Source organism: Dendrobates tinctorius, unplaced genomic scaffold, assembly GCF_039654945.1.
Source record: "Dendrobates tinctorius isolate UK_male_01 unplaced genomic scaffold, ASM3965494v1 ptg000103l, whole genome shotgun sequence".
Lineage (NCBI taxonomy): Eukaryota > Metazoa > Chordata > Amphibia > Anura > Dendrobatidae > Dendrobates > Dendrobates tinctorius.
The window spans coordinates 8,270,641-8,342,729 of NW_027361771.1; the positions used below are offsets into that span (position 1 = coordinate 8,270,641).

The 72,089-nt window shown below is 44.5% G+C and overlaps 3 protein-coding genes across 5 annotated transcripts in view; 1 reads left to right on the plus strand and 2 right to left on the minus strand.

The window, feature by feature from the left end:
• Positions 1–9,029: 9,029 nt before the first annotated feature.
• Positions 9,030–40,166, minus strand: MRPL27 (mitochondrial ribosomal protein L27). Its single transcript, XM_073588043.1, has 4 exons — positions 40,004–40,166; positions 30,129–30,248; positions 29,677–29,744; positions 9,030–9,283 (listed from the first exon to the last, which is right to left on the minus strand). The coding sequence occupies exons 1-4, from the start codon at positions 40,035–40,037 to the stop codon at positions 9,077–9,079; spliced, it is 429 nt and encodes a 142-aa protein (XP_073444144.1). The 5' UTR covers positions 40,038–40,166; the 3' UTR covers positions 9,030–9,076.
• EME1 (essential meiotic structure-specific endonuclease 1) lies at positions 40,121–56,704 on the plus strand. Its single transcript, XM_073588039.1, has 8 exons — positions 40,121–40,532; positions 50,035–50,162; positions 52,365–52,451; positions 52,552–52,661; positions 52,733–52,853; positions 52,936–53,051; positions 55,735–55,924; positions 56,398–56,704. The coding sequence occupies exons 1-8, from the start codon at positions 40,121–40,123 to the stop codon at positions 56,566–56,568; spliced, it is 1,335 nt and encodes a 444-aa protein (XP_073444140.1). The 3' UTR covers positions 56,569–56,704.
• An 8,794-nt stretch (positions 56,705–65,498) lies between these two features.
• The window catches only part of LRRC59 (leucine rich repeat containing 59), a 12,958-nt gene continuing 6,367 nt past the window's right edge, over positions 65,499–72,089 (minus strand). For all 3 annotated transcript variants that reach the window (XM_073588042.1, XM_073588040.1, XM_073588041.1), the window contains exons 6-8: positions 70,561–70,633; positions 70,313–70,483; positions 65,499–66,307 (exon numbers count right to left, since the gene is read on the minus strand). In XM_073588042.1, coding sequence (XP_073444143.1) covers positions 66,066–66,307; positions 70,313–70,483; positions 70,561–70,633 — 486 coding nt within the window. In that variant the 3' untranslated portion in view covers positions 65,499–66,065. The remainder of the gene's footprint in view (positions 66,308–70,312; positions 70,484–70,560; positions 70,634–72,089) is intronic.

Below are 72,089 nucleotides of genomic sequence, written 5' to 3' on the forward strand. Positions count from 1 at the left end.
TACTGGAGTAGATTTTGATTTTCACAAAAAAATACAGTTCTACAACCTCTACTTATACATACTATATATACTGTATGTGTATATATATATATATATATATATATATATATATATATACACACACACACATATATACACACAAACACACTATAGAACTACATAATTATACTCTATAAAAAAATTACATGCAACTGACTAATACATTGTATAACACCTTTACACAACATATGATTACATTTTTTTTAGCCAATTCCTAAACCAAATCTTATTTCTCTGTAAAAAATGTCCTGAAAAATTCTCATTTTTAAACTAATAGGTTCTCTGATCAGCTCCGATAATTGACTCTTCAGCTTACAACCAATGATGTCACTCACCACGTGCTTCTGTCTGTCAGATTCCGCCCTTTTTACAGAAAGGTCAGAATTTTGAATTTTTAACTCTTTGTGAAGTTTTTTCGGTGGTCTTTTGCATCATTTCATCCGCCATATAACATATGTGATTTTCTTCGTTCTTCATAGATTTGATTACGGGGATAACTTCGTTTAGTAGAGTTTGATACTGGCTTCTGAGAACATTTTATAAAGTTAGCATGACTTCTCTTCCTTTCACGATTCTCACGTTTTCTAGCAAAATCAAGGGATTGCGCATTCAAATAAAGAATCTTTTTGTGACACAATAACACGAGATGCAGGATTTAGAAACCCAAATTTGTTTACAAAACTCTATCATGGACTGTGTTTTGACATTTTAATGAGAGTTCTGCACAACCGATCAAATATGGACATGAATGTAAAAGTTCATTCTTTCCGACCAATCCTTAATTTTTGAAGAATATCAATATTTGGATAATTTTCATTTGATGCACAAAAAAAAAAAAAAAAAGAATTTTTAATCTGTATCATTTAAATTTACATGTGATTCACCAGATATCCTTAATGATAACCGCCTGGAAAAGGTTACAGGGAGCCACATTTTAAACAACTGATTTTTCTCCTCAATAGTTAAATCAAACTTAACAAAACTCAAATATCTCTGAGTTTCTGCACGCATGGATTTTGTTATCATATGCAGGAATGATTTTGCATAATTTTAACAAATTTTTCCTAACTTTAATTTGGAGTTGGGCCTCTGAGTGGTCTATTTTTAGTGGTACGTCTGTCGCTCGTACGTCCTCTACGTCAGTTCTGAAGTCTCCTCCTATTCCTCCATCTTTTTTCAAGTCTGCAAGGTCACCTTGAGTAATTACTACAGACACTTGCCTCTCATCTTGTAACGGTTTCTCCACTTTACAGTCAATCTCGGGAACATCACTACTTTCTTTTACACAATCATTTTTGGATTTCTCTGACACAAGCTTGTGATATACGTCAACCAATTGTAAAATATTTTTCAATTTCTCTCTCTATTAAAGGACACCAGCTTAGAATCTAACTTTAGATTTTCCATTTCACATTCTGCATATAAGCTCAGCCATAAAACGTCTAAATTAGACTTGTCTACAGACATAAATTTCAGTTTACTTTGCTTAGAAAAAGTAGTAATGACATCCATGTTTCTTACCTTGAAATATCTCAGCTTGTAGTTCCTTTGATGGACAACGCTGGGCTCTGATCTTCACACGTCTGCCTTGTAGTACGTCTGGCACTTGTACTTCTCAATCCATCTGGCAACTCTTAGTCCTGACTCATAGGTTCTTTCTAAATCCTGAAATATTGTAGTGGAGTTCCTGGTAACTTGCACATCTGACGTTCTTTTACTTCTCTGGCGGCCCCCTTGGGCAAGTTGAAGGAATTTCACACACAAAAATAAATTCAGGTGTGACTGGCTGACTTGGCCAATGTTAAAAATGCTTATTCTCGTATATTTATTTAGGACTTGTTACCAGATGTGATTCTCTAAAGGAAATTTCACAAAGTTTCTTATAAAAAAAAAAATGTAGTGGTTTATTTGGATTGCCCACCAAAAAAAAAAAAAAAAGATCATTATAGTGAAATTTGAAAATAGGTAAAATAGTTAGAAAGAGATTGTCCATTTGTTCATAGCAAAGCTTGTTCCACTTCTTTCCTTGGATGGTAAATGACATCTGTGTCTGTTAGAAGTATCGTAGAAGCAACATGGGTTAACTTACATATCAGCTATCCATTCAATGTAGTGGCTGAAGAGAGTGGAGAGAGAGAGAGAGAGCGACCCCCTCCTTCCTGTAGGCCATAAATTATATATGTCCTACAGAGCACGTGTTCTCTCTACATGGGGTTGACATTTACCATGAGCTAAATACAGAAATAACCTGTCAACTAAACCTTCCACAAAAGCAATATGCTCAGCACAGAACTGAAAATAATAAGAAATATAAATTAATAATATTTAACAAGTTGAATGAAATTTATTGGTAAATTTAAATTTTTGTGGACATTCAAAAACTGAAAAGCAGGGCGTGCAATATTATTCGGCCCCTTTAACTTAATACTTTGTTGCGCCACCTGTTGCTGCGATTACAGCTGCAAGTCGCTTGGTGTATGTCTATCAGTTTTGTACATCGAGAGAAATTCTTGCCCATACTTCCTTGGCAAACAGCTCGAGCTCACTGAGGCCAGATTTGTGCAGTGTACGACTGATTGTTGTCCTATGGACAGACTCTCCCACCTCAGCTGTAGATCCCTGCAGTTCATCCAAGGTGATCATGGGCCTCTTGGCTGCATCTCTGATCAGTCTTCTCCTTGTTTGAGATAAAAGTTTAGAGGGACGGCCAGGTCTTGGTAGATTTGCAGTGGTATGATAATCCTTCCATTTCAATATGATCACTTGCACAGTGCGCTTTGGGATGTTTAAAGTTTTAGAAATCATTTTGTATCCAAATCCGGCTTTAAACTTCTCCACAACAGAATCACAGACCTGCCTATTGTGTTCCTTGGTCTTCATGATGCTCTCTGGGCTTCAAACAGAACCCTGAGACTATCACAGAGCAGGTGCATTTATACGGAGATTTGATTACACACAGGTGGATTATATTTATCGTCATTTAGGCTGGTTTCACACTTGCGTTGAAGGCCGCAGCGTCGGCCTGCGCACGGCCGCCGCTAAGCCACGCCCCCTGCCGCCCCTCCTCCGGTAGTTCCGCCTCCGGGCGCATGATGCTGCATGCGTCCCCTATCTTTATCACTGAGGACGCAGGCCGTGCTCAGTATGCGTTTTGGCGGCGCCTGCGTCCTTTTGACGTTGCGTCGACCAGCGCCAAACGCAACCTGTTGCAATTTGGTTGCGCTCGGCGCACTGTCAAAAGGACGCAGGCCCCGCCAAACGCATACTGCGCACGGCCGGCGTCCTCAGTGATAAAGATAGGGGACGCATGTAGCGTCATGTGCCCGGAGGCGGAGCTACCGGAGGAGGCGCGGCGCTTAGTGGCGGCCGTGCGCAGGCCGACGCTGCAGCCTTTAACGCAAGTGTGAAACCGGCCTTAGGTCAACATTGGATCATTCAGAGATCCACAATGAACTTCTGGAGTGAGTTTGCTGCACAGAAAGTAAAGGGGCCGAATAATATTGCACGCTCCACTTTTCAGTTTTTGTATTTCCACAAAAATTTAAAAATAACCAATAAATTTCGTTCAACAACACAATTGTGTCCCACTTGTTGATTCTTCACCAAAATTTTACATTTGGTATCTATGTTTGAAGCATGATATGTGGGAAAAGGTTGAAAAGTTCCAGGGGCCGAATACTTTCGCAAGGCACTGTATAAAGGCTCTGGTCGCAGCCAGACAATCAGTTTATAAAATCCCTTCCGTCACTGCCAGCTAGCCCACCTAGCCCAGAGCACACTTCGCTGCCACCAGCTTCCGATTTCTCTATTAACATAGTAACATAGTTTTGAAGGCTGAAGGAAGACCTTATGTCCATCTAGTTCATCCTATTTTTAGTGCAGCTGTTCTGCATTGTTGATCCTGGGGAAGGCAAAAAACCCACAGAGTAGAAGCCAATTTTCTCCATAGGGAAAAAAATTCCTTCCCCTAAGCTGGGTCAACCATCTACCTATAATATTCTGTTATGCGTAACCTTCTATACTGTTACTCACAAGAAAAGCATCCATTCCTTTCTTAAATTCATTCAGTGAGTTGGCCATCACCACTTCCTCAGGAAGAGAATTCCAGAGCCTCACTGCTCTTACAGTGAAGAACCCTCTTCTATGCTGGTGCAGAAATTGTCTTTCCTCCAAACGAAGAGAATGCCCCCTTGTTCTTGTCACAGTCCTTGGTACAAACAGTTCATTGGAGAGATCTCTGTATTGCCCTCTGATATACTTGTACATATATATTAAGTCTCCCCTAAGTCTTCTCTTTTCTAGAGTAAATAGACCTAATTTTGATAACCTTTCTGGGTATTGTAGTGAACCAACTCCATTTATCATTTTAGTAGCCCGCTTTTGAACCCTTTCAAGTTCAGTAATGTCTTTCTTGAGCATCGGCATCCAAAATTGCACACAATACTCCAAGTGTGGTCTGAGCAGTGATTTGTACAGAGGGAGAATTATGTTTTCATCTCATGTCCCCAGACCTCTTCTAATGCATCCCATGACCCTATTTGCTTTGGTGGCAGCTGCCTGACACTGGGCACTCCAATTTAGCATCTTATTGACTAAGATGCCTAAGTCTTTTTCCATGTCTGATTTCCCCAGCAGTTTCCCATTTAGTAAGTAATTATAGCATCTGTTTCTCCTTCCCATGTGCATAACCTTACACTTATCTGTGTTAAACCTCAATTGCCATTTTTCAGCCCAATTCTCCAATTTACTCAAATCTGTCTGTAGTTGCAAACTGTCCTCCTTTGTGTTAACTACCTTACATAGTTTTGTATCATCTGCAAATACTGATTATTTTACTGTTTATTAATATTTAAAATTAATAAAGGGGTACAAAGCCAACCCAAATTAGTAGCGTAATCACTTCAGGCACGTAAAAGTTCAGTATAGAGCATGGAGACGGAACTAATAATTTTATATTTTACTCCCAAAAGATAGGCAGTGTTTACAGAAGATATAAAAAGATTTTACAATATGAGACAATTAAAATATGTACAATGGGAATACAAATAAAAGGGGATTAAGAGAAGAAATAAAACTCACTTATTGCTTAGATCATCTTAGGCAGAACCATGCTGGTAGGAGCCAGACGTCACAATGCATTGAGGTCTGGTTGCAGCAGCTTCCCAGGCTAGAATGAGGGCTGTCCTGTGTGAAAGTGACTTATACCCCTGGGCTTGTGACATCACTAATGGGGCCGACTTGTGACAGTCCTCCCCCTGCTTTCAGAGTTACATTCTGGCTAAGAAAACTATAATATCTTGCAGAGGATACCTCGTATAGAAACACATATCTTATTCAGCTTGTCGCTGGCGTTCATTCAAAACCAAACACGAAGCATCGGGCTGCCCCGGCTACGCAGAAATCCACTTCTCGGATTCCGTTGAAGTTAGAACTGGGAAAAATACAGGCTAAATAGTCCTGTCGAAGAAAGTCCCAGATATGTAGTTTTCATTTTTCTATCACAACCTCACATCGTTTTATGACCGAATGATTAGATTCTCATTATTGTCTATGGGAAGTAAGAAGACAAAGAAGGCCCCTGCTGTGAGGAGGGAAATCACTCACTGGTGTAACACTGTGTGTGAAGATGCAGGCAGAGGAGAACACAAAGCTGCAATGTGTGACAAGGGGGAAGGGGGGGGGTGTCGCTTGTCTTTGTGCAGCTATGAATCGTTCTAGAAAAGTGTAATAACAAGGAACATCATACATGATAGATACATTATCGTTACAGTCGGTTGTAAGTTACCGCACCAGGACAGACACTGCACGTCCTGGCTTTGAACTGTCACTGCGTGTAAACACGCAGTTTCATTTCAGTGCCGACAGCTGTCTATGACAGCTGAGAGGCACAGCAAGGGGTGCAGGGACCCTTGCAGTCGGTCCCTGCACCCACCCAGAGCACTGTGATTGGTCAGTCAATCTGACCGACCAAACACAGCAGAGATCGGGCAGGAGAGGCTGAAGTTTCGGCATCTCCTGCCCGATCAGTGTAGGAGCTCAGCGCTGCAGTGGCTGAGCTTCCTGCACTGACAGCTTGGAGCAGCGTCCAAAAAATGCGTCTTTTAGTGCGTGACAGAAGATAAACACGAAAAAAGGATATAAATCTGGTATCGCTGTAATCGCACCGACCTGAGGAATAAAGTCGCCTAATCACTAATACCGCACGAGGAACGGCGTAAAAAATAAAACCAATTCTTCACCTTTTGTGGATTTTTGCATTCTGCCTCCCAAGGATCACAGTAAGGCGATCACAGTGGTTATCCCCACATATGGGGTATCAGCGTACTCAGGTAAAATTGCACAACTTTTGGGGTCCTGTTTCCCTTGGGAAAATAAACATTGGGGGTGAAAAGATCATTTTTGTGGAAAAAATATGATTTTTTTATTGTACGGCTGTACGTTATAAACTTCTGTGAAGCCCTTGGGGGTTCAAAGTTCTCACCACATATCTAGGTAAGTTCCTTGGGGGGGGGGGCTAGTTTCCAAAATGGGGTCACTTGTGGGGGGGTTTCCTCTGTTTAAGCACATCAGGGGCTCTCCAAACGTGACATGGCATCCGATCTGAATTCCAGCCAATTTTGCGTTGAAAAGTTAAACGGCGCTCCTTCCCTTCTGGGCTCTGCCATGCGCAAAAACAGTGGTTCCCCCAACAAATTGCACAATAACTTTTGCAGTCCAATTTCTCCTGTTACCCTTGGTAAAATAAAAATTGGACCTGAAGTAATTTGTGTGTGAAAAAGTTAAATGTTCATTTTTTTTTAAAACATTCAAAAAATTCCTGTGAAGCACCTGAAGGGTTAATAAACTTCTTGAATGTGGTTTTGAGCACTTTGAGGGGTGCCGTTTTTAGAATGGTGTCACTTTTGAGTATTTTCTAGACCCCTCAAAGTGACTTCAAATGTGATGTGGTCCCTAAAAAAAAAAAAAATGGTGTAAAAAATGAGAAATCGCTGGTCAACTTTTAACCCTTAACTTCCTAAAAAAAAAATGGTTCCAAAATTGTCCTGATGTAAAGTAAACATGTGGAAAATGTTACTTAAGTTTTTTGTGTACCAGATCTCTGTGATTTATGGGCATAAAAATTCAAAGTTGGAAAATTGCGAAATTTTCTAGATTTTCACCAAATTTCTGTTTTTTCCACAAATAAAAGCAAGTTATATGAATGAAATTTTAACACTAACACGAAGTACAATACGTCACAGGAAAACGATGTTAGAATCACCAGGATCAATGGAAGTGTTCGTTATTACCTCATAAAAGGAACAGTGGTCAGAATTGTAAAAATTGGCCCGGTCATGAACGTGCAAACCACCCTTGGGGGTACAGGGGTTAATCTTTGTTTGCAGTTTTCAGTTAATAAGATTCTTGTGTTTTGGGGCGCCGTGTAGAGGGGGGATTGTTTTTCTTTGGTGCTCTGGCCTCATTGTCATCCTTATGGGCTTAAATGACAGGTCACTAGACTTTCAGTGACCTGCCTCCTACTTTAAATACTGCGCTTGCGCAGTTTAAGGAGCATTGCTTGCAGATAGATGCTACTGCATGTTCGCCATTTCGTTGGAGCAAAACAAATTTCTGGCTCCAGCAAGATTACCCTGGCGCTTGTACAGTAGCATCCATCGGCAAATGATAGATGTTACTTTGCAGGCGTCGCCACCATTTTGCAAGTTTTTTTTTGTGGTAAAAACAATATTAACTGCATAAGCCAGGGCTGTACAGTCTGAGTCAGTATCCATTTTGGTGGAGTCAGAATAAAATGGACCGACTCCTAAAATATAATACATTGGGCACAGTAATACAATGCAGGATGTGCGGTAAATGTTTTCCTAAGAATTTGGGAAAGTTATGAAATGCTCTATAAATGTCTGTTCTGTTCCTGATCTAAGGATCTGGGCTTTTAGGTGAGATGAATCTGTGCTGCACTTTATGCACACGCTCAGTAGTGACCAGTGCTGTGGGGTCGGAGTCAGGGAAAGCCGTGCACAAGAACAGGATTTTAAGCCCACAAGGATTTCAATAAGGCCAGAGCACCACATAAAGGCACCCCACAGGTCGCCCCAATCCACGAGAATCTCATTAACTATTAACTAAATACTGCAAACAAAGACAATGCCTGTAGTTACTTAGCAAAATCCTGATGACAGGTTCGCTTTAAGAGTAAAGAACAAGGTAATATTTGTGTATGTTTATATACATCCCACTAGGGTCACTAGAAGCTATTCCAGAAGATAGAAGATGGTATCAAGCCGTGATCTTTCCTCATCACTTAAATACATACACAATAATGGTGATCTGAAAATGTTGCACCTGATATATTGGCGTCACCTGAAACCAAAAGTACTGGGCTTTAGTAGTATACGAAGGCCTTAGCTCTAGTCTTAATATGTTAAGTGTTTATAGTAATTGGATGAAATTTTTCATGAGGGCAATTTAAAAAAAAAAAAATCTGTTTTAATTGCTGATATGTTGTCATTATGTCGCCAATGTTTGACCAATTTGAAGAGGTAAGACTTGTCTAGAGTCGATTTTCCACTTTTTACGTTACTTCATCTACTAGAGTAATAAACTGATTTTTTGTGACCTTTTAAAAAACATCTCGATTCACTATCCTGCTAAAGTGGCAAGAAAACAATTTCACAGAACACTTGACATTTGAACTCAAATATAGCAAACTAAAAAATGTGACTTTCTAAAGCAAACACCGGCACAAAATCCTTGATAAATTCTCTCCACTTTTTTTTTTACATGTCTATGGCAGCGAAATGGGTAAAGGAATTATACTGCCATTAGTCAATGAGGTCCAAGTCAGTGGTGTACACGGCATGGATGCAGGCCACACTATCTCTATAGAATTCAGGGCTGGCCTCATCCCTAAGCAGGTGGCTCACCTTCTCAATGCTCGGCGCTCTGGCCTTAGTCCTCTAATGGAAATCAGTAGTGAGAATAGAACAGAGCAGTGTCTAATAGTTTTATTTATTACAGTATGTACAGTATTTGGTATTCACATCATTTCCACAAGTTTAAAGCTGTGTTCTTTTTGCTTAGGAATAACATTTATAAAGGTTTTGTACAGGACGGCGCCAAAAGGCAGTTTATTGACTATATTGACGGTGTCGCTGCTGCGGGGGAGCGGGATGTAGACTTCTTTTGTGTAGCGCACAATTCCATCCTCCAACGCAAACAACGTCTTGTTACGTCCAATTCCCACCTACAAGATGCAGATTAGTGTCAGAATTCACAATTGTTTACCACCAAGGTAATTCACAGAACCATTCATTTACACCCTTCCCTGCTCACAGTCATGTTTCCACAACTCAAGCATACATAGACTGCACAAGTCAGTTTACTCATCAGGGCAGTTCAATGTATAAAACTGGGTTCACCTCTGCATCAGAAATTATTTTCTAGGAAAGAGATTGGAATCCATCAGCTTTCATATAAACAATGCGGTTAGTTGCATCTGATGCCAATATAAACAGAGGCCTTAACCTCTTAACGACCGCCGATACGCCTTTTAAAGGCAGCAGTTAGTTTTGCGATCACCGTTATTCACAGAATAACGGCGACCGCAAAAAAAAAAAAAAAAGTGATTTTCCATATAATTTCTGGATCCCCAAACCCCCCTGGTACCTCTGGTGTCCCTGGACCCTCCTAGATGCCCTGACATCTCCTTCTGGGAAGAAAATGACCGAGATCTGCCGGCACCAATAAGAAATTTGTCCTATTGGTTCATTTTGATCACTGTGATCAAATCAACCCCCCCTTTATAACCCCCTTAGTTAGGTAAAAATAATAAAATTAAAAAAATGTGTTTATTTCCATTTTTCCATTAGGGTTAGGGCGGGGTGGTGTGGTGTGGTGTGTTGGGGCAAGAGTCAGGTGGTGGGGCTAGGATTATGGCTGTGATTATGGTTAGGGTTGGTAATAGGGTAAGGAGTGTGTTAGGGTTAGGTTGTGGCTATGGTTGGAATTAGGGTTAGGAGTGTGTTGGCGTTAGGATTAAGTTTAGGGGTGTGTTGGGGTTATGGTTGGAGTTAGAATTGGAGGGGGGGGGGGGTTCCCACTGTTTTTGTACATCCGGGGGTCTCCAAACACGACATGGCACCACCATTGATTCCAGCCAATCTAGCATTCAAAAAGTGAAACGGTGCTCCCCCCCTTCTGAACCCTGCCATGAGCCCAAACAGTGGCTTTCCCCCACATACGGGGCATTGTTGTACTCAGAAGAAATTGCACAACAAATTTTGTGGTCCATTTTCTCCTGAAACCCTTGTGAAAATTAAAAAAAATTGGTTCCAAAGTAAATTTTTTGTTAAATGTTCATTTTTTCCTTCCACGTTGCTTTATATGTCGTGAAGCACCTGAACGGTTAATAAACTTCTTGAATGTGGTTTTGTGCACCTTGAGGGGTGCAGTTTTTAGAATGGCGTCACCTTTGGGTATTTTCTGTTATATTGACCCTCCAAACTCACTTTGATTGTGATGTGGTCCATAAAAAATGGTTTTGCAAATTTTGTTGGAAAAATGCGAAATCGCTGGTCAACTTTTAGCCTATAACGTCCTAACAAAAAAAAAATTGTTTCCAAAATTGTGCTGATGTAAAGTTGACATTTGGGAAATGTTATTTATTAACCATTTTGTCTGACACCACTCTCTGATTTAAGGGTACAAAAATTAAGTTTGAAAATTGCAAAATTTTCGCCAAATTTTTTTTCATAAATAAACGCAAGTCATAGTGAAGAAGTTTTACCACTAGCATGAAGTACAATATGTCACGAAAAAAAACATCTCAGAATCAGTGGGATTCGTTAAAGCATTCCAGAGTTATAGCCTCAAAGTGACAGTGATCAGAACTGCAAAAATTGGCTTGGTCATTAAGTACCAAATTGGCTATGTCACTAAGGGGTTAATGCAAGTATGACCTCTAGAGTTCAGTTTCCCAGGGATTGGTATATGTGAGGGGCACACATCACATTCCTAGGAGTTACACTCTGTTATAATGTGGCACAATGTGATTGCAACTTGGCACCAAGTTCTTGCTTAATAGTCTAGGAGAAGCATCATAAGAGACAAACACTGATTCCAGTGGAGTCACATACAGGGCTTATTGATGTAGTTTTGATAAAATGAATGCTTAAGCACAGCTCCTCACCCCTTAAAGGGAACCTGTCAGCAGGATTTTGCTGAGTAACCTACAGACAGTGTCAGGTCGGCACCGTTATACTGATTAAAATGATACCTGGTTGATGGAATTAGTCTTGTGGTTGTTGTTTAATCTATATTTTCAGATTTGGGTTAATGATATGCTCATACTCCAGGGTGGCCTGTGGGGGGGGGGGGGGTCTTCATGTGGTGCTCTGCTTAGGCACTCATACTGATGTGGCTTATGACCATAAAAAAAAAAAAGTCACATGCGCTATAGCAAGATTGCATCTATAAAATGCATTTAATTATTTTATTTAGAGATATAAATTTAGTCAGAAAAAGAAAAAGTCGGATTACTTGCCGGTAATGCCCTTTTAGTGAGCCACGACAGCACCCACTGGAGAGAGGGATCCGCCCCATAGGAACAGGAAACCTACAGAAAATAAAAGGGGGCGGTCCGCCTCTCCTACTCAGTTGGATTTCAGAGTACCAGGGCAACCGTCAGGTATTAGGCAAAATGCTACCATTTCATGTTTAAACTTACTCTATATTTAAGGAACGCACTCTATTAGTATGTGCTATATTTAATTTCAGGGAGGGAAGTGAGCTGGTGCTGTCATGGACTCACTAAAAGGGCATTACTGGTAAGTAATCCGGCTTTTTACCCTTCGCCACGACAGCACCCACTGGAGAGATTTCCAGAGACCATCACCTGGGGGGGACCACCGTGCCAAGGACAGTCCTGCCAAAGTCTAGGTCAGAAGTTGACGAGAGGTCAAGCCTATAGTAATTATAGAAGGAGCTGACCACATTGCCGCCTTACATATGGCTTCAATTGGAACGTCTCCCCTCTCGGCCTAGGAGGATGCCATTGTTCTACTAGAATGTGCTCTGATGCCCTCCGGAGGATTTTCATTTCTCGCAGAGTATGCTAATCAGATGGCGTCCCTGATCCATCGGGATAAGGTGCTCTTCGTGATTCCATACCCCTTCTTGCAGCCCTGAAAGGATATGAACAGAGCCCTACACTGCCTCCAACTCCTAGACCTTTCGATGTATTTTAATACTATTCTCCTAACATTCAGGGTGTGCAATTTCTGTTCTTCAGGAGTGGAGGGATCCCTAAAGAAAGCGGGGAGAAGTAGCTCTTGTGATCTATGGAATTTTTCTGATACCTTAGGAAGGTACGAGGGGTCTGGTTTTAAAACCAACCTATCCTGAAATATCAGTAGGAAAGGTGGATCTATGGATAGGGATTGAATGTCACTAACTCTCCCAGCAGATGTTAGTGCTACTAAAAAGGCCGTTTTGAGTGACAAGTATTTCAGAGATACTGTATCTAGTGGCTCAAAGGGGGGGTCCCGTTAGGGCGTCTAGGACCAGGTTTAAGTCCCAAGGAGGGACCCTGGTTATGTGAACAGGAGTAATCCGTTCACAAGCCGTGATAAATCGGGACACCCATTTATTTCCTGATATATTATGGCCATAGAGGGCCCCAATGCAGATACGTGGACCTTTAATGTATTCACTGATAGGGAAAGAACTGTGTCTCTTGTAGAAAATAGGTATTAGACCTACCGGTAATGATGTTTCCAGGAGTCCATCCTGACAGCACTATGGAGGACGTCCTCCTCCTCCTTACAGGGACAGGAAAGCACACGAGAGGTTAAAAGGCCACGTCCCACCCCCTTTCCCTCAGTGATTTGACAAGTACCACAAGGTGGATGATGCTAGTAACGGTTTAATGAAACAATCATATTACAGCATATGACATAACATAATACAACATAGTATAACATAACAGGGAGGGAACTACCCGTGCTGTCAGGATGGACTCCTGGAAACATCATTACCGGTAGGTCTAATACCTATTTTCCAGGACGTCCACCTGACAGCACTATGGAGAGTACCAAAGCACCTCCTCAGGGTGGGATTACTGCTTGGAGAACTTTTCTCCCAAATGCGGTTTGTTGGCCAGCTAACACATCTAGTTTGTAGTGTTTGCAGAATGTATTAAGACTAGCCCAGGTTGCCGCTCGACAAATTTGATCAACTGACGCCCCCGCCCGCTCGGCCCATGAGGCCGATACCGCCCTCGTAGAGTGGGCTTTTAAGGAATCAGGCGGGCTGGCGCCTTCAGCCTGGTAGGCGTCCGAGATTACTGAGGTAATCCAACGCGCGATGGACGCCTTAGAGGCCTTCTTCCCTTTATTCCTACCTCCAAAGAGAACGAACAGGTTTGGGTCGACACGCCAACTATTGGTGGCCTCTAGGTATTCTATAACTGCGCGCCTCACGTCTAGCGAGTGGAGCCGCCGCTCCTTCTCATTTCGGGGGATTATCGCAGAAAGAGGGTAACACTACCTCCTGGTTCAGATTTCTTGTAGAGGCTACCTTCGGGGTAAATGCCGGGTCTAACCTTAGGATTATACAATCCTCTCTTATCTGGAGGTATGGATCCTTAGTGGATATTGCCTGGATCTCCCCTATTCTTTTGGCCGTGGTAATGGCTACTAGAAAGGCCGTTTTACGAGTGAGAGCAGGGATGGCTATCTTCTCACTAAGGGCGAAAGTGTCCGAGCAGAGGAACCGAAGTACCAGGCCCAGGTCCCATGGCGGGGTGAGCTGCCTAATCGTGGGGCGCAGGCGCTGTGTGGCTTTTATAAACCTTATCACCCAGGGATGTGCAGCTAACTGATAATCGAAGAAGGCGCTCAAAGCTGAAACCTGGACTTTTAGAGTGCTGGGCTTGAGGCCTTTATTAAAACCTGCCTGCAGGAACCCTAGTATGTTAGGGAGATCAGGGGTACCTGCCACGAGCTCGGACCTGCCACCCTCCAGACAGAATCTCTTCCATATCTTCCGATAAATTGCCGACGTCACCGGCTTCCTGCTGGCCTGTAGGGTGGATATGACCTGCTCCGACAATCCTTTTGCCTTCAGGATGTCCCTCTCAGGATCCAAGCCGATAAATGGAGTCTTGCTGGGTCCGGGTGGTGGATCGGGCCCTGGTGGATGATGTTCTCCCACAAGGGCAGCTCGACTGGATCTTCTACTGCCATGGCTCCCAGAAGGGAAAACCAGCTTCTCCTCGGCCAGTATGGCACTATCAATATCACTCTTGCGTGGTCCTCGCGTATCTTTCTGAGCACTGCCGGTATGAGGGCCAGTGGTGGGAACGCATAAGAGAGGGATTCTCCCCAAGTCTGACTCAGGGCGTCTGCGCCCTCTGGATGGTCCATCGGATTTAGGGAGTAGAATCTGGGAACCTTCGAGTTCTTCCGGCTTGCGAAGAGATCTATACTGGGGTTCCCCCAGCGCTGACAAAGCTGGTCGAAGATCTCTACGTTCAATTCCCACTCTGTCGGGTGGATCTGTTGTCTGCTCAGGTAGTCTGCCACTTCGTTTTGGGAACCCTCTAGATGTACCGCGGTCACGGATCGAACTGTCCGTTCTGCCCACGTGAATATCTTTTCCGCCAGTGCCTGTAGTGGTTGATGTCTGGTTCCTCCTTGGTGTTTCAGGAATGCCACTGTCGTTGTATTGTCGGATAAAATGCGAACATGACGACTCTTTAGTACCGACCGGTTTCTCCGCAACGCTTCCCAGACCGCGAAGAGTTCCTTGAAATTGGAGGATCTGGCCTTGATGCTTGCTGGCCACTTCCCCTGGAAGATCTTCCCTTCTATGTGGGCTCCCCATCCCCACGCACTTGCGTCTGTGGTGACTACCACGTATGGAGAGGTTGTCCAATGCACGCCCACCTGAAGGTTCCTGGCCTGTAACCACCAGCGAAGGGACTCCTTTACTCGTCCTGAGAGCCTTAGGGGTTTGTCTAGCGACGCCTGACTCCTGTCCCACCTCGCGAGAATCTCTCTTTGTAACAACCGCGAGTGGAATTGGGCCCAACGGACACACTGGATGCAGGCCGTCATGAGGCCCAGGACCTCCATTGCTTCCCTTATGGAGCATTGACGCTTCAACAGGCCTCTGGTTCTGGCCTGAATGGACTTCTGCTTCTGCTCGGGTAGCCAGGATATTCTGTCGGCTGAGTCTAGGAGGACTCCCAGGAATACCTTTCTGGTGTCTGGTGTGAGGTCCGACTTCTCCCAGTTGATCACCCAGCCCAGGAACTCCATCACAGTAGTTGTTCGGATCCTGTCTCGGATGAGCGCTTCTTTGGATCTTGCCACCAGTAAGAAGTCGTCCAGGTACGGCACAATCACAATACCCTGATCTCTCAGGTAGGCCACCACCTCTACCACCAGCTTTGTAAAGATCCTGGGAGCTGAGGCCAGCCCGAATGGAAGACCCTGGAACTGGAAATGGCAGGTCCGGGCTGGTGAACTGATCGCGAACCTTAGTAGGCCTTGGGATGAGGGATGAATAGGAACCTGATAGTATGCCTTTTTTAGGTCTAGGGTGCACATAACTGCGTCCCTGTCTATCAGAGGAATTGCGGATCGGATTGATTCCATCCGGAACCTCCTGTATCTGACCCAAGCATTTAGTGGCTTCAGGTTTATGATGGTGCGGGCCTCGCCGGATTTCTTTGTGATTGCAAACAGGGAAGAGTAGTGCCCTTTCCCTCTTTCTGACGGTGAAACTGGTATTATGACCCCTGAGTCTAACATGTCCTGAAGATCCGACCACATTGCGGAGTCCTCCTGGACGACAGTGGGGGCAATATATCTGTCGGGGGGAGGAGAATAGAGCTCTATCCTGTAACCTTCTCTGATGGTTCTGAGGACCCACTGATTGTTGGTGACTCGTGACCAGTTTGCTGCAAAGTGGCGAAGTCTCCCCCCAATGCCTATGGCGTCATTGTCTCCTCGATCTAGATGTCGATGCAAATGGGGGACCTCTGTTCCTCCCACTTTGGCTGAAGGAGCCTTTGTAGGAGCTTCTATTAGACCTCGCCCGGCCCCTAAACTCTGACTGTCCTCTGAAGAAGGAGCCTCTCCGAAAGGACTGGGACCGCCTGGGCTTTTCTTCCGGGAATCCCTTAGTCTTATCGGACACCAGCTCAAGGATATTATCCAGGGCTGGACCAAACACCCTCAGACCCGAGAAAGGGATGGCACATAACTTTGCCTTAGAAGGGTTATCCCCCGACCAGGATCTAAGCCAGACTGCTCTCCGGGCCGCATTAGAGAGGGAGCTGTTTCTGGCCGCAAACCTAACTGATTCCGCCGACGTATCCGACAGGAACGCCGTGGCTGATTTCAAGAGAGGAAGAGATGCTAGTATCTCTGACCTCGGGGTCTTGTTGGTTAGGTGTTCTTCCAACTGCCCCAACCACAGGAACATAGACCTAGCCACCGAGGTGGCTGCTATGTTGGCTCTAATCAGGGCCGCCGACGTCTCCCATGCTCTTTTTAACAAGACGTCCGCCTTTCTATCCATCGGGTCTCGAAGACCGGATGAGTCCTCGGCTGGGATAGCTGACTTCTTAGTAACCTTGGCGACCGGGACGTCGATCTTAGGGACTTCTTCCCACGCCCGAGTTTCCTCGGGATCGAAGGGCAGTCTATTTTTAAAGTTTCGGGAGAGTGTCAACCGACGCTCTGCTTCTTTCCACTCCTCCAGGATCATTGCTTTGATGTGCTCGCTCACAGGGAACACCACCTGTTTGCGGGACACCAGTCCTCCAAACATTAAGTCCTGTCTGGACTGTGGCTTAGGGACTTCTTCCATCTGCATGGTATTTCTGACCGTGTGTACCAGCTCGTCCGTATCCTCCAGTCTGAATAGGTACTTTCTGTTCTGCTCCTGACTATCCCCCAGGATCTCGCCTTCTTCCTCCTGATCTGAGTCCCGGAAATCGGATTCCTCGCTAGGGCTCGCCTCTGATACTGGGACTGGTTCCCACCTCGGACGCTTGCGACCTGGCCCAGGGCTGGGGGATCGACGCCGGGTTGTAGAGGCCTGAATCTCTTCCCTTATCAGCGATCTCATTTCGGAAAGTAGAGATGGCTGTTCCTCGCCTATGACCCTGGAGGTACAGGGACCGCATAGGGTCTTGCTATAGGTGTCTGGCAGCTTTACTCTGCACACCGGACATCTGACTGATTTGGAGGTGGCTTTCGCCGGGTCCTTCCCCGAGGGGGACTCAGCCGGGGTTCCCTTTTCCTGATAACATAAGGGGCACCTCATCAGATCTGGGCTGTGGGGACGGGTGGGGAGGGTGGTCTGCGCTATGCGCACTTACCCCTCCACCAGATGCAGTGTTGCCTTCCATCCCCTGGCGTCCGATGCAGTCACACAGCCTGGAACGACCTGTGACGACTCTGGAGAACGCTTTGGTGCAGGAGCGCGCCCTGGATTTGAAACCGGCGTCTGACGTCACCGGATGTGACGCTGGTAAGCCGCGCCTCCACTTCCTGCCGGGCATCTGCGCGCGACCGCGCTCGGCGCGTGCAGGGAGCCGCCTCCATTCCTGCTATGGCGCTCCGGCCTCCACTGCCCAGCCGTCGGCGTCGTCCTGCGGGTACTCGGCCCGCCGCGGCCGATTGCGCCCACTTCTGTCGGTGCCCGCACAGCCAGCCGCCTGCGGGGAGCCGACCCGTCCTGGAGCCGAGAGCCCCCCCACCGGGAGGAACGGCTCCCTCCAGGAGCGTCGTCCTGCTCCTGGCCTTTGGAGCCGAGGGACTCCCCACCGGGAAGTTTCGGCCCCGGGACCTCTTGACAGGGGAAGGATTGGACCGGCCGCACGATCCCCTGGGCCCCTCCGGTAAGCTCTCGCGTGTCCCTCCGTGCAGGGACAGGAAAAACACTGAGGAAAAGGGGGTGGGACGTGGCCTTTTAACCTCTCGTGTGCTTTCCTGTCCCTGTAAGGAGGAGGAGGACGTCCTCCATAGTGCTGTCAGGTGGACGTCCTGGAAACAGGGATTTTTGTGATAAACTCACCGTAAAATCCTTTTCTCCGAGACGCTCATTGGGGGACACAGATACTGTGGGTGTATGCTTCTGCCGCTTGGAGGCTGACACTAAGTGAAAAAAAAAGGTTAGCTTCTCCTCCGCCGTATACACCCTCGCCCCTATTGCGGGCGGAAACCAGTTTGGTGCCAAAGCAGTAGGAGGACAACAAAATCAGCCTTAATACAGGTACAACATGTCCAGAAAAAAAGACCACCCTTATTATCACATAAATAAATGCGTATAAATTAAACAAAATAGAAGCCAACTTGGCTAATAGGGTGGGTGCTGTGTCCCCCAATGAGCGTCCCGGAGAAAAGGATTTTACGGTGAGTCTATCACAAAAATCCCTGTTTCTCCTTCGCCTCATTGGGGGACACAGATACTGTGGGACGTCCTAAAGCAGTCCCTGGGTGGGAGATTGACTCACCGATCCAAGCTACATGCACCTCTTGTTTAAAGGTGCGTCACCGCTGCTTGGAGAATCCTTCTACCCAGGCTCGCATCCGCCGAGGCCTGAGTATGGATATTACAATGTTTGGCAAATGTGTGCAGACTGGACCAGGTTGCTGCCTTGCAAATCTGTTCCGTCGAAGTCTGGTGCCGAAGTGCCCAAAAGGCGCCCACTGCCCGAGTAGAGTGCGCTCTGATACCTGCTGGAATCGGCGTGCCTCTAATGCAGAAGGACTCCTGAATAGTCAAACAAATCCATCTGGCTATGGTCGATTTCGAGGCAGCGAGTCTCTTCTAGCGCCCTTCGGGGAGCATGAACAGCGTGTCCATCTGACGAAAGGGTGCCGTCCTCGACGCGTACTTCCGGAGGGCTCTTACCAGGTCTAACGTGTGAAGAGCCTTTTCCACACGGTGCACCGGTGCTGGACAAAATGAAGGCAAGACAACATCCTCATTAATGTGAAATGAGGACACGACTTTTGGCAGAAAAGGAGGGGCTGGTCTGAGCACCACCTTATCCTTATGGAAAGTGAGGAACGGAGCTCGGCAGGATAGGGCCGCCAGCTCTGAGACCCGCCTGATAGAAGTAATGGCCACTAGGAACACCACTTTCCAGGAAAGGTACCTCAAAGAGACATCCTGAAGTGGTTCAAATGGAGCTTCCTGCAGAACACTTAAGACCAGGTTAAGGTCCCAGGCGTCCATAGGCGCCTTATAGGGAGGTACCAAGTGGGAGACTCCCTGGATGAAAGTCTTAACCTGCAAATTGGTAGCAATTCTGCGCTGGAACAGGACGGATAAGGTCGATATTTGTCTCCTGAGGGAACTTGGGTCCAAGCCCGAGTCTAGGCCCGACTGGAGAAAGGCCAAGATGTTGGGAATCGAGAATATCAGTGGAGAAACACTCTGGCCTCGACATCAAGCAAAGAACACCTTCCAGGTGTGGTGGTAAATTCGTGCTGAAGCAGGCTTCCAGGCGCTAACCATTTTAGCGACCACCTTGCTCCCAAACTCTGCCTGGGTTAGAAGCCAAGATTCAACAGCCATGCCATCAAACACAGGGCCCCTGAGTTTGGGTGGCAAATTGGCCCTTGAGAAAGTAGATCTGGGCGCTCTGGCAGGCGCCAAGGAACGTCGGCGAGCAGCTGCATTAGATCTGCGTACCACGCTCTACGGGGCCAGCAGAATCGCCGGAAGCCCTTCCGTCTTGATCTTCTTGATGACTCTCGGTAGTGGCAGTGGGGGAAATAGATATGGGAGGCGGAACTGGTTCCATGGCAGAACCAACGCATCCACAGCGATTGCTTGTGGGTCCCCTGGACCGAGCGACTTATGTGGGCACCTTGGCGTTCACTCTGGACGCCATCAGGTCCACATCCGGGGTTCCCCACAGCTGACAAATCTGCTGAAAAACTTCGGGATGTAGAGACCACTCTCCGGATGCAAGACCCTGCCGACTGAGAAAGTCTGCCGCCCAATTTTCCACGCCCGGAATGTGGACAGCCGAAATCACCGAGTGGTTTGCTTCGGCCCACTGAAGGTGCCCCACCTCGCGAATGGTTGCTCTGCTGCGGGTGCCCCCTTGATGATTTATGTAAGCAACCACCGTGACGTTGTCCGATTGGATCCGGACGGGGCGGCCTGCCAAGAAGTGATGAAACTACTGCAGAGCCAGCCGAATTGCTCGTATCTCCAATAAGTTGATCGGGAGGCGGGCCTCCTGTGGCGACCACCGTCCCTGAGTCGTCTGGTGGCGACACACCGCTCCCCAGCCGAGGAGACTGGCGTCGGTTGATATCATCAACCAATGGTCTGGGGGGGGGGGGGGGGGGGGGAAGGGTTTCCCCTGGGTCAGAGAGGAACTGGTTATCCACCATCCGAGCGACTGCCTGACTTGAGAGGATAGTCGGCCCCGTCGATCGAGCGTGAAAGGATTCTTGTCCCAGGCTGACAAGAGAGCGTGCTGCAGGGGGTGAAAATGGAACTGGGCGAACGGTATCGCTTCCATTGCTGCCACCATTCTGCTTAGAATCCTCATCCCGGATCGGATGGTATGAGGGACTGGCTGGCGAAGTGTCCGGACTCCCTGCCGGAGAGCTAGCGCCTTTTCCTGAGGGAGAATTACCAACCCTCGGCAAGTGGCAAGTGTCGAAGATCATTCCTAGGAAGGAGATCCTCTGAGCTGGCACAAGGGAGGACTTCACATTGACCAGCCATCCTAAGCGGGCAAGAGTATCTAGCGTGATGTTGACATTTTCCTCGCATGCTCGTATTGATGGGCCCTTGACCAAGAGGTCATCCAGATAAGGCAAGACGACTATGCCTCGGGAATGCAGTATGGCCATGACAACTGCCATAACCTTTGTGAACACTCTGGGAGCCGTGTCTAGCCCGAAGGGTAGCGCTACGAACTGAAAATGTTGATCGCTGATGGCGAAGCGTAGAAACCTCTGATGAGGAGGAAAAATGGGAATATGCAGATATGCGTCCTGGATGTCTATCGAGGCCAAGTATTCTCCCTGCTCCATGGCCGATATGACTGAACGAAGAGACACCATCCGGAAATGTCTGATCCTGATGAATTTGTTCAGAAGCTTCAGGTCCAAAACAGGCCTGACAGACCCGTCCTTTTTGGGAACCGCAAAAAGGTTTGAATAGAACCCCTGTGCCCTTTCGTGTTCCGGCACTGGAACAATGACTCCGTTGTGCTGGAGCGATTTGATGGCTCCCAATAGAGCCCTTGCCTGGGTATCCACCCTGGGAAGACGAGAAAGACAAACGTTTTGGAGGGTTTCTGACAAACTATTTTGTAACCCGAGGCCACTAACTCCTTTACCCATGCGTTGTCTGCAACACTGAACCAGACGTGGCGAAACCAGAGTAGTCGGCCGCCCACCTTGCTGGTGTCGTCTGGTAAAGGCCTCGAGTCATTTAGCCGACGATCTTTGGGATCTGGATCCCCTCGATCTGGGCTGCTGAGTACGCATTCTCCCCAATGGGTTGGCTCTATATGAGACCTGCCGCTCCCTATCCTGGTTGGGGCGGCCTGAGGCGGCGGAATTGGCCGCTGTGGTCCATCCGGGGTTGCGAAAGGCCCGAAAACGTGCCTGAAACAGGTGACGAAAAAACGTTTTGACCTTTTGTTAAGGGAGAAACCCACTCTTCCCTCCTGTGGAGTCGGAGATAAGTTGATCCAACTTCTCCCCAAAAAGGCGGCCGCACTGATAAGGCAGGGAAGCCAAGGACTTCTTAGAAATAGAATCGGCTTGCCATGTCCTTAACCATAGGGCGTAAAAACGTGTACACCTTTGCTTTTTCGGACATGCTGTATCTGTACGCTGCTGGGGAGGGGGGAGGAGGTAGCACCTCAGTTCCCCTATAGCGTGGCCTCTCGGGGAGCACTTACCCCAATCCTGTGCCCCCACCCGTCCTGGACGCCTCCACCTTCAAATCGCGCGCCACCAGCTGTGGGAATGAGTCACCAGCATGTAAAACCGCTCTAGGGGCGGAACATCCATTCTGCGGCATAGCCGCACTCCGAAGCCGGGGCCTAGATTTCTTCGCCGCCGGAAATGACGAGCGGCCTAGAGGCGGGACTTCCGGCCGCGGCCTCAATTTTTCTTATCAGGAGAAACAAACAGAGCATGCAATCAATTTTGTATATAAAAATATCAAATTTTATTTATTACAAACAGATAAAAATATCCTTATAGCAAAAGTGTGCTCATTATTAGATGTGGACAGTATATCCCATAGAACATCCCCTATACTCTCCACCTAGATGGAAACAGCCCGGTAAGAGAACCGCCAAAAAAGGGGAAATCACACATATGGCAACCTATGTCATAGTATCGTAGTAACACCAACAGGCCATATCACAAGGGTCAAAGACCAAAAGTCACAGTCATGAATAAGATTTAGAACACAATATAGGTACCCCGTGATGGTGATTTATCCAAAAATTACAGAATGACCCCTGGAAGAACTTACCAGGGAGGGGAGGAAGAGGAGAGCCCGGTGGTAGTGAAGCCCCCTCAATTTTTCCCCTACCCAACTGGGGGGCGCAGTTCCATGGCGCTGACAAAACATGGCGCTACTAAACGGCGCCGCGCCGCCTGACGGATCCAGCCACTCTTGCCTTGCATGACCGGTGGCCTCCGCCAGCTGGGGGCTCCAGCCCTCGGATCTTTGCAGGAGCCCTCCCCAGACCCTCTCCTCACCGATGATCCTCTTCAGCCTGAGCGCAGGTATGCGAGGGGGCCTCGATGAAAAAATAAGACGGTGCAGGCACCCTAGCTCCATCTAACCCCTTCAGGGGGTGAGGAGAGGGACTGTCCGCCACCTTGCAGCACCGCAGTCTAAGCATGGTTTCAATACCTAGGGGTGGTCAGGGCTAAGTCCGGCATTGTGCCCCACAACGCGGGAGAGGATACGTGGAGGGACACTCGCACGTGCTTGCCCGTTGTTGGTTTGGGGAAATCGGACCCTTTCAATAAGATCCGTTGCCCGTCTCATCTTCATGGGAAAAAGACGAAAAAAGTCTGGAGAAAAACCAGACGTGTGCCTCCATGGACACTAAGCAAAAAACTGATTTCTGCCCGCAATAGGGGCGAGGGTGTATACGGCGGAGGAGCTAACCTCTTTTTTTCCCACTTAGTGTCAGCCTCCTAGCAGCAGAAGCATACACCCACAGTATCTGTGTCCCCCAATGAGGCGAAGGAGAAAACATGATCGTCCCTCAATTTCTGATGACGAGGATGATGATGATGTGAGTGAGGAGTCTGAGGCCATCTCCTGTTCCTCCTCGGATTCCGAGCTAGAAGCTACTTGTTTCTTGCTTTTACCCTCTGGGGGTGCATTAGCATAGGCAATGGCGCGTAATTCTTCTCTAATTATAGCCCATATGTCCTTAGTTGACACTGCTGCCCCCTGCCTGGTCTCACTAATGCATTGCTTACAAAGTTTTTTGGGGTAGGAATCAGGGAGAGGCTAGGTACACAACGCACATTGCCTATGTTTCGATTTTCCCTTTTTCTTGGCCTGAAAGAGGGGGAGACATGGCGAGAAAAAAAGGGTGTCCGCTTAATAGGCAGAGTTTTGTACACTCACCCAGTGAAGCATATCTGTACCGGATCAGACGGCCGAGGTGCAGTCCTGGACCTTGAAACAACTGCGTCACTTTTGCGAGCGGTATCCGTGGATCCTCTACCGGAGCGGTCCCGGGATGTGCCACCGGCCGCAGAGTCCCCTGCTGGAGGATGCGTGTCCTGTCCTGGGGATGACATGATTTCACCACTGACTGCCAGTGGTGCTCCATTTAAATAGAGGACACAATTTTTTTTTTCTTTCTAGCCCCCCTAACCCAGAAGTCCTTCCAGTTCCGGGTCATTAGCAGCGATGCTTCGCGCCTGCGCAGTAGTGCTTCCCTGCACCGCCTGTACCTCGGAAGTTCACCTTCAATTCCAGGGCAGGAGCGTCTGCGTCGGGCGGCGCATGCACGGGCCCGGCTTCATGCACCGGGCCGCGTCCATCAGGCCTCCGGAAAGCTGCCCCCCGGCTGCGACCGTGCGCCATTGGCGCTGTCACCTGCCCGGGTGCTCACCGCGACGGCCCATCCACGTGCCTGCTCAGTCCCTGGCCCGCCGCTGAATTTAGACAGCAGCTGTCCCGCAGCTCCATCCGTCCCCCGGTGAGCTCCTGAGTGAGACCGGGCGGCCCTTCCCAGACCCGGTCATCACTCCATCCATCCGATGAGGGGGGAGCCGTCTAACGGAAACTCCCCCGACGCTGCTTCTGGACCACAGCCCCTGCCTTTCCTGCAGATACTGCACAGGTGGAATGCGTTGGCCCAGGTATGTTCTCTGGAGAGAACTGAGGAGAGGCAGACCGCCCCCTTTTATTTTCTGTAGGTTTCATGTTCCCATGGGGCGGATCCCTCTTTACAGTGGGTGCTGTCGTGGTGAAGGGAAAAAAAAAAAAAAAAAGAATATATATATATATATATATATATATATATATATATATATATATATATATATATACATATACACACACACACAAACATATATACATATACACACACTGTGTTCCAAATCATTATGCAAAAAATATTTCCTCATATTTTCTCTAAGTTACCTATATGAATTGCAGTCATTTAATATTATAGTATAATTGCAATGTTTTTGAACAAACTGTCTATGAAAACAGTATATTTTTAAAAATAAGAAACACTCAAAATGCATGTTCTAAATTATTATGCACAGCAGAGTTTTCAACCTTTTTATTTTTATTTTGAACAAAAAAATGGTCAATTGTGAAATGATAAGCATTATCAGCTTATTACAAAATGAAATCAAACAGTTTTCAAGTCAAAACTTTATTCTAGGTGATGTTACATTTGTACATAGGACCCCTTGTTCGAAAGAAGCTTCTGAACTCTCTCGTCCATTGAATTTGTCAGTTTTTGGATAGTTTATGCTTCAATTGTTTTGCATGTGGACAGAATACCCTCCCAGAGCTGTTGCTTAGATGTAAACTGCCTCCCACCATCATAGACACTTCTTTTGATGATGCTCCAGAGGTTCTCAATGGGGTTGAGGTCAGGGGATGATGGTGGCCACACCATAAGTTTGTCCTCTTTTATGCCCATAGCAGCCAGAGATGCAGATGTTATTTGCAGCATGACACCATGTATTATCATGCATGAAAATGATCTTGCTGCGGCAAGCACGGTTCATCCTCTTGAACCATGGCAGGAAGTGCTGTTTTAGAAACTCCACATAGATTATGGAGTTCATCTTTACCCCTTCAGGGTTCCTAAAGGGGCCGACAATCTCTCTCCCCATGATTCCAGCCCAAAACATTACTCCACCTCCTCCTTGTTGGCGCCTTAGCCATGTTTTCATGGGGTGTCCATCAACCAGCCATCCTCCACTCCATCCATCTGGACCATCGAGCGTTGCACAGCACTCATCGGTGAACAAAACAGTTTGGAATTCAGTCTTCATGTATCGTTTGGCCCACTGGAGCAGTTTCTGCTTGTGTGCAGTGGATAGAGGTGAGGTGGTCGACAGGATGGCTTACGCACAGCTGCAAACCTCTGAAGGACCCTGCATCTTGTTGTTCGGGGGACGTTGGAGGCACCAGCAGCTTCAAAAACTTGTCTGCTGCTATGACAAGGCATTTTTGCAGCTGCTCTTTTAACCTAACGCAATTGCTATTGACACGGTCGCCCCTCTCATACATGGCAGAATGCGACGTATCAACAGACAACCCTGGCACAATAACACCACTAAAAATCTCCGGCAAGTGTCCAGGATTGCAGAGCGGCGCTGGAAGAAAAATTCGCAAGACGACTTCACCGCATTCAAACAGGCAACACTTGCTTTCAAATCTGTCCTCACCTCTGCTAAACAGGCCTACTTCACAACCCTCGTATCTTCCCTATCCTACAACCCCAAACAGTTATTCAAAACTTTTAACTCCCTCCTCCACCTACCACTGCCCCCTCCAACCTCATCTCAGCCGAGGACTTTACCACACACGTCAAAAATAAGTTTGACAAACAAGGCAAGTCTTCATCATTCAACCACCACAACCCCTTTGTATACCAGACCAATGCCTAAACCCCATAGCCTCACTCTCCAACATCACTGCAGGGGAGCTTAATTGTCTCATCTCCAAATCGCACCTCACAACCTGTGCACTCGACCCCAACCCATTCCACCTTCTCCCCAACCTCACCACCACACTTATCCCATCCCTAACCTATCACTAAAGTCTGGTACCTTCCCTTCTGCTTTCAAACATGCCACAATCACGCCTATCCTTAAAAAGCCAACCCTTGACCCAACCGCTATGTCCAGCTATCGCCCAATATCGTTGCTCCCATTCGCTTCCAAACTCCTGGAGCAGCACGTCCACGCTGAACTTTCCTCCCACCTATCATCTAACTTGCTCTTTGACAATCTACAATCTGGTTTCCGCCCCATCACTCCACTGAGACAGCCCTGACCAAAATTACTAATGACCTACTTACAGCCAAATCAAATGGACAATACTCTATACTCCTGCTTCTAGACCTGTCCTCTGCATTCGACACAGTTGACCACTGCCTCCTACTACAGATCCTCTCCTCCTTCGGCATCAAAGACCTCGCCCTATCCTGGATCTCCTCATACCCTTCCAACTGCACATTCAGCATCTCCCACACCACCTCCTCATCCCATCCTCTCTCTGTTGGAGTCCCCCAAGGCTGTTTTAGGACCCCTACTCTTCTCAATCTATACACTTGGTCTGGGGCAACTCAAAGTCCCATGGATTCCAGTACCACCTTTATGCTGATGACACTCAGATCTACCTCTCTGGCCCAGACGTCACCTCTCTGCTGTCCAGAATCCCACAGTGTCCATCAGCCATATCCTCCTTCTCCTTTTGCTTTCTCAAGCTCAATGTGGACAAATCTGAACTCATCATCTTTCCTCCATCTCACAGATCTTCCTTACCCGACCTAGCTATAACAATTAATGACATCACGCTTTCCCCAGTACCGGAAGTCCGCTGCCTCGGAGTAACCTTTGACTAGGCCCTGTCCTTCAAACCGCACATCCAAGCTCTTTCTACCTCCTGTCGCCTCCAGCTCAAAAATATTTCCAGAATCCGTCCTTTCCTCAACCCTCAATCTACTAAAATGCTTGTGCATGCCCTCATCATCTCCCGCCTCGACTACTGCAACATCCATTTCTGTGGTCTCCCTGCTAACACCCTCGCACCTTTCCAGTCCATCCTTATCTCTGCTGCCCGACTAATTCATCTTTCTCCTTAGCTTCTCCCCTCTGCAAATCTCTTCACTGGCTCCCATTCCCTCAGCATATCCATTTAAAATTACTAATACTGACCTACAAGGCCATCGATAACCTGTCTCCCCCATATGTCTCTGAACCAATCTCTTCGATACCTTCCCTCACGTAATCTCCGGTCCTCCCAAGACCTCCTTCTCTCCTCCACACTTATTCGCTCCTCACCCAACCGCCTCCAAGACTTCTCCCGAATTGCCCCTATCCTCTGGAATTCTTTGCCCTAACAAGTCCGACTATCAACCACATTTGGATCCTTCAGACGGAACCTGAAAACCCACTTCTTCAAAAAGACTACAGCCTGCAATGACCCCGCTACCTCCTTCTCTCTCACCACTACCAGAGATATCACCTCAACCAACACCGGAACTGCTGCAACCCACCAACCTACTGTCTCCTTCCCCACCATCCTGTATCATGTAAGCCTGAAAGAGGGGAGAGAACCCTGCCCTATCAGTCTGTCATTGTTAGTTTGCTTACTGTAAGTGATATCTGTAATTTGTATGTAACCCCTTCTCATGTACACACCATGGAATCAATGCTGCTATATAAATAAATAATAAAATTTAGTGAACCTAGTAAAAAAGCAAAAACAAAACAAGTGTGGGATGGCACTTTTTTGCAACTTCACTGGATTTTTTTCCCCGTTTTCAAGTACACAACATGGTAAAACCAATGGTGGCGTTCAAAAGTACAACTCGTCTTGCAAAAAATAAGCCCTCACATAGCCATATTGACAAAAAAATAAAGAAGTTACAGGCTCTAGGAAGAAGGGGAGCGAAAAATGAAACCGCAAAACCAAAAATAGCTCTGTGGTTAAGATGTTAGACAACCACAACGGATTTCATCAACCCAGGTATCATTTTAATCAGTATAAAGGCGCCGACCTGACACTGTCTGTAGGCTACTGTGCACAATCCTGCTGGCAGGTTCACGTTAATGAAGCTGCCAATCAATGATGGAGGGCAGAGATTACCAAAGCTCATGAATATTGAGGACTAAGTTACAGCAGATACCAACAGTTTATCAAAGTTATGAAAGTGAACTGCTGGAATCAGTCTCTGACCCTATTTTATTCTGCTCTCAGATAATTTGCAGCAAAAATCTGCTGACAGATCTTCTACGAACTTAAGGCCCCTTCTCACTTAGCGATCGCTAATACGTCACCGATTTTGTGACGCAACAGCAATCTCGCCACATGTGACACGTAGCAGCGACCGGCCCCCCTGCTGGATATCGCTGATCGTGCAGGAATGTCCTGGGCCATTTTTTCCTCGTCGGCGCCCGCTGGCCAGCATGCATCGCTGGATCGTTGCTGCATCGTTGAAGAGATCTGCCTGTTTGGCAGCTTACTAGCGACCATTTAGCGACACACCAGCTATCGCTACCAGGTCATATCGTTGTCGGGATCGCTGGTGCGTCGCTAAGTGAAACGGGACCCTTAGAGACACTGATTCTGAAGGCTGCCTTTCTATTTGCCAGCAGGTCTTCACATAATCCTTTAGGGCCCTTTCACATTTGCGTATGAACATAGAGATCAAATACAGATACTGTATGTAATATAAATAGCATTTATTTTGCTCTGCTTCGTGTACTAAGTTGTTTGTATTACGTTTGTATATGGTCTGTTATTTGTTAAAGTATTAAGTACTTTTTTTTTTGCATTTTCCCAGTTGTGAAAAAATGCAGATAAAAAAAAAAAAAAAAAAAAAAGAAGAAATACACTTGTAAGCTATGCAAACATGGAAAATGCATTATTAACATCAACCTGATCAGTTCCTTGTCCTCAAATGATACCCACTAAATGTATTGCACCATGGCGCATATCAAATAAAAGAATCAGCCCTGGTGCCCAGGCATTTATTCCCGCTTTTCATGTCAATGACAGATGGGTGCTTCTACCTGATGCTGAATGCAAGGAGCTGGTTCTGGTCACTGATTACATCAACTGACCTCTCCTCTGTTAGAAATCATCACAGACCATTCCACCAAGGAAGCGAAAAGAAAATGCTGTGATCTCTAGTGGACGGGAGGGCCCGGGGTGCCTATTGGAAAAGTGGGGTTAGGGGGTGGGAGAGGATGCAAATTTTACTTCTATGAAGTTAGCAGATGATGCTCTAATGGCCCTGTACATATGTTTGGGACCACCCGCCTATGGGAAGGATAGAGAGTGGTAATGGAGTCGCTGATGTTCGTGAATTATAGTTTAAATATAAAACTACGGTCTCACCTGAGATCCTGGGTGCCAACGTATAAATCTTTGAGTAGCGAGGATGTTCCCAGCATGGACAAAGTCACCTGAAATATTAAGACAGAATCGGATGACGTTTCTCCCATAGGATCCGTTCATACAAAGTGGAGTGTTGTGCAAGGACATACATTGAGACATCTCTGAAAAAAATATTCTGGGACAAATTCTCAGTATCATCATACTTTGTGCATAATGACCCAAATAAAGGACTACCCCATTCTGCAAAGTGATTTTAGGTGAACATTTCTGAGGTTTCAACATATGTAGTTTTATTGATGCTCCCCACACATAGACACGCTAGGAAAATGGAAGAGCTTCTGTAGCAAAATCCTGAGCATGGGACAGGCACTTAGAAGCCCACAGGACTGACAGGTTCTTTACATTACTAATGGTACGTTGAAAGCATTGCCGCACAACAGTAAGAAACTCACCATCTGATTTCTTGAAGCCGTATCTCCTGCCTGGACTTTTTCCTCCCAAGTTCTTGGAACTGGTTCCCGCTTTCTTTGATGCCCCCCTGGCCACAATCCATGTTGCAGGGGTCGGGGAGACTAAAAACAGACAACATGTTTATAAACTCACAGTTCAACTGAAAAAAAAAATACTTTTTAGATAGATATACACAGTGAGTACGGAAAGTATTCAGACCCCTTTAAATTTTTAACTCTGATTCATTGCAGCCATTAAGTAAATTCAAAAAAGTTCATTTTTTTCTCATTACTGTACACTCTGCACCCCATCTTCACTGAAAAAAACTGAAATGTAGAAATTTTTGCAAATTTATAAAAAAAAGAAAAACTGAAATATCACATGGCCATAAGTATTCAGACCCTTTGCTCAGACCCTCATATTTAAGTCACATGCTGTCCATTTCCTTGTGATCCTCCTTGAGATGGTTCTACTCCTTCATTGGAGTCCAGCTGTGTTTAACCCCTTAACGACCAAGCCATTTTGTAGGTTAAAGACCAGGCCTTAATTTTGAAATCAGACCATCGTCACTTTATGTGGTTATAACTCTGGAACGCTTCAACGGATCCCGCTGATTCTGAGGTTGCTTTTTCGCAACACATTGTACTTCATGTTAGCGGTAAACTTTCTTCGATATGACTTGCATTTATTTATGAAAAAAACGGAAACATGGCGAAAATTTTTAAAATTTTGCAATTTTCAAACTTAATCTTTATGCCCTTAAATCAGAGATCTGTCACAAAAAATACTTAATAAATAACATTTTCCACATGTTTACTTTACATCAGCACAATTTTGGAACCAAATTTTTTTTTTTGATAGGAAGGTTTATAAGGGTTAAAAGTTGACCTGCAATTTCTCATTTTTACAACACTTTTTTTTTTTTTTTAGGGACCACATCACATTTGAAGTCACTTTGAGGGGTCTATATGATAGAAAATACCCAAAAGTGACACCATTCTAAAAACTGCACCCCTTCAAGGTGCTCAAAACGTTTATTAACCCTTCAGGTGCTTCACAGGAATTTTTTTTTAATGTTGAAAAAAAAAATGAACATTTAACTTTTTTTTCACAAAAAATTTTATTTCAGATCCTTTTTTTTTTTTTTTACCAAGGGTAACAGGAGAAATTGGACTGCAAAAGTTATTGTGCAATTTGTTCTGAGTACGCTGATACCTGATATGTGGGGGTAAACCACTGTTTAGGCACATGGCAGAGCTCGGAAGGGTAAGAGTGCCGTTTGACTTTTCAATACAAAATTGGCTGGAATGGAGATCGGACGTCATGTCACATTTGGAGAGCCCCTGATGTGCCTAAACAGTGGAAACCCCCAATAAGTGACCGCATTTTGGAAACTAGACCACCCAAGGACCTTACCTAGATATGTGGTGAGAACTTTGAACCCCCAAATGCTTCACAGAAGTTTATAACGTACAGCCGTACAAGTAAAAAAAAAAAATCATTTATTCCACAAAAATGATCTTTTCACCCCCAATTTTTATTTTCCCAAGGGTAACAGGACCCCAAACGTTATTGTGCAATTTGTCCTGAGTACGCTGATACCCCATATGTGGGAGAAAACTACTGCATGGGCACACGTTGGGGCTCGGAAGGGAAGTAGCGATGTTTTGGAATGCAGACTTTGATGGAATGATCTGCAGGTGTCTTGTCGCGTTTGGAGAGCCCCTGATGTGCCTAAACAGTGGAAGCCCCCCCACAAGTGACCCCATTTTGCAAATTAGCCCCCCCAAGGAATTTATATAGATGTGTGGCGAGCACTTTGAACCCCCAAGTGCTTTGCAGAAGTTTATAACGTAGAGCCATAAAAAAAAATCATTTTTTTCCACAAAAATGACAGTTTGCCCTCAATTTTTTATTTTCCCAAGGGTAACAGGAGAAATTGGACCCTAAATGTTGTTGAGCAATTTGTCCTGAGTAAACTGATACCCCATATGTGGGGGTAAACCACTGTTTGGGCGCATGGCAGAGCTTGGAAGGGAAGGAGCACCATTTGACTTTTTCAGCGCAGAATTGGTTGGAATTTAGATCAGATGCCATGTTGCATTTGGAGAGCCCCTGATGTGCCCAAACAGTGGAAACCCCCAATTCTAACTCCAACCCTAACAGTAATCTCAGCCCTAATAGGAAAATGGAAATAAAATAAAAATGTATTATTTTTCCCTAACTAAGGGGGTGATAAAGGGGGGTTTGATTTACTATTTATGGCGGGTTTTTATGTTTGGCAGCTGTCGCATGCTAAAAGACGCTTGTTATTGTAAAAATAGTTTTTGCACCACCACATTTTGAGAGCTATAATTTTTCCATATTTTGACCCACAGAGTCATGCGAAGTCTTTTTTGCGGGACGAGTTGACGTTTTTATTGGTACCATTTTCGGGCACGTGACATTTTCTTTATCGCTTCTTATTCTGATTTTTGGGACACAGAATGAACAAAAACCAGCATTTCATGAATTTCTTTTGGGGGGGGGGGGGGGGGTGTTTACACCGTTCCGCCTGCAGTAAAATTGATAAAGCGGTTTTATTTTTCGGGTCAGTACGATTACAGCGATACCTCATTTATATCATTTCTTTATGTTTTGCGGCTTTTATACAATAAAAACTATTTTATATATAAAAAAAATATTTTTGCATTGCTTTAATCTGAGAACTATAACTATTTTTTCGCTGATCATAGAATCATAGAATCGTAGAGTTGGAAGGGACCTCCTGGGCCATCTGGTCCAACCCCCTGCTCAAAGCAGGATTCGCTAAATCATCCCAGTCAGATGTCTGTCCAGCCTCTGTTTGAAGACTTCCATTGAAGGAGAACTCACCACTTCTCGTGGCAGCCTGTTCCACTCATTGATCACTCTAACTGTCAAAAAGTTTTTTCTAATATCTAATCTGTGTCTCCTCCCATTCAGCTTCATCCCATTGCTTCTAGTCTTTCCTTGTGCAAATGAGAATAAAGTTGATCCTTCTACAATGTGACAGCCCTTTAGATATTTGTAGACAGCTATTAAGTCTCCTCTCAGTCTTCTCTTTTGCAAACTAAACATTCCCAAATCCTGCAACCTTTCCTCATAAGACAGGGTTTGCAGACCGGTCACCATTCTGGTCGCTCTTTTCTGAACTTGCTCCAGTTTGTTGATGTCTTTTTTAAAATGTGGTGCCCAAAATTGGACACAATATTCCAGATGAGGTCTGACCAAAGAGGAGTAGAGGGAAATAATTACTTCACGTGATCTAGACTGTATGCTTCTGTTAATACATCCTAGAATTGCATTTGCCTTTTTTGCTGCTGCAAAATGATGATGCTGTATGGCGGCCTGTTTTTTGTGGGACAAGATGATGTTTTCAGCGGTACCATGTTTATTTATATACGTCTTTTTTATCGCGTGTTATTGCACTTTTTGTTCGGCAGTATGATGATAAAGCATTGTTTTTTGATTTGTTTTTTTTTTGAAGGGGTTCACTAAAGGGGTTAACTAGTGGAACAGTTTTATAGGGCGAGTCATTACGGACGTGGCGATACTAAATGTGTATTTTTATTTTTTGTTTTATTTACAAAAAAAAAGAATTTATTGGGGAATGTTATGGTTTTTTTTAAATTTATTTAGATACAGGAAAGATGTATATCTTTGTACCGTGTTAGCCAGTAGATAGAAAAATATTCAGGATTGAGAGTCCTCAGTAGTTGATACCTTTTAATGGCCAACTGAAAAGATGGTAACACATTGCAAGCTTTCGAGACTACTCAGGTCTCTTCATCAGGCTAAACTAATACAAAATCTGAAGTCACATATTTATGCACAATACAGCCTAGAAAAAATATTGTGCATAAATATGTGACTTCAGATTTTGTATTAGTCTAGCCTGATGAAGAGACCTGAGTAGTCTCGAAAGCTTGCAATGTGTTACCATCTTTTCAGTTAGCCATTAAAAGGTAACAACTACTGAGGACTCTCAATCCTGGATATTTTTAATTTATTTAGGAATTTTCTATTAATTATTTTTACACGTTTTTTTTTTTTTACTTTATTATATTGTCCCCGGGGGGGGGGGGGGGGGGGGGGGGGGGGGGGACATTACAATAAAGAGTCAGATCGCTGATCTGAATCTGACACTTTGCACAGCACTGTGTCAGATCAGCGATCTGATAGGCGCTGCACATCTGGGACAGCATGTCTCCCTCCCTCCACCAACGTCACGTTGCACCACAGATTGTCCAGTAGAGATGGATGCTTTAGTCCAGGTCTGGGAGGAGATCCCTCAGGAGAACATCCACAACCTCATCAGGAGCATGCGTAGGCATTGCAGGGAGGTTATACAGGCACGTGGAGGCAACACACAATACTGAGCATCATTTTGATTTGTTTCCACTTTCATTTTGGGGGTCTCTCCAAATCCAGACCTCCATTGGTTCGAAAATTTGACTTCCACTGATGATTTTTGTGTGATTATGTTGACAGCACATTCAACTTCGTACAGAACAAAGTACTCAATGAGAATATTTCATTCATTTAGATCTAGGATGTGTTATTTGAGTGTTCCCGCCTTATTTTTCTGAGCAGTAGGTGGTGTATGTGTAAATATATATATATATATATATATATATATATATATATATTTTTTTTTTTTTTTTTTCCTTTGGTGATTTAACCTGTCAGGAGCATGCTCCGTTAGAAAAAAGGGATCCATTGCCGGCATCCGTCAGTTAACGGATGACAGATCCTGCACCCATAGGCTTTTATTCTAGCAAGTCGACGGACACAAAAAACGTTGCTTTGTGTGCCGTGTCCGGCCGCTGGACAATTTTTTTTTCGATGGACGAAACGTGAGGCCATCCGTCGCTAATACAAGTTTAGTTTACACAAAAACTATTTTACCGAAAATATTAATTTTGCTTCGCTTTATTCTGAGAGCTAAAACTTTTTTTTAGATTTTTCTGCTGATGGAGCTTGTTTTTTTCGGGATAAGATGACGTTTTCAGCAGTACTATTTTTATTTACATCTGTCTTTTTTATTGCGTTTTATTGCACTTTTTGTTTGGCGGAATGATAAAGCATTTTTTTTTGCCTCGTTTTTTATTTATTTTTTATGGTGTTCACTGAACGGGGTTAACTAGCGGGACAGTTTTATAGAGTAGGTTGTTACGGACGAGGCGATACCAAATGTGTACTTTTATTGTTTTTTATTTACATAAATGTATTTTTTGGTATAATTTTTTTTCTTTATTTGGGGATTTTTACACATTACAATTTTTTTTTTTTTTAACTTTATTACATTTTTCCAATATGGGACATTTAATATATAAAGCTCAAGTGTGTGTATGTATGTCCGGGATTGGCATCCGCACTGTCGCAGCTACAGCCACAAAATTTGGCAGTCACACGTCTGGACCCCGAGAGTCTCCTAGGCTATGTTGTGAGGTGAAATTTTAACCCCGCGCGTTCCAATTCACCAATTTTGCCCCTATCTACATAATGGGGAAAAAAGTGTGTATCAAGCCCCGCCCCTCATTATGATGTCATAATGGTTGCCATGGCGGCGCTGATGTCATCAAAGGTTGCAAGCCCCGCCGCTCACTATGATGTCATAATGGTTGGCTATGGGATGGAGGATGTATGATGGGTATATGGGCACGGGACTATGGGATGGAGGATATGTATGACGGGTATATGGGCACGGGACTATGGGATGGAGGATGTGTGATGGGTATATGGGCATGGGACTATGGGATGGAGGCTATGTATGATGGGCATATGGGCATGGGACTATGGAATGGAGGATATGTATGATGGGTATATGGGCACTCGACTATGGGATGGAGGATGTGTGATGGGTATATGGGCATGGGACTATGGGATGGAGGCTATGTATGATGGGCATGGGACTATGGAATGGAGGATGTGTGATGGGTATATGGGCACTCGACTATGGGATGGCGAATATGTATGATGGGTATATGGGCACGGGCCTATGGAATCGTGGATATGTATGATGGGTATATGGGCACGGGACTATGGGATGGAGGATAATTATAATTTGCTATGGGATGTGTGATGGGTATATGGGCACTGGACTATGGGATGGAGGATATGTATGATGGGTATATGGGCACTGGACTATGGGATGGAGGATATGTATGATGAGTATATGGGCACGGGACTATGGGATGGCGGATATGTATGATGGGTATATGGGCACGGGACTATGGGATGGAGGATAATTATAATTTGCTATGGGATGTGTGATGGGTATATGGGCACTGGACTATGGGATGGAGGATATGTATGATGGGTATATGGGCACTGGACTATGGGATGGAGGATATGTATGATGAGTATATGGGCATGGGACTATGGGATGGTGGATATGTATGATGGGTATATGGGCACGGGACTATGGGATGGAGGATAATTATAATTTGCTATAACTAACCACAGTTAGTTACTATGCCCGGGCAGCGCCGGGCTCTTCAGCTAGTTACTATACAGTGCCTACAAGTAGTATTCAACCCCCTGCAGATTTAGCAGGTTTGATAAGATGCAAATAAGTTAGAGCCTTCAAACTTCACACAAGAGCAGGATTTATTAACAGATGCATAAATCTTACAAACCAAAAAGTTATGTTGCTCAGTTAAATTTTAATAAATTTTAAACATAAAAGTGTGGGTCAATTATTATTCAACCCCTAGGTTTAATATTTTGTGGAATAACCCTTGTTTGCAATTACAGCTAATAATCGTCTTTTATAAGACCTGATCAGGCCGGCACAGGTCTCTGGAGTTATCTTGGCCCACTCCTCCATGCAGATCTTCTCCAAGTTATCTAGGTTCTTTGGGTGTCTCATGTGGACTTTAATCTTGAGCTCCTTCCACAAGTTTTCAATTGGGTTAAGGTCAGGAGACTGACTAAGCCACTCCAACACCTTGATTTTTTCCCTCTTGAACCAGGCCTTGGTTTTCTTGGCTGTGTGCTTTTGGGTCGTTGTCTTGTTGGAAGATGAAATGACGACCCATCTTAAGATCCTTGATGGAGGAGCGGAGGTTCTTGGCCAAAATCTCCAGGTAGGCAGTGCTATCCATCTTCCCATGGATGCGGACCAGATGGCCAGGCCCCTTGGCTGAGAAACGGCCCCACAGCATGATGCTGCCACCACCATGCTTGACTGTAGGGATGGTATTCTTGGGGTCGTATGCAGTGCCATCCAGTCTCCAAACGTCACGTGTGTGGTTGGCACCAAAGATCTCGATCTTGGTCTCATCAGACCAGAGAACCTTGAACCAGTCTGTCTCAGAGTCCTCCAAGTGATCATGAGCAAACTGTAGACGAGCCTTGACATGACGCTTTGAAAGTAAAGGTACCTTACGGGCTCGTCTGGAACGGAGACCATTGCGGTGGAGTACGTTACTTATGGTATTGACTGAAACCAATGTCCCCACTGCCATGAGATCTTCCCGGAGCTCCTTCCTTGTTGTCCTTGGGTTAGCCTTAACTCTTCGGACAAGCCTGGCCTCGGCACGAGAGGAAACTTTCAAAGGCTGTCCAGGCCGTGGAAGGCTAACAGTAGTTCCATAAGCCTTCCACTTCCGGATGATGCTCCCAACAGTGGAGACAGGTAGGCCCAACTCCTTGGAAAGGGTTTTGTACCCCTTGCTTGCCTTGTGACCCTCCACGATCTTGTCTCTGATGGCCTTGGAATGCTCCTTTGTCTTTCCCATGTTGACCATGTATGAGTGCTGTTCACAAGTTTGGGGAGGGTCTTAAATAGTCAGAAAAGGCTGGAAAAAGAGATAATTAATCCAAACATGTGAAGCTCATTGTTCTTTGTGCCTGAAATACTTCTTAATACTTTAGGGGAACCAAACAGAATTCTGGTGGTTTGAGGGGTTGAATAATAAATGACCCTCTGAATAAACTTTTCACAATTTAAAAAAAAATTACACAAAGAAATAACATTCTTTTTTGCTGCAGTGCATTTCACACTTCCAGGCTGATCTACAGTCCAAATGTCACAATGCCAAGTTAATTCCGAATGTGTAAACCTGCTAAATCTGCAGAGGGTTGAATACTACTTGTAGGCACTGTATGTCAGATCGCTGATCTGACACTTATCATTGCTGAGTATTAGATCAGTGATCTGACAGGCAGTGTAGGAGGTTTCTCAGCATCTGCTCTCAGGCGCTGAGAAGCCACCTCCCTGCTGGACCCGGTGGCCATCTTGGAGCCGGGGAACTCCATGGAGACCTCCAGAACAACGCGATTGCATCACGTTGTTCTGGTGAAAGCGCGCAAGGAGCCCCCTCCTTGTGCGATGCTTCTCTATGCCGCTGTCACAGCTGACACCTGCACCCGATCACAGCGGCACTCAGTGTGAAGCCGCGGTGATCGTGCCGCTGTACTAGTACTGATGGGGGCAGAAATGCAGTTCCCACAGAGCAGTACTTGTACGGCAAGGGTCGTAAAGGGGTTAAACCTTCTAGCAACCTAACAAAACAAAGGATATTTTAAAAATGGTGCTGATGTAAAGCAGACATGAGGGAAATGTTATTTAATGACTATTTTATGTGGTATGACTGCCTGGATTAAAGAGATTATCATTCAAAGTTTGAAAATTGCTAATTTTTAGAACATTTTGACATTTCTGATATTTTTATAAATAAATGCAGAAAATATCGACTTAAATTTACTATTACCATAAAGTACAATGTGTCACGAAAAAAACAGTTTCAAAATCAATGAGATCTGTTGAAGTGTTCTCGACTTACCCTATTACCACATACAGTGACACTGGTCAGATGTGAAAAGTTTGGCCCAGTCACTAAGGGGTTATATATGGGAGCCCCAGAAATCCCCCCAAAAAAGAGGTTCTGGACCCTGCAGAGCCTTGTCTCGAATGGAGCGAGAGGTGCGCATACTTGCCACTGTTCCTGGGACTGTAGGACACAGCGGAGTGCCGTACTCCAGCAGTCTCACAGACTGACATATACCTCCGGTGGAGACAAATCCGCGGCATATCTATATACCTAGACAGTGTGATATGTCATGGTTAGGTCACTAGAATTTCTATACTGTGTACATTGTCCTGTGCTCACAACAAAAGAACAACCTCAGCTTCCAATCTGTCACTGTGGGCTCAGAATGACTGTTCAAACCAAGCACCAGAGCTCAGTGCTCCATGGCGGGCCAGTCAGTCATATACACCTTCCCATCTATCGCCACACTACTTTTTTGATGGAAAGCTTTGAGTTCATAGCCCAGAGAAGGGAGAAGCCCCAGGTGTGAGGGTGTATAGAAGTGACCGTCAGCGAGGCACCGCGCGCCGGGACTTGGCTCGCGCAATCATTCTGCGCAGACACAGCGCCTATCAGCCAGGCTCTGGATACACATGGTCCCGATTCATCAAGGCTTCTATGCCAGGAAAGTGGCGCAAAAAGCTTTGAGAAGTGCATGGGAAGATTGGAGGCACAACAGGGGTACGCCAAGCATCGGCGGGCCTTATGCCAGTCTCTGACTGGAGTAAGCTTTATGGCGAGAAGCACGGTACTCAGTCATCAAGCAGCCGAAAGAATCAAGAATCTGACTCCGGATCATGGCCTCGGTGCGAAGACGGACTTTTCCCAAGACATGTGCAAAATGGGAAAAAAACAACAAACTGATACCATGATGTGACCAGCACTGCGGGCTCAGAATGGCCACGGACGGGCCCCAGGCGGCCACATCACCACACACACGGCGCCTGTACGGAGGGCACCGGGAAGGTCGCTAGGCCCAGGGCTCCGGTGCGGCCCGGTCACAGGGAAGTGATCAGAGGCCCCGCAGCGCCACTTACCGAGCAGGCGAGCCGCCCCGCACACCACCGACATAATGGCCACCTGCCTGTCAGCGTCACTTCCGCTTCCTTCCACTCCGCATATCCGGCGCCAAATTGAAAAGGAACATAGCAGCCATGAGCTCGGCGTCTGAGGCCAGTGAGCCCGACCGCCTGCCTTTTCTGGTGTCAGCCACACATCACACCAATGTTGTGGTGCTCAGCAGCAGCGATGACAGCGACGACGACGACGGCTCAGACGTCCCGCTGCTTCAGCGTCTCTGCGCCGCTCCTCTAGGGGTCGCTGCACCGCCACCCGCTTTCCAAAGAAGCTCCTCTTCCAGTGTTTCTCCAAGGAGACCACTAGAGGTCGCTGCTCCGAAGACGTCTCCCACAAAGTGTTCGTCCTCACGTGACCTCCCAGCACTCGCGCCCATTGCCCAGCGGAACCGTCCTGTGCGGGGCCCCGCATCACGTGACCCTGCCAAGGTCTCCCAGCCCAGGAAGGGGAAGAAGAGCGCGGATGTGGTGACGGTTACCATAGACACCGGTACATGGGTCGTGGTGTATTCTCGTGTCTGTTTGGGGGGGGTCTAAGATTATAACAAAACCTAGAGCTTGTTGCATTGCTTCTGTATATGCACCAGCAGGCATGGTCAGGCATTACCTGTGTGGCCGAGTGCAGCTTCCCAGGCTGTTACATGACAACTTACATATGCTGGGTGTACACAGGGCCCGATTTAGATAAAGTGGGGCCCCATGTAACCCAGAGCACCTACAGACACACACATGTACAGAAAGCATACATATATACAGAGGACATGCACAAATATGTATAAACAACACATATATACAGAGGACATACACATGTATGTATATACAGAGCATATGTGTGTATATATATACACAGAACAACTACATACACACATGTACAGAAACATACATATACACAGAGGACATGCACAAATATGTATAAACAACACATACACATATATACAGAGGACATACACATGTATGTATATACAGAGCATATGTGTATATATACACAGAACAACTACATACACATGTACAGAAACATACATATACACAGAGGACATGCACAAATATGTATAAACAACACATATATACAGAGGACATACACATGTATGTATATACAGAGCATATGTGTGTATATATACAGAGCACCTACACACACACACACATGTACAGAAAGCATACATATACACAGAGGACATGCACAAATATGTATAAACAACACATATATACAGAGGACATACACATGTATGTATATACAGAGCATATGTGTATATATACACAGAACAACTACATACACATGTACAGAAACATACATATACACAGAGGACATGCACAAATATGTATAAACAACACATATATACAGAGGACATACACATGTATGCATATACAGAGCATATGTGTGTATATATACAGAGCACCTACACACACACACACATGTACAGAAAGCATACATATACACAGAGGACATGCACAAATATGTATAAACAACACATACACATATACACAGAGGACATACACATGTATGTATATACAGAGCATATGTGTATATATACACAGAACAACTACATACACATGTACAGAAACATACATATACACAGAGGACATGCACAAATATGTATAAACAACACATATTTCCACGGACATACACATGTATGTATATACAGAGCATATGTGTATATATACACAGAACAACTACATACACATGTACAGAAACATACATATACACAGAGGACATGCACAAATATGTATAAACAACACATATATACAGAGGACATACACATGTATGTATATACAGAGCATATGTGTGTATATATACAGAGCACCTACACACACACACACACATGTACAGAAAGCATACATATACACAGAGGACATGCACAAATATGTATAAACAACACATACACATATTTCCACGGACATACACATGTATGTATATACAGAGCATATGTGTATATATACACAGAACACCTACACACACATGTACAGAAAGCATACATATACACAGAGGACATGCACAAATATGTATAAACAACACATACACATATATACAGAGGGCATACACATGTATGTATATACAGAGCATATGTGTATATATACACAGAACACCTACACACACACACATGTACAGAAAGCATACATATACACAGAGGACATGCACAAATATGTATAAACAACACATATATACAGAGGACATACACGTGTATGTATATACAGAGCATATGTGTATATATACACAGAGCACCTACACACACATGTACAGAAACATACATATACACAGAGGACATGCACAAATATGTATAAACAACACATACACATATATACAGAGGACATACACATGTATGTATATACAGAGCATATGTGTATATATACACAGAACAACTACATACACATGTACAGAAAGCATACATATACACAGAGGACATGCACAAATATGTATAAACAACACATATATACAGAGGACATACACATGTATGTATATACAGAGCATATGTGTGTATATATACAGAGCACCTACACACACACACACATGTACAGAAAGCATACATATACACAGAGGACATGCACAAATATGTATAAACAACACATATATACAGAGGACATACACATGTATGTATATACAGAGCATATGTGTATATATACACAGAACAACTACATACACATGTACAGAAACATACATATACACAGAGGACATGCACAAATATGTATAAACAACACATATATACAGAGGACATACACATGTATGCATATACAGAGCATATGTGTGTATATATACAGAGCACCTACACACACACACACATGTACAGAAAGCATACATATACACAGAGGACATGCACAAATATGTATAAACAACACATACACATATACACAGAGGACATACACATGTATGTATATACAGAGCATATGTGTATATATACACAGAACAACTACATACACATGTACAGAAACATACATATACACAGAGGACATGCACAAATATGTATAAACAACACATACACATATTTCCACGGACATACACATGTATGTATATACAGAGCATATGTGTATATATACACAGAACAACTACATACACATGTACAGAAACATACATATACACAGAGGACATGCACAAATATGTATAAACAACACATATATACAGAGGACATACACATGTATGTATATACAGAGCATATGTGTGTATATATACAGAGCACCTACACACACACACACACATGTACAGAAAGCATACATATACACAGAGGACATGCACAAATATGTATAAACAACACATACACATATACACAGAGGACATACACATGTATGTATATACAGAGCATATGTGTATATATACACAGAACAACTACATACACATGTACAGAAACATACATATACACAGAGGACATGCACAAATATGTATAAACAACACATACACATATTTCCACGGACATACACATGTATGTATATACAGAGCATATGTGTATATATACACAGAACAACTACATACACATGTACAGAAACATACATATACACAGAGGACATGCACAAATATGTATAAACAACACATATATACAGAGGACATACACATGTATGTATATACAGAGCATATGTGTATATATACACAGAACACCTACACACACATGTACAGAAAGCATACATATACACAGAGGACATGCACAAATATGTATAAACAACACATACACATATATACAGAGGGCATACACATGTATGTATATACAGAGCATATGTGTATATATACACAGAACACCTACACACACACACATGTACAGAAAGCATACATATACACAGAGGACATGCACAAATATGTATAAACAACACATATATACAGAGGACATACACGTGTATGTATATACAGAGCATATGTGTATATATACACAGAGCACCTACACACACATGTACAGAAACATACATATACACAGAGGACATGCACAAATATGTATAAACAACACATACACATATATACAGAGGACATACACATGTATGTATATACAGAGCATATGTGTATATATACACAGAACAACTACATACACATGTACAGAAAGCATACATATACACAGAGGACATGCACAAATATGTATAAACAACACATATATACAGAGGACATACACATGTATGTATATACAGAGCATATGTGTATATATACACAGAACACCTACACACACACACATGTACAGAAAGCATACATATACACAGAGGACATGCACAAATATGTATAAACAACACATACACATATATACAGAGGACATACACATGTATGTATATACAGAGCATATGTGTATATATACACAGAACACCTACACACACACACATGTACAGAAAGCATACATATACACAGAGGACATGCACAAATATGTATAAACAACACATACACATATATACAGAGGACATACACATGTATGTATATACAGAGCATATGTGTATATATACACAGAACAACTACATACACATGTACAGAAAGCATACATATACACAGAGGACATGCACAAATATGTATAAACAACACATATATACAGAGGACATACACATGTATGTATATACAGAGCATATGTGTATATATACACAGAGCACCTACACACACATGTACAGAAACATACATATACACAGAGGACATGCACAAATATGTATAAACAACACATACACATATATACAGAGGACATACACATGTATGTATATACAGAGCATATGTGTATATATACACAGAACAACTACATACACATGTACAGAAAGCATACATATACACAGAGGACATGCACAAATATGTATAAACAACACATATATACAGAGGACATACACATGTATGTATATACAGAGCATATGTGTATATATACACAGAACACCTACACACACACACATGTACAGAAAGCATACATATACACAGAGGACATGCACAAATATGTATAAACAACACATACACATATATACAGAGGACATACACATGTATGTATATACAGAGCATATGTGTATATATACACAGAACACCTACACACACACACACACATGTACAGAAAGCATACATATACACAGAGGACATGCACAAATATGTATAAACAACACATACACATACAGTATATACAGAGGACATACACATGTATGTATATACAGAGCATATGTGTATATATACACAGAACACCTACACACACATGTACAGAAAGCATACATATACACAGAGGACATGCACAAATATGTATAAACAACACTTATATACAGAGGACATACACGTGTGTGTATATACAGAGCATATGTGTGTATATATACACAGAACAACTACAGACACACACATGTACAGAAAGCATACATATACACAGAGGACATGCACAAATATGTATAAACAACACATACACATATACACAGAGGACATGCACAAATATGTATAAACAACACATACACATATACACAGAGGACATGCACAAATATGTATTAACAACACATATATACAGAGGACATACACGTGTATGTATATACAGAGCATATCTGTGTATATATATACACAGAACAACTACATACACACACATGTACAGAAACATACATATACACAGAGGACATGCACAAATATGTATAAACAACACATATATACAGAGGACATACACATGTATGTATATACAGAGCATATGTGTGTATATATATATACACAGAACAACTACATACACACATGTACAGAAACATACATATACACAGAGGACATGCACAAATATGTATAAACAACACATACACATATATACAGAGGACATACACATGTATGTATATACAGAGCATATGTGTATATATACACAGAACACCTACAGACACACACATGTACAGAAAGCATACATATACACAGAGGACATGCACAAATATGTATAAACAACACATACACATATACACAGAGGACATGCACAAATATGTATAAACAACACATACACATATACACAGAGGACATGCACAAATATGTATAAACAACACTTATATACAGAGGACATACACATGTATGTATATACAGAGCAACTACATACACACACGTACAGAAACATACATATACACAGAGGACATGCACAAATATGTATAAACAACACATATATACAGAGGACATACACATGTATGTATATACAGAGCATATGTGTGTATATATACAGAGCACCTACACACACACACATGTACAGAAAGCATACATATACACAGAGGACATGCACAAATATGTATAAACAACACATACACATATTTCCACGGACATACACATGTATGTATATACAGAGCATATGTGTATATATACACAGAACACCTACACACACATGTACAGAAAGCATACATATACACAGAGGACATGCACAAATATGTATAAACAACACATACACATATATACAGAGGGCATACACATGTATGTATATACAGAGCATATGTGTATATATACACAGAACACCTACACACACACACACATGTACAGAAAGCATACATATACACAGAGGACATGCACAAATATGTATAAACAACACATACACATATACACAGAGGACATGCACAAATATGTATAAACAACACATACACATATACACAGAGGACATGCACAAATATGTATAAACAACACATACACATATACACAGAGGACATGCACAAATATGTATAAACAACACATACACATATACACAGAGGACATGCACAAATATGTATAAACAACACATATATACAGAGGACATACACATGTACAGAAAGCATACATATACACAGAGGACATGCACAAATATGTATAAACAACACATATATACAGAGGACATACACGTGTGTGTATATACAGAGCATATGTGTGTATATATACACAGAACAACTACAGACACACACATGTACAGAAAGCATACATATACACAGAGGACATGCACAAATATGTATAAACAACACATATATACAGAGGACATACACATGTACAGAAAGCATACATATACACAGAGGACATGCACAAATATGTATAAACAACACATATATACAGAGGACATACACGTGTGTGTATATACAGAGCATATGTGTGTATATATACACAGAACAACTACAGACACACACATGTACAGAAAGCATACATATACACAGAGGACATGCACAAATATGTATAAACAACACATATATACAGAGGACATACACATGTATGTATATACAGAGCATATGTGTGTGTATATATATATATATATACACAGAACAACTACATACACACATGTACAGAAACATACATATACACAGAGGACATGCACAAATATGTATAAACAACACATATATACAGAGGACATACACATGTATGTATATACAGAGCATATGTGTGTATATATACACAGAACACCTACAGACACACACATGTACAGAAAGCATACATATACACAGAGGACATGCACAAATATGTATAAACAACACATATATACAGAGGACATACACATGTATGTATATACAGAGCAACTACATACACACACATGTACAGAAACATACATATACACAGAGGACATGCACAAATATGTATAAACAACACATACACATATATACAGAGGACATACACATGTATGTATATACAGAGCATATGTGTATATATACACAGAACAACTACATACACACACATGTACAGAAAGCATACATATACACAGAGGACATGCACAAATATGTATAAACAACACATATACACTCACTGGCCACTTTATTAGGTACACCTGTCCAACTGTGTGTTAAGACTTAATTTCTAATCAGCCAATCACATGGCGGCAACTCAGTGCATTTAGGCATGTAGACATGGTCAAGACAATCTCCTGCAGTTCAAACCGAGCATCAGTATGGGGAAGAAAGGTGATTTGAGTGCCTTTGAACGTGGCCTGATTGTTGGTGCCAGAAGGGCTGGTCTGAGTATTTCAGAAACTGCTGATCTACTGGGATTTTCACGCACAACCATCTCTAGGGTTTACAGAGAATGGTCCGAAAAAGAAAAAAAATCCAGTGAGCGGCAGTTCTGTGGCCGGAAATGCCTTGTTGATGCCAGAGGTCAGAGGAGAATGGGCAGACTGGTTCGAGCTGATAGAAAGGCAACAGTGACTCAAATTGCCACCCGTTACAACCAAGGTAGGCAGAAGAGCATCTCTGAACGCACAGTGCGTCGAACTTTGAGGCAGATGGGCTACAGCAGCAGAAGACCACACTGGGTACCACTCCTCTCAGCTAAGAACAGGCATCTGATGGCTACTTTCAGCAGGATAATGCGCCATGTCATAAAGCTCGAATCATCTCAGATTGGTTTCTTGAACATGACAATGAGTTTACTGTACTCAAATGGCCTCCTCAGTCACCAGATCTCAATCCAATAGAGCATCTTTGGGATGTGGTGGAACGGGAGATTCGCATCAGGGATGTGCAGCTGACAAATCTGCGCCAACTGTGTGATGCCATCATGTCAATATGGTCCAAAATCTCTGAGGAATGCTTCCAGCACCTTGTTGAATCTCTGCCACGAAGAATTGAGGCAGTTCTGAAGGCAAAAGGGGGTCCAACCCGTTACTAGCATGGTGTACCTAATAAAGTGGCCAGTGAGTGTATACAGAGGACATACACATGTATGTATATACAGAGCATATGTGTGTATATATATACACAGAACAACTACATACACACACATGTACAGAAACATACATATACACAGAGGACATGCACAAATATGTATAAACAACACATACACATGTATGTATATACAGAGCATATGTGTATATATACACAGAACACCTACAGACACACACATGTACAGAAAGCATACATATACACGTATGTATACACAGAGTACATGCACAAATATGTATAAACGGCACACACACATACATATATATATATATATATATATGACATACACATGTATGTATATACAGAGCATATGTGTATATATACATAGAGCACCTACATATACACGTATGTATAGTATACACAGCCCAGCTCATAGACACACAGAGGACAACCACAAGTATGTATAAACACACACAGAGGACATACACATGTATGTATATACAGACCACATACTAGTTTCGCGCAGAGCACATACACAAACAGATAACAAGATTTTCAATGGTACCGTGGTGCACATACACATGTACGTATGCACAGAGCACATACACACACACACACGTATACACAGAGCCCATACACGGCGGTGCTGCACCCAAGAACGCTAGTGTGAAACTAGCCTTAGCCCGTTATAACGCGTACCATTTTGAATGGCACAGACATGCACATGTTCGGCCACCTCTTCATGGTACAATGCTCAGCTACTTCCACGACTCTCATAGAAAATGAAGGGAGCAAAGGCTGAGCATGCAATGCCCCAATAATGGGATCGTTGGGGGTCCCAGCAGTGGGACTTCTATCCTATGGGTGGGGGATAACTTGTGATTTTAAAAAGCCTTTAAATTAAATAACAGTGTAGGTGCAACTGCAGATCCATTCAGATGTGGACAGTGGATCCCCAGAAGTGATAGAGGTCACATCTCTAGGTGCGCTTAGTGATCTGAAACTAAACAACTACCCACAGGATATTTGTGATTCTGAAAACAGTCCTTTAAAGGAAATCTGTCACCAGATTTTGTTTCTTACCTCATCTGAGAGCAGCCTAGCGTAGGGGCAGAGACCCCCAAATTGTCACTTACTGGGATGTCACTTACTGCAGTTTTTACAAAAAAAAAAAAAGTTTTATCTGCTTCAGATCTACCCTTTCTCTGAATGCTGAGCTCTGTATAACCCCACCTACACCGCTGATTGGCAGCTTTCTGTGTACACTGTGCATAGGCAGAAAGCTGCTAATCAGTGGTGGGGACATGACTGGACTACGTGCAGCAGGCCAAGTAGTCCTCTAGTCATAATCTCCGGCTGATAAAGCAGAATTTATTAAAACTACATTAAACAAACCAGTGACACATTGCTGGAATTAAAGTCTCTGCCCCTACAGCATGCTACTCTCACAAAAGGTAGTTAAAAAAAGAAAAAAAACCTGGTGACACATTCCCTGATGCTGGTGAAACCTGTCATACAGCAGTACTATTTTCCAGTTCTCCTGCAGGATGGATCTGGTGGACAAGTGCTAAGTGCTCTACAGGCACAAGAAACTCCATGTGTCATCCAGTCACAGCCACTGCCAAGGAGCATCACCTGGAGCCGAACCGGGGAGAACATAAATGTGAGTGGTATTATTATATATCCATAATAACATGGTCACAATGTAAAGGGGCTGTCCAGTACTCTGCTAACCTCTTCTTATATATACTATATTCCCCAATGTCAAATAAAACTATCCTATACTCACCTCTCGTACAGGCACTGGGTTTTCCAATGCTCGTGTGACATTATGCCGCTTGAACCCCTGCAGCTAATCAGTGGCTGCTATTGAGCTGTTGCACTCTTGCTTCATTTGGACAAAAATTGGGCGTCTGAGGAAGGTGTGAGAACAAACCGTTAGATGCCACTGATTGGCAGCAGGGCTCATGAAGCCTCGGGAGATGAGTATACAGTACGTTTATTTTATTGTGAGGAATATAGTATTTAAGAAGGGGCTGTCATGAGTAGTGGACAATCCCTTTAATGGAGAAAAGCATTGCAGAACACAGCACAATTTATATCAAGCTGTGAGCTAATCTAAGGCCCATCAGTTTAGCCGATTTTGGCTATTTCTTTATCTTCACGTTGTATTTTCTTGTAGTCAGGCTGTGTTCACACGTAGTTTTTTCTTTGCGATTTTTGCCGCGAAAACGCCCAAAAAAAGCATCCCATGCAATCCTATGGCATTCCGCACATGCTGTGCTAATGCTGCAGATTTTTCCACGGCGGAATTGCATTGCAGAAAAATATGCAGCATGCTCATTCTTTGTGCGGAATCGCGGGAAAATCCGCACACATAGGAATGCATTGTTCCGCTTACTTTCCGCTGTGCCCACCATGTGAAAAGTAAGCAGAACATTTGCGGATGGTACCCACGGTGTGGAAGAGAGGAGATTCTGCTCCGGGCTGTGCGTACCATATCCCTGTAAAAAAAAAAAAAAAAAAAAAATAGAATTAAAATAGAGTCATATTCTCACCTTCTGATGTCCCTCGCAGCATCACCAGGCCTCAGCGATGCTCCCGGCAGGTCCCGTTCCCAGTGATGGATGCATTGCGACAATGACCTTTGAGGACATCGCGGTCTCGCGAGACCGCAGCGTCATCAAAGGTCATTGTCGCAAGGCATCACTGGGAATGGGACCTGCCAGGAGCATCGCGATGAAGGGAACGCTGCGCGGGACGCCGTAAGGTGAGAAAAACACGATTTATTTTTTTTATTATTTTTAACATTAGATCTTTTTACTACTGGTGCTGCATAGGCAGCCTCAATAGTAAAAAGTTGGTCACACTAGTCAAACACTGACTAGTGTGACCAACCTGTCAATCAGTTCTCCAAGCGATGCTACAGATCGCTTGGAAAACGCTAGCATTCTGCAAGCTAATTACGCTTGCAAATCGCTAGTTTTTCCGTGGGAAATGGGCGGGAATTAAAATGCGGTTTTCTTGCATATTTCCCGTGGAATGGAATTACAGAATTCTCGTGGAAATCTCCGCTGCAATTCCACAACATGTGCACATAGCCTCACTGTATAACGGTGTTTGTGGTTCAGGAGTGTGTGATAATTCCATAGATCAGTATTTACTCATAAGTGGGAAAAGCTTTGCAAATATTTTTTTTTTTTTTTTTAAGCATATGGACCATAAGCAATACATGGTGGATAGGTAGAAGTTCTACCTTTGAGACCATGTCCTGTTTGGTCTGACCCACACTGGCAGGTTAGACCACCACATGCAGCCACAGACTGAATGAGGAGGTGATGGCATATGTCCTCATATATTTTTTCAGGTCTGTAGAAGTTATGGGAACGGATGAGATTTAATGACTTTCTTTTTTTATTAAGTTTGCAAACTTTTCAAGTAGAGTTTCTTCATATTCAGAAGCTAGAAGCCGCTCTGTGACACAGTATGTTTTTAACCTTCTCGTCACGCGTGCTACACAGCCTTGACGGGATTAGAGTTCATTCCATCCACCTTAGTTTAGCCCCCATGACTTCTGCAGTGAGTAGCAAATTATCAAAGTCGTTAAACAGAGGAAAGTGTCTCACACTGTTACCTCTATCGTCCTCTACAGCTAGGTGCCGATGGATTGCAATGATAGCCAAGAGCCACCAAATGTCCTCTGGTTTGGCTGGTTTGCCATCTTGATATACCAGTAAAATGGGTATCTGATGAACACTGTAAAACTCGTTTATTAATTTTCGGTGTTTTTTTTTCCACTGGTGAAACGGAGAATAAATAAAAGTATACCTACATATGTGAGTTTAACACAACATTTTCTATCCAGGGAGATGCATTTTGCCAAGAAGAAGCAGAAATTCTCATCCTTGTGCCAGCAGAAGACTTTGTTGCCATGATCTGGAACAGTAAAATGGTGAGGGCGTTTATTTTATTCCATTTCACCTTTCAGATAAAACAAATCACAAGTTCCGTTATCCCTTGTGGACTGACCCTGTTTGTTTCTGGTATTACAGGAAGATGGTGAAAACACCGCTACTTTAAGCAGCTTCGTGTCACACATTGTATCCAAAAAGTCATGTGCCATCCCTACACTGGTGGTAATGGAGATGGAGAAATACTTCAAGTAGGTCTTTGGAAGGGTTAAGAAATACATTAAGAGAATGTAGAGCTTTATCTCACGCTTCTCGTAATCAGGAATCAGAAGACGAAGAGCCGGAAGAAGCTTCAGGACGCTGTCCGAAGGGAAGCTCCTAAGGGAACTAAAAGGAAACGCAAGGAAGAACCTCCACAACTGAGCAAGGTGGATGTGGAAGAGGTAAGATGCTTCTTGGGCCCCTTCCTGTGACTATCCTTTTCTTTTATGATCATGGCTGACCTCTCATTTGTCATTCTTCCAGGCTCTGGTGGTTTTACAGCTCCACACAGATGTCCATGTTTGGTTCCTGGAAACCTGGAAGGAATTTTCGGACTTTGTCTGTATGTTTAGCAAAGCAGTGGCAGAGGCTCCCACCAAGTAAGGGCCCAACTCTCGCATCTCGCAATACGGTTTTAGACCATGTTCACACATTTAGTATTTGTAAGCCAAAACCAGGAGTGGGTGATAAATCCAGAAGTGGTGACGGGTTTCTATTCCTGTATATACTCGTGTATAAGCCGACCCCCCCTCAATTTTGCCACAAAAAACTGGGAAAACTTATTGACTCGTGTATAAGCCTAGGGTGGGAAATGCAGCAGCTACTGGCAAATTTCAAAAATAAAGATAGATACTAATAAAAGTAAACTGGTGGCCCCATAAGATGCTCCATATTAAAATACGCCGCATATAATGCTGCACAAAGGTTATTGGTGGCCCATAACATGCTCCATGTTTATATGCCTCATATATTGCTGCATAAAGGTTATTGGTGGCCCATAACATGCTCCATATAATGCTGCTGCTATTAAAAAAAAAAAAAATGACATACTCACCGCTCCTCAGCGTTGCCGGCTCTCTGCAGAACCCAGAAGACTGAGAGGTGAATATGGCATGACTGGCTCACCCTCCCCTAGTTCTACTCACCCTCCCAGTGTCTGCATATCCGGCTTTGCTACATCTCAGTCCCGGCTGTCTGCATCTCCCTTCCTGTGTTCTTCCTATGTGGTCACATGGTACCGCTCATTAAAGTCATGAATATGCGGCTCCACCCCTATGGGAAGAAGACATGACGGGAAATGCAGACAGCCGGGACTGAGATGATGTAGCAGAGCCGGATATACAGCCAGGAGGAGTATCATGTCTCCTGCTCCCCCTCCCTCACCAGCTTCTAGGTGTATGACTCGTGTATAAGCCGAAAGGGTCTCTTTCACCCCAAAAAAGGGGCTGAAAAACTCGGCTTATACGAGTATATACGGTATACTTTTCCTCTGATTGTTCCACTCCTGGTTTTGACTTGCAGATACTGATGTAAAATACTGACCACATACTGAACATGACTGTGGACTTGTACTATTACCGTATTTTTCGGACTATAAGACGCACCGGACCATAAGACACACCCCTATTTTCAGAAGGAAAATAGGGGAAAAAATAATAATGTGTCAAATGGGGGTCCGTCTTACAGTCCGAATTCAGCTTACCTGGGAAGGGATCCGGCACAGGTGGAGAAGTAGTCACAGGGGTCATTCAGTGGTCCAGGCTCGTGCGGTGGCGGCGGCTCTGTGCTGGGGTAGGGGCAGCTGTGCTGGGGCTGGGGCAGGTGGGCTGTGCTCCGGTGCAGGGGCGGTGGCTCCGCCGGCGTTTCTTCGCAGCCCGGAGGCCCCCCGCACGCCCCTTGCTGGGCGCCGCCATGTTGCGGTGGCCTCCGGGAGCATGGACGCCGGCAAGATGGCCGCCGGTCCGGGGACGGCGCATGCGCAGCTTCAGATCTCGTGCCGAGATCTCGGGGGACGAGATTCAAATCTCGGCAACGAGATCTCGGCACGAGATCTGAAGCTGCGCATGCGCCGTCCCCGGACCGGCGTCCATCTTGCCGGCGTCCATGCTCCCGGAGGCCACCGCAACATGGCGGCGCCCAGCAAGGGGCGTGCGGGGGGCCTCCGGGCTGCGAAGAAACGCCAAACGCCGGCGGAGCCGCCGCCCCTGCACCGGAGCACAGCCCGCTGCCACCACCGCACCGCAAAGCGCCGCCCGCTGCCACCACTGCACCGCAGAGCCTCGCCCGCTGCCACCACCGCACCAGGTACCGTGCATTGCGACCATAAGACGCACCCCCCACTTTCCCCCAAAATTTTTGGGGAAAAAAGTGCGTCTTATGGTCCGAAAAATACGGTAGTTGACCAAAAGGAACATTACGATCTCTCCTGACCTCCCCATATACAGGAATACTTGGCTTGCTCGAGTGGTCCTGTGTTTTCTGAGAGTCGTTATCAGGCTCCTTACGAGTTATCACCCAGAGGTTTATCACGCCAGATTCTTGTCTCCCCCAACAACATTAGTCAGGGAACAAACATGCGGCTCCCATGCCCATTAGGGTACCGTTACAATTAGCGATGCACCAGCGATCCCGACAACGATATGGATCGCTGGTGCATCGCTAAGTGGTCGCTAGTGAGCTGCCACATAGGCAGATCTCACCAGCGACATAGCAGGGGTTGGGGGTCGTTACTTACCTGTCAGACGCGGCGATCCTGACGTCCTCACGCAGGTAGCGCCCGACGAGAAATGATCCAGGACGTTCTTGCGCGACCAGCGATGAGCAGTGGGGGAGCCGGTCGGAGGTAAGTATCAGACATAGCGATATCGCTAGCAATATCGCTGCTACGTCACAAAATCAGTGACATTACAGTGATATTGCTAGCGATATCGATATGTGTAACTGGTGCTTTAAACGGTCAGTGGGTTTGGCTAACGTTATTCTAATGATTATGGAAGCCTTTCCTTTAGTTTGACTCAATTTTATTCCCCATGGGACATCACACAGTTGCATGTGCTCTTCAGATTGCACAAAATCTGGATTCCTATCATATAAAATAGGTATATTTTGTTATTGTGTCATAGTGCCTTGTAACTATCTTTTGTGTTCGGATAATGATTATTAGAACTACCAGGAAGCTCAATGCATAAGTGTAATATACCAAAGGTGTTGTAGTATGTCAGCTGTCCATATCCAAAAACTGGCATGGTGAATATCTTACTCATGTATTTTATTTGCTTTCAGGAGGCAAAGGGATAATTCGTCTTTTTCATTCTACCTGGATGGGGAGTGGGCCGGAGGGGTGAAAGTCGAACGCTGTGGAAAGGGTCTGTTGGAAGTATGGAAGAGGCAGATACAGCAGTTCAACAGGGTCAGCGTGGAGGTGGCTAGTGCCATAGTGGCAGTCTATCCCTCTCCTCAGTTACTGGTTAAAGTGAGTGATACCTTTATAAAGGCTTTTTCACTATTTCTGCCTTTCATGATCGGGACAGGAATAGCTGCTCCTAGGTCCTGGCTACACATGCAGAGAGAACAGATCTGATATTTGTGGAACAGCAGTAGGAATGAATGTGCGTTATGGAAATGGCATAGTTCTCTGTGCTACACTGTTTCCATAGCTCTAATTTCTGCAATATACAAACAGCATCTCACAGTTGCACTTTGTTGGAAACCTTGCCACTGGTAGCCAGGACATACAGCCATTATTATACATTTCCGCCATGAAAGGTAGAGATGGAAATAACCCTGTCATGTTTTTCTTAGAGGCTACACTATGTATTGTACCTAGGTCACATCGTGGTGTGTTAGTCACCTGTAGCGCTTTGTCAAATCTGACTTGTAAATACTTTGTTGTATTGCTGAAACTCCGTTTATAGTTCTAATTTATTAAGTGACTTTCTTCCTCAGGCGTATCATCGCTGTCAGACAGATATAGAGAGGCACAACCTTCTAAGTGATGTACTTGTGCGCCGTGGTGAAGGCGTTACCGCTACCTCCAGACGTGTAGGACCTGAACTGTCCAAGCGCATCTATCAGCAGCTTATGTCAGCAGAACCAGAGTTATCACTTGATTTATAACACAACTGGACAGTATGTCTGCTGATGTACAAGTAACCCATGGAGAGCTGTATGTTAATGTCTTCCCGTCATTGGTATGGGATACATCACACTGCTTCAAGATCAGTAACGTCTACAATTAAATTTTTGGATGGAATTGACTAGTGAATTTGACCTGTGATCCACATTAATTGATGGTGTTAATCAAACACCTGCACTCTATCAAATATAAAGATGCAAAAAAAAAAAAAAAAACCCTTTTAAAATGTAATCTGTCAACACCATTATGGTGCACTAGGTATTTTCCATGCACTCTGCGTTGTAGTTTTAGAGAAATGTACACAATTTTTCTCTTCGTCACGACAGCACCCACTAAGAGAGGGGATCCGCCCCTAGGAACAGGAAACCTACAGAGAGATAAATGGGGCGGTCCCCCTCGCTCCCTCAGTTTTGGTTTCCTGTTCCTAGAAAGGAACCCAGAGAGAAGAGGATTCCTAGCCTGGTAGCCGCCGCGGCAATATATGAGCAACGGGGGATCCAGATATGGGAATCCCCCCCCCTCTGCTGGTAATGCGGGTGAGGCTGTGGCGAAGGCTGCCTGGCTCACAGAAGGGGTGCAGTGGAACAGCACCAGAAGTCTTTTCCTTCCAGCTGCATTACTGAGCGCGGCACTGCGTTGGGGAGAACCCCCCCAGGAGAAGCGAAGCCAGGGAAGAAGATGGATCCCTAGGCTCGCGCATGACGCAGATGTGCCTGGAGCGCTAAAAGAGAGAATGGACATACCAGATGGTGAGCAGCGGTATGTCCTTCCGGCATCGCTGGGGTAGAGTTGGGTGGCGCGCGGCGTCCGGAGGAGGTGAGCAATCTGACGCCAGTATGCAGAGACCAGGCAGCCCACTAGTGAAGGAGGAACTTCTGGGGTAAGGGGGAAACATCGCGAGATCGCCAGGTGCGACCGTGCATGCGCAAAGAGGGAAAAAAAAAAAAAAAAAGAGGAAACCGGAAAGCTGCATAAAAGCACCGGCCAGAGGCATACCGGTGCGCAGCTATGTCGTCAACAAATGACCCGGTTTCGCTCCAGGAGGTGCAGCCAGGGAAATCCCCACAGGGCGGCACGAGGAAAAGTGGCAGCACAGAACGAGCTGAAAATACCAGAAGCAGCAGCAGCTCCAGGAGGGGTACTAGCGAACGCTCAAGGCAGAGCGAACCCTCGGAGAAGAAGCGGAGGAAGTCAACTCGCACCTCACCTCGGCCTGAGTCTCGAACCCCGCAGCTGGTATTAAGCTGACGAACTTCACGGGTGAGTGTTGGAGTCAAGCTCCTAGCTGATGGTGTCCTGTCTTTGTCTATGTACCCTTAGGCTAAGATAACGGAGAAAACTAAAAACAGGGAATGTGTATTATGCTCCCAGCCCCTCCCAAATGGTCACCCTAAGAGGTTATGTAAAACCTGTATTCAACAGACGGTACGAGAGGAATCCCCGGGTGAAATGGAGGATATCCGGGCAATAATCAGGAAAAGTTGCAGGCCCTAGGAGGTCCCAGTACTCAAAAGGTTCAGAGCCCCGTTAGAGGGATAACCTCACCAGACTCAGGATCACCCTTGGAAGTTGGGGATTCGGACTTGGATAGGTCTCGAGTACCTAACCTCAGATGAGGAAGAGCAGGCGTGCTTTCCCATGGACAGTGTGAATAATCTAGTTAAGTCCGTACGAAATACCATGGGGCTATCCGATGTTAAGGAGCCCAAGACCCCGCAGGAGATTGTTTGCGAGTATCTCCCAAAAGAAAGTCAAAGCCTTCCCAGTAGTACCAGCAATTAAAGATCTGGTAAAAAGGGAGTGGGACAAGCAGGGGCAGAGAACCTTTATCCCCTTGGCGTCCAAACGGAAATATCCGTTCTATGATGACGAGTTAGCATCTTGGTCAAGAGCCCCTAAGGTAGATGCGGCAGTGGCCTCCACCTCCCGGCGATCTTCCCTGCCTGTAGCGGATACAGGGACATTATCGTATCCACTGGACCGTAAAGCGGATACTTTCCTCAAGTGGTCTTGGGAGACATGTGCAGGTGCCTTCTAACCGGCTATAGCAGCCACATGTACAGCAAGGTCCATGGTAATATGGCTAGATGAATTAGAGGAGAAGATAAAAAGCGGAGCATCCAGAGTAAGGCTCCAGGCCTCTACCCCCTGATGAAGGGCGCCGCTGCCTTTTTATCAGACGCCTCAGCTGACTCCCTCCGTCTATCTGCCAGAGCAGCAGCAGGGTTAACCAACGCAGTCCGGAGGGCCTTGTGGTTGAAGGGGTGGAGAGGTGAGGTACAGACAAAGACTAAGTTATGCATTATGCCTTGTCAGGGTAAGTACCTGTTTGGCGCACAGTTGGACGAGATCCTAACGAAAGCAGGAGAAAGAAAGAAGGGATTCCCTAACCCATGTATTCCCTTCAACAGGAGAGCCTTCAGGAAGCCTCCATATGGTAAAAAGAAGGATTTCAGACAAGACCACTGGGGCAATAAAGATCCCAAGCAGAGAGGGAACTTGTTTGGGAAACTCCCCTTTAGGTCGGGGGACAGGTTCCGGTAAAGATAAAGCACCAGGAGGTGGCAGGTTATTAAGATATTCGGTATCCACCGAACTCCTTCCTATTGACTTCCTTAAAGTCCCCAACGCAGCAGAAAGCGTTAGAAAAGGAGATAACGACACTCTTGTCTAAGCAGGTACTAATAGAGGTACCAAAAGACGAATGGGGAACGGGATTTTATTCTCCCCTATTTTTAGTTCCTAAACCGGACGGCTCCTTTAGAACAATAATTAATTTAAAAAAGCTCAATACCTTCCTGAGGCTACGGTCCTTTAAAATGGAATCAATAAGATCAACACTAAAACTCTTGTTTCCTAGATGCTATATGGCAGTTTTGGACCTAAAAGACGCCTATTACCATCTCCCTATATGCAGAGAGCATCAAAAATACCTGCGAGTGGCAGTCTCGTTAGAGGACCGAATACAGCATTTCCAGTTCACGGCAATGCCGTTCGGATTGTCCATGGCACCCCGTGTTTTTACCAAGCTAATGCTGGAGGTGATTTAAGACTAAAAGACACCTTAATAATTCCATACTTGAATGACCTACTCATAGTAGGAAGTTCCGTTTCCCAATGCGAGAGTAGGATTGCTGATAGTATCTCATCCCTACAGAGACTAGGCTGGCTGATCAACTGGGAAAAATCCAGACTGAATCTAGTAACCTGTCAGACGTTCCTGGGTCTCCAAATAGACCAAAAATTCTTGCTACCAGAATCTAAAATGCGAGCTATAATTAACAAGGTACGGAAAGCAGGTAATAAGAACATGATGTCCTTAAGAGAAGGCATGTCGTTATTGAGGTCCCTAATATCATGCATTCCGGCGGTACAGTGGTCCCAATTCCACTCCAGGAGATTGCAATGGAACGTGCTACGGGAAGCAGATAGACTGCAGGGCAGGTTGGAGAGGAGAATATCCCTATCACCAGAAGTAATCAGCTCCTTGGAGTAGTGGTTGAACCCTGACAATGTAACGGGAGGTGTTCCATGGTGGATTGTCCCTTCCAGAATAATCACCACAGACGCTAGCCCCATAGGGTGGGGGGCCCATCTAGGAAGAGATATGATGCAGGGTCAATGGTCCAAACTCGAAGCAGAAACCTCGTCCAATATGAAGGAACTAACCGCGATATATCACGTTATATCTAAATTCCTTCAGCAGCTAAAAGGCACCCACACAAGAGTCCAGACAGACAATACCACCACCGTGGCATACATAAACCGGCAAGGAGGTACGCGATCGGATCCGCTCATGTCTATCGCAGAAAAGATTCTACGAATGGCCGAATCGCATCTGTTCCCTATCCGCTATCCACATCAGAGGAGCAGACAACTCCAGGGCGGACTATCTTAGCCGCCAGACTTTACACCAGGGAGAGTGGGTCCTCAGCCGGCACATCTTCGAGATGATAGCGGCCAGATGGGGCAGACCAGACATAGATCTGTTCGCGACAAGAGCCAACAGACGCATAGAAAAGTTCGCTTCGCTGTACAGAGCAGACAGGCCAGACGTGCTCGATGCCCTCCAAACACCCTGGACATTCCGGCTGGCATATGCCTTCCCTGCAATGGTGCTGTTACCAACAGTGGGCAGGAATATACGGGAGGAAGGGGCGAGGATCATCTTGATAGCCCCTTTTTGGCCCAAGAGGCCGTGGTTTTCATGGTTGAGAGCAATGTCAATTGCCGACCCATGGATCCTTCCTCTTCTCCAGGACCTTCTGTCACAGGGACCCTGCCATCATCCCTGGGTCAGATCCCTGCTCCTAGCGGCATGGAATTTGAAAGAGGGTTACTGAAGTTGAGAGGATTTTCAGATAATCTTATCAACACGCTACTTCAGAGTAGGAAGCAATCCAAAACAAAGATTTGTGAAAATATGGAAAAAGTTTTTAGCCTTTCACACGGCAAACTTTTCCAGCGAGGTACCCATTAGAGCTATTCTAGAATTCCTGCAGAAAGGCCGAGAATTGAAGCTTTCGGTGAACACCCTTAAAGTCCATGTATCGGCTCTAGGAGCCTTATATAACCACAATGTGGCAGGAAATAGATGGGTTGCCAGATTTATTTCAGCCTGTCAACGAGCAACACCAGTCCACATCCCTCAGCAACCAACATGGAACCTTAGCTTGGTCTTGGACGCCTTCACTCAGGCTCCATTTGAACCCATACACTCGGCATCAATAAAATGCCATTAAAGACGGCTCTACTATTAGCCCTAGTCTCGGCAAGGAGAGTAGGAGATCTCCCAAGCCTTGTCAGTGGACCCCCCATTCCTGTTAATCAGGACAAGCTAGTGTTAAAGACAGACCAGTCTTATCTTCCTAAGCGCATTTCTACCTTTCATAGATCCCAGGAGGTGTGCCTTCCCTCGTTCTATGAGAACCCGGTAACGCCAGAGGAGGTTAGATTCCATACGTTAGATGTGAAGAGAGCAGTTCTAGCCTACATAGATAGAACCAGTCCCTGGAGGCAGAGCAGGGCTCTTTTTATCTCCTTCCAGGGTAACAAGAAGGGGGTCTAAAGTTACCAGAGGCACCCTGTCCTGGTGGATCAGAGACGCGATCATCACGATGGCATATTCAGCGAAAGGAGAAGACCCCCCACGGGGTATAAAGGCACACTCTACTACAGCCATATCATCCTCCTGGGCAGAAAGAGCGAACGTCCCAATAGAGCGAATATGTAAGGCCGCAACTTCGTCGTCTCCATCTACATTTTATAGCCACTATAGACTAGACCTATCTTCCTCAGATGACTTTAAGTTTTGGTAGATCGGTCCTTAGCACGGTGTGCTCTCCCAAGTGATTATCTCTGAAAATCTCTCAGTGGGTGCTGTCGTGGCGAAGAGAAAAAACCGGATTACTTACCGGTAATACTCTTTTGTAGAGTCCATGACAGCACCCGTTCACTTCCCTCCCTTAAGATTAAAGAATAGTACATGTGGTTCTCCTTGGTGGCGGAAAACAAGATTTAAGAATTAGCATATAATAGAAAAAGTACATGTATAGATATTTATAAATATGTATATAGGCAAAATTGACTAAAACATGGCGGCTCCTCCTTGTTCTCTGTAATCCAAACTGAGGGAGCGAGGGGGACCGCCCCATTTATCTCTCTGTAGGTTTCCTGTTCCTAGGGGCGGAGCCACTCTCAGTGGGTGCTGTCGTGGACTCTACAAAAGAGTATTACCGGTAAGTAATCCGGTTTTTTAACATGTAGTGATGAGTGCACATGCTCGGATAAGGTGTTAGCGGAGCATACTCCTGTGTTAACAGAGTACCTCTGGCGTGCCCAAAAAATATGTTCAAGTCCCTGCAGCTGCACATCTCTCGGCTGTTCGCTATCCGTAATACATGCAGCCGCCGGAAGTCGAACATTTTTCGAGCTCGCCATAGACACCTGGTTAGCATACGAGCATGCTGGAATAACACCTTATCCGAGCACGTTCGCTCGTCACTAATGAGATGCAATGTTTGAGCTCTCACAACTGGCCACGCTTTTTATTGAGGGTAATAAAGACAGATGTCATAGAAAAGTTATTGGGTGGATGCGCTTGCAGCCACTGAACGTCAAGCACTCCAGTATAAAAACAGCTTCTTTCCTCTTTGATACAGCATCCAGTTAGGTCGCCAACACTGCTGCACAGACACAGGTAACGGAGAGAACAAGCACCGTGTCTGTCACTAGCTTACCTGCCTTCACAGGGTGTGGCAGCAGGTTCCCTTTACAGAGATTATCTCCTGCAGTCAGAGATGAAAGGTACAGTGGTTATTGCATGGAGTGCAGACCAAGGTATCAGAGATGCTGAATAACCCTTTCTCTGTCCTATAATGCAGGTGAGATAGATCATCACTAGTTTACAATCTCAAACACGAACATTCCTAGAAGAAATATTCATTATGCTTTTGTTGAATTCCTACATGTTTTCTAGTAAATTACCTACCCTTCCATATCAGCATGGCAGATATTGTGAACAGCCATGTTTAAATTGGAGCTTTGTGCTTTGACCAAAAGCAGTTCAAGTTGTATTGTATCAACCTCCTGCATATTACATATGTCCTGTGTATAATTGATTCACTTTTATCGGATCAAGCTTGTCACTTACCATACATACTATATTTATCTGTGGGAACACATTTGTATGGAGAATGCTTCATTTTAGGATTTTTTTTTCCCCCATATGATGCTTAGTGCTGTTTCAGATGTCTGAGATAATTGGTTCGATGTTATAGCACAAGGCACAGGCTGGCCGCTCATCTGACCTGAGCATGATTTCTTCATATATTTCTATGAAGCTGTCACGCGCAGGTCTGGAGATGTGCGGCTAGCCTATGCATTGTGATTAGAGATAAGCAAATTTTATCAGGTCCCTGCTTATTCAGCAAGCTATAGCGCTTACCAAATAAGCTGCAGAGGGAACCCGGGATACATGGAGCGCGCCGGCTGATCAGCTGCGTCACAGTCACAATACATGCATGGAGAGCCCAACACCCAGGCTCTCCATGCATGTGTTGTGACTGTGACACATGCCGCTGCGGAGCCGAACAGTTGATCAGCCGCTCCATGTATCCGGGTTCCCTCTGCAGCTTACTCGGTAAGTGCTATAGCTTGCTGAATAAGCAGGGAATTTATCAAATTCGCTCATCTCTAATTGTGATCAGACATCGGAACATCACCGAGATCTGAAAAAAGTCTTGTGTGTAATATGTAACTCTGTGTACATGACTCTACCATAACAACCTTTGTATAAGTCACACAGCCAAAAACAGCACGCAGCTTGGCCACGTGGCACATTATCTTTACAAGTTCAGACTCCCATAAATTTAGGTTCCAGGAAATCCTATTAACCATTTTCATTATGCAGTAAAGTCTAAATACCTTGCAGAGTTGGGGATTAAAATGTGATTTCTGAATATGACCAAGTCTTTTTTAGTAGCACTTATGGTTTTGTATCCCTGATCGATACCATGAGCCACAACCCAAGTACTGTGCTATTACAGTACTCCCTATAAAGAATAATGGCAGAAAATAGGCCATTGGTCCAAAAATCTGCGCCTGATTATTCACCAAAGATTCTTATAGCGGTTGGAGCTTTATCTTCCTGCTAGAGTCTACAAATTCCCTGCTTCCTTTTAAACAGCTAAATGATAGCATTAGGTGTGCATGATCCTGCAAGGGAGCCTAGTGCATACATATGAATAAAGTTATAATTTAGACATTTCTTTATAAGTTATGTCCAAACTGGCAGAAAACAACAATGCCAGTGTCAGCAACATCATGGTTCACCTTCCCACCTATTCTTGTGATGCTTCAAAAACAAAGTACCAATTTTGCAATTAGTTTTAATTTGTGTCTATAGAGCCTTTAAAAATGGACATGACCCCATAGTAACAAACAGTGTAGAAAGACTTCTAAATCTGTCACTTATTTTTTAAATCAGACTGCAAAGGGCTGTGTTGTGGTTTATTACTATAGAGATCTAGTTCTCCACTGAAGCTATAAACTCAGAATAATGGACATAAAATAAACACACAGCTCCTTTTTGGAAACTTTAGTTTTAGATGCAATGGCTCAATAAAAAGAGTGAAGGTGGGCACAAAACTTGAGTCTTTCAAGCATTAATTAAAGGGACTGCGTCAACACACAATGACTGTTCAAACCAAGTACAGGCGCTCGGTGCATCGGGATGGGATCAATCATTTTTACACCTTCTCACCTGCTTGTTTTCCATCAATCTCCACCCTTCTCTGGCTCTATAAAGGGAAAGCCATCAATCAAAGAAAAGGGGGGCGGAGGTGTATGTAAACGATTCGCCCTGCCGTTAAGCACCGAGCCTGCGGGACTTAAGCCCCCGTCACACACAGCGATCTCACCAGCGAGATCGCTGTGTGTGTGACACTTATCAGCGACCGGCCCCCCTGCCGGGTATCGCTGATCGTCCTGGAATGGCCTGGACATATTTTTGATCATTGGTCTCCTGCTGGCCAGCACGCATCGTTGTGTGTGGCAGGCGGGAGACCAGCGAGCTGGTAACCAGCGGGTTTCTAAGCGCCGCGCGGCTCTTAGAAAACCGTTGTTCACCAGCTCCCTGCACCAACACGCTGGTATCTAATGTACACTGCGGGTAACCAAGCGACGTGCTTCGCTTGTTACCCGTGTGTCGCTGTCCTGATCGCTGTTGATCTGCCTGTTTGGCAGCTCACCAGCGATCCTGACAAGTTCATATCGTTGTCGGGATCGCTGGTGAGTCGCTATGTGTGATGGGGCCCTTAGTTTGAACAGTCAGCCTGTGCTGACACAGTCCCTTTAAATGACAATATATCAGTGATGTAAAATTCGAGCAGCTATCTGAAAACCACAGTAGTAAATAGACAGGGTGTTATTTATTATTTGTTCGTAGAAATTTGGGATCCATTGGAGTCAAAAGGCAACATTATGGCATTTTACATAGAAACTTTAGTGTTACACCACAGTTGCTGATCAAGCCATTAAGCAGTTTGGTTACAAGTACGGAATTCATAAAACCATTCCAAGAACCAGGAATGGACAATGGTCGATTGGCAGTGGCATCCAGTTAGATGAAGCAAAGTATGGTCTAATCCATATAAAAATATAGCGGGTCATTATATATGTAATATATATACAGAAGGTGACAGTTTGGTACCAATTTGTCAACAAGAAAGCCCATAGAAATGTTGCAGGACGACCGTAATTTACCTCCATCGTGAAACTGAGCCGGTAAAGACCTATAGTCTTCCCCACTTATCAGGTTTACCAAAATCCTCTTTAAGACATAAGGGAATAGGTCAAGTCTTATTAAATATATATAAAAATACTTAAAACGGCAGGGAGAAGCCCCCATATTTTAAACACCCTCAAAAAGGAATGACCCTTTTCTTCACAAATGAAGTAACACAAATGTCTTTGGGCATTACTGCCGAGAAGTGAGCTGTACAATGCTCTCCAGTACGTGACAGCTTCTCAGCGTTCTTACTGTTTCTTCGTACACTGCATTGACGCTGCTGCACACGATCTGACGCTGCAGCTGAGTGTAGCGGCACGCTACTATACCACCCAGGAGCAAGATGAACACCAGAAGGATCATCCTCATCACTACTCCGAGCCTTGATCTCTGCCTTGGTTTTTGCTTCTGTGCAGGCTTAGGCGGAATTTCTACAAAAAAAAATAATGTTATGTGTGTAAATTAGCTTAATACGACAAGTCTTCCATATAAAATGCGTCCTTCCTCGTATTTTTGCTACAGCGACTATTTAAATGGTCACTATACTTTCAGACACAAAAGTCATCTCATTGACCTACAAATCACTTTGCTACAATGGAGGAGAAGCAGCATTTAGACAACACCGAATACAGTCTCAAACACTATTTAGCCCATGTCGGAGAAAAACAGCGCTTAGTGGAGTGCTTCATTTTACCAAGTAGTGGGGGTCTCAGGATGCAGGTCCCTAATCACCAGACTTTTCACAGGTCTTTATTACATGTGAAAAGTTTCCTAAAAGTGCAGTGACATTTTAAGGTGTACCAGCTCTTCTGAGATGATCCTTATCCATGCTCAGGACACAGAAACAAGCATGGTTTTCATGGATGCTTCCACAGAATAAAACCACAATGCAAAACAAGATTGTGACAATAATGTTTATTAAAAATGGTACTTGTATTAGTATATTTAATAGCACAGATAAGGATCTGTGATCTTGTCTAGAGGTGGTCTGCAGGCTAGAGTACGGTCACATACAAGTGGACAGATACAAACATTTTCTCACAACTGCCTCTGGTGAATATACAGTGCCTTGCAAAAGTATTCCGCTGCCTGGAACTTTTCAACCTTTTCCCACATATCATGCTTCAAACAAAGATACCATATTAACATTTTTGGTGAAGAATCAACAACAAGTGGGACACAATTGTGAAGTTGAACGAAATTTATTGGTTATTTTACATTTTTGTGGAAATGTAAAAACTAAAAAGTGGGGCGTGCAGTATTATTCGGCCCCTTTACTTTCAGTGCAGCAAACTCACTCCAGAAGTTCATTGTGGATCTCTGAATGATCCAATGTTGTCCTAAATGACTAATGATGATACATATAACCCACCTGTGTGTAATCAAGTCTCCGTATAAATGCACATGCTCTGTGATAGTCTCAGGGTTCTGTTTGAAGCACAGAGAGCATCATGAAGACCAAAGAACACAACAGGCAGGTCCGTGATACTGTGGTGGTGAAGTTTAAAGCCGGATTTGGATACAAAATAATTTCCAAAACTTTAAGGAGCAAGGAGCACTGTGCAAGCGATCATATTGAAATGGAATGAGCATCATACCGCTGCAAATCTACCAAGACCTGGCTGTCCCTCTAAACTTTCATCTCAGACAAGGAGAAGACTGATCAGAGATGCAGCCAAGAGGCCCATGATCACTCTGGATGAACTGCAGAGATCTACAGCCGAGGTGAGACAGTCTGGCCATAGGACAACAATCAGTCATACACTGCACAAATCTGGCCGTTATGGAAGAGTGGCAAGAAGAAAACTTTTTCTCAAAGATATCCATAAAAAGTGTTGTTTAAAGTTTGCAACAAGCCACCTGGGAGTCACACCAAACGTGGAAGAAGGTGCTCTGGTCAGATAAAACCAAAATCGAACTTTGATTTGTTTGGCGTATGTATGTTTGGCATAAAAGCAACACAGCTCATCACCCTGAAAACACCATCCCCACTGTCAAACATAGTGGTGGCAGCATCATGGTTTGGGCCTGCTTTTCTTCAGCAGGGGCAGGGAAGATGGTTAAAATTGATGGGAGGATGGATGGCGCCAAATACAGGACTATTCTTGAAGAAAACCTGTTGGAGTCTGCAAAAGACCTGAGACTGGGACGGAGATTTGTCTTCCAACAAGACAATGATCCCAAACATAAAGCAAAATCTATAATGGAATGGTTCACAAATAAATGTATCCAGGTGGCCAAGTCAAAGTCCAGACCTGGATCCAATCGAGAATCTGTGGAAAGAGCTGAAAACTGCTGTTCACAAACGATCTCCATCAAACCTCACTGAGCTCGAGCTGTTTGCCAAGGAAGAATGGGCAAGAATTTCAGTCTCTCGATGTACAAAACTGATAAGAGACATACCCCAAGCGACTTGCAGCTGTAATCTCAGCAAAAGGTGGCGCAACAAAGTATTAAGTTAAAGGGGCAGAAAAATATTGCACGCCCCACTTTTCAGTTTTTGAATTTCCACAAAAATTTTAAATCTATTATATAAAGCTCAAGTGTGTGTATGTCCGGGATAGGCATCCGCATCATCGAAACTACAGCCACAAAATTTGGCACAGTCACACGTCCGGACCCCGAGAGTGTCCTAAGCTATGTTGTGAGGCGAATTTTTAACTCCGCGCGTTCCAATTCACCAATTTTGCCCCTATCTACATAATGGGGAAAAAGTATGTGTGTATCAAGCCCCGCCCTCATTATGATGTCAATGGTTGCCATGGCGACGCTGATGTCATCATAGGTGGCAAGCCCCGCCGCTCATTAAGATGTCATAATGGTTGACTATGGGATGGAGGATGTGTGATGGGTATATGGGCACTGGACTATGGGATGGAGGATATGTATGACGGGTATATGGGCACGGGACTATGGGATGAAGGATGTGTGATGGGTATATGGGCACTGGACTATGGGATGGAGGATATGTATGACGGGTATATGGGCACGGGACTATGGGATGGCGGATAGCACGGGACTATGGGATGGCGGATATGTATGAGTATATGGGCATGGGACTATGAGATGAAGGATGTGTGATGGGTATATGGGCACGGGACTATGGGATGGAGGATATGTATGACGGGTATATGGGCACAGGCCTATGGGATCGTGGATATGTATGATGGGTATATGGGCATGGGACTATGAGATGAAGGATGTGTGATGGGTATATGGGCACTCGACTATGGGATGGCGAATATGTATGATGGGTATATGGGCAAGGGACTATGGGAGGGAGAATGTGTGGTGGGTATATGGGCACTCGACTATGGGATGGAGGATATGTATGATGGGTATATGGGCACGGGCCTATGGGATCGTGGATATGTATGATGGGTATATGGGCACAGGACTATGGGATGGAGGATAATTATAATTTGCTATAACCACAGTTAGTTACTAAGCCCGGGCAGCGCCGGGCTCTTCAGCTAGTAACCAATAAATTTAATTCAATTTCAGAATTGTGTCCCACTTGTTGTTGATTCTTCACCAAAAATTTACATTTGGTATCTTTGTTTGAAGCATGATATGTGGGAAAATGTTCAAAAGTTCCAGGGGGCCGAACACTTTCGCAAGGCACTGTTTACACTAAAGTAGCGGGATGGTGTTTTATTAACGTGACTGCACTATGTTAATGTGTGCACTTACACAAGATAATAACATTCATACACCTAGCCAGAAAAGCACAATACGTTCTGAGAAATCCGAAACCCTTTCCCATCTAAAGCAGTCACTGAAATAGACATTTTACGTCCCTTATACCAAGTCAATACTGCATTACATCCATAGATTTCTGTTGGGCTATGGCTCAAATACCTATTCAAAATCAGCAGTGAAGTGGCTTCTGCTGTCGCCAATGGCTCCGTGCACACTAACACTACAACAAATCACTGGCCGCAGCCTCTGATCAGTGAATGTTGGAAATGTAAGATTAGCTGCAACTTGTCTGTGTGGGATGACCCCTTTAAAGGGAACCTTCCACCAGCTTTTTGCTACCTCATCTGAGAGCAGCGTAATTTAGGCAAAGAGACCCTGAATCCAACGATGTATCACTTAGTTTACAAGGTGCAGTGGTTCTTACACAGTTTTTAGATGTAGCATGGTGCACAGCTCAGAAAGCCAACGTTGCCCACACCACAGCTTTCTGTGTACAGCTGCTAATAAATGATGGGGTCCTGGTTGGACCAAGTGTCACGCTGTCATTAGTCCGCAAGTGATAATCTCCTGACGATAAAACACTCATTGTATTAAAACAACAGCAAACAGCCTGATAAGTGACACATCACTGAGTGATAGATTAAACACTCAGGCTAAATAGCAAAAACCTGCTGACAGATTCCAATTAACAAGTACAAAAATACAAAATGGTAGCTGGTGACAGACTAACTCACTGTGGTTGTCTGAAGGCTCAGTGTCTTTTTTCTTCATCTCTTGCTGAGCCGCCTGCAGAGCATCGTAGTCCCTCCTCTTCCGTGCTTTTTGTTGAGCTTTCTGTTTGCGCCGCTGTTCCCGTTCCCGATCCTCTTTCTGCCTCTGCTCAGCCTCACGTTTCTGTTTCAGGGCTACAATAAATCAAATTTCACACCTGAAAAGTGTGTCCACACCAGACACAATCCCCTTCACAACTTTATGAACAAACCTTGCTCTTCCAGAAGTTTCCGCTGTAAATCCTGTTCTTGATCAGCCTGGACGACTTTCATGTACTGCAAAACCTGTGCAAAGAAACACTGACTAGAGAGTACGATATGGGATTGACACGGCAACCAGTGTTCACTATAACAAACAAGCATAAAATCCCTTTAACCCCCAAGGTGGTTTGCACGTTCATGACCGGGCCAATTTTTACAATTCTGACCACTGTCCCTTTATGAGGTAATAACTCTGGAACGCTTCCATGGATCCCGGTGATTCTGTCATTGTTTTCTCGTGACATATTATACTTCATGTTAGTGGTAAAATTTCATTCAAATAACTTGCGTTTATTTGGGAAAAAAAAACGGAAATTTGATGAAAATCTTGCAAATTTCGCAAATTTGCAACTTTTAATTTTTATGCCCTTAAATCACAGAGATATGGCACACAAAAAACTTAATAAATAACATTTCCCACATGTTTACTTTACATCAGCACAATTTTTGCAACACCAATTTTTGCGATTTCTCATTTTTGCAACACCATTTTATTTTTACGGACCACATCACATTTGAAGTCACTTTGAGGGGTCTATATGATAGAAAATACCCAAAAGTGACACCATTCTAAAAACTGCACCCCTTAAGGTGCTCAAAACCACATTCAAGAAGTTTATTAACCCTTCAGGTGCTTCACAGGACATTTTTTGAATGTTTAAAAAAAAAAAAAAAATGAACATAACTTTTTTTCACAAAAAAATTACTTCAGGTCCAATTTTTTTTATTTTACCAAGGGTAACAGGAGAAATTGGACTGCAAAAGTTTTTGTGCAATTTCTCCCAAGTACGCCGATACCTGATATGTGGGGGGAACCACTGTTTCGGCGCATGGCAGAGCTCAGAAGGGAAGGAGCGCCGTTTGACTTTTTCAATGCAAAATTGGCTGGAATTCGATCAGACACCATGACACGTTTGGAGAGCTCCTGATGTGCCTAAACAGTGGAAACCCCCCCACAAGTGACCCCATTTTGGAAACTAGACCCCCCCAAGGAACTTATCTAGATATGTGGTGAGAACTTTGAACCCACAAGGGCTTCACAGAAGTTTATAACGTACAGCCGTACAATTAAAAAATCATATTTTTTCCACAAAAATGACCTTTTCACCCCCAATTTTTATTTTCCCATGGGTAACAGGATGCGAAAAGTTATTGTGCAATTTGTCCCGAGTACGCTGATACCCCATATGTGGGTGTAAACCACTATTTGGGCGCATGGCAGAGCTCGGAAGGGAAGCAGCGCCATTTGACTTTTTTGGCTGGAATTGGACGCCATGCTGCGTTTGGAAAGCCCCTGATGTGCCTAAACAGTGGAAACCCCCCACAAATGACACCATTTTGGAAACTAGACCCCCCCCCCCAAGGAACTTATCTAGATGTGTGGTGAGCACTTTGAACCCCACAGTGCTTCACAGAAGTTTATAACGCCCGGGCGTGAAAATAAAAAAAAAAAAAATCATATTTTTTCCACAAACATGAT

Excerpts from the sequence above, each read along its gene's own strand:
- MRPL27 (XM_073588043.1), bottom strand. The coding sequence starts at position 40,037 with ATGTCGGTGGTGTGCGGGGCGGCTCGCCTGCTCG. Across the intron at positions 30,249-40,003 it reads CGGGGCGGCTCGCCTGCTCG|TCTCCCCGACCCCTGCAACA; the intron begins GTAAGTGGCGCT and ends GTCTGTTTTTAG. Across the intron at positions 29,745-30,128 it reads CGGCTTCAAGAAATCAGATG|GTGACTTTGTCCATGCTGGG; the intron begins GTGAGTTTCTTA and ends TTAATATTTCAG.
- EME1 (XM_073588039.1), top strand. The coding sequence starts at position 40,121 with ATGAGCTCGGCGTCTGAGGCCAGTGAGCCCGACCGCCTGCCTTTTCTG. Across the intron at positions 52,452-52,551 it reads TGATCTGGAACAGTAAAATG|GAAGATGGTGAAAACACCGC; the intron begins GTGAGGGCGTTT and ends CTGGTATTACAG. Across the intron at positions 53,052-55,734 it reads GTGGCAGAGGCTCCCACCAA|GAGGCAAAGGGATAATTCGT; the intron begins GTAAGGGCCCAA and ends ATTTGCTTTCAG.